The following is a 72,089-nucleotide window of genomic DNA, read 5'->3' on the forward strand; positions in this document are numbered from 1 at the left end:
CCTATAATATAAAAATGTATTATATAAATGGAGGATTGAAAATAACAAGGACGAAATAGACATTGTATAGGATAAAGGGGGGAGAATGACTATTGTTCAAAGTTGAGGGGAGAGTTTAATTTTTAAAGCAAAGTCGGGGGTGAAAATTTCTTATTTGAAGTTGTTCAATTAATTTAGAGGTAATAGTAAAAAAAACACTTCAAGTATCACTTTTTCGCGAGTTTCGCATTCCATCAACCAATCATTTCCTTTTTCTAAACAACTATCGTCATTTATGTATTAAAACATATCTAGTTGAGTAGATGATAACTAGTAGAAAAAGAAAACAACTGATTGTTGACCTAGTCAGCTTTGAGGTGTGTTTTAATACATATATGGTGATAATTGAGTTATAAAAAGGAAACAACTAATAGTTAAAATATGAAACTCGCGAAAAATGATAGTTTAGATGTGTTATTGATCGTAACTCGATATATTTATTTTATGCACATTGTTTCTTATTCCTCCCTTTTATCCAAAAGGAAAATAGCAATGTTTCAGATAATAAGATTGGTCGTGATCTCGTCAGATCGAGCTAACCTAGAGGCATTTTCAAAAATCACATCAAAACATACACAATCATAATTTGGTTCATTAATTCGGTTTTAATTTAAAATAGAGAATCTAAAGTGTTAAAAGCTTATTTGAGGAGTATTTCAAGGGAAATAATGGTTTTAACTCATAAAAAATCAACCTTTTTCTTAAAGTAAAATTTACGTTCAAATATAACTCTAGCTTTCAAATACCTTTTCTCAACTTTAATTATAAATACGCTATATCTTTTTTTCAACTTCAACTAAATATTGCCCAAAATCCTACCATCGCACTTTGGCGATGTTGTGATTTTGTAAGCTAATGAATTACTTTTTTTTTTTTATTATTCTTACTTGAAGTTTATTGATACAGTTAATTTGTATTTATATAAATTAAGCTTATTAACACTATTACACTAGTAAATCGTTATCTAATGAATAATGAAAACACATTCTCTTTTTCCTCTCTGTGTTCTAACAAAAATAACATGTTTAAAATAAAAGGATGCATTCATTTAACTTTTAGGGTGTGTTTGGTACGAAGGAGATTCAATTTTCTAATGTTTGTTTGGTCAAAAGTTTTGAAAAATATTTTCTTTAGGAAAAACAAGTTCCTTAAAAATGAAAAAAATGACTTTTTTAATCAAAGTAGAAAAAACAAGTTTACAATTGATATTTCATCAAAACAAGTCCATAATTGACATTTCATCAACTACCTTACTACCACCCAACCCACCCCCAACCACCAAACCCTATCAACTCCCACAAACCCAAGCACCTCCCGCATCCACCACCCTCACGGCCTCACCCCACCACAAGCCACCCCCCTCCCTCCCTCTCCAATTTTTTTTTTGGGTATTCTACAATACCCATCCTCCAGATCCCATGGGGACCTCCCCAACCCCCCTTCCATAATATTTTTTTTTCCTAAAAAAAATTTTAAATTTTTTTTATTATTTGATTTTTCACACCACCCACCCTCACGACCCCCCCCCCCCCCCCCAAAGAAAAACCCCACCACCCCATTAAAAAAAAAGTTTTGAAAAGTTTTTGGTTGTCTAAGACAATCCCCCCCCCCCCACTTTAAAAGAACAACCCCACCACCCCATTAAAAAAAATAAAGTTTTGAAAAGTTTTTGGCTTTCCAAGACAATCACTCTCTCTCTCTCTCACCCCCCAACACCCCCTCCACATATATTTATTTTTTTAAAAAATTTTCGGAAAAAAATTTCTTTTTTGATTTTCTGCACCTACACCCCACAACCTCTCCCCGCCAGCACCCCTTACCCCCTCCCGAATTTTCTACTTCATATTTAATTTTACCTTTATAAAAAATTTATAAAAACGAAAAGTTTGAGTGGTTATATTTGATGTGGGGTGGATAAGAAAATTTCCCATTTTTTATAAAAGTAAAATAAAATATATGAAATAGAAAATTTGGGAGAGGGTGGGGTGGGTGGGAAGGTTGGATAGAGCAGTGGTGTGGGAAGTAGGTTGGGGTGGGTGGCGGTGTAGGCTTGGGGTGGGTGAAGATGCAAATGCGAGGAGGGGGGGGTTGGGTGGGGGTGAGATTTGGTTGGGGGTGGGTGGTGCTTGGGGGCATGTGTAGGCTTGGGGTGGTGGATAAGAAAATTTCCCATTTTTTTATAAAGTAAAATAAAATATATGAAATAGAAAATTTGGGAGAGGGTGGGGTGGGTGGGAAGGTTGGATAGAGCGGTGGTGTGGGATGGGGTAGGGTTGGGGTAGGTGGCGGTGTAGGCTTGGGGTGGGTGAAGATGAAGTGTGTTGGAGGGTGGTGGTTGGGTGGTGGTTGGGTGGGGGTGGGTGGTGGAGGGTAGGTGCTTGGGGGTGGGGTAGGCGTGGGGGTTGGTGTGGTATGGGTGATACTTTTCGGTGATGAAAAACTTTCACTTATTTTTCAAAAATATGAGAAAATAAGTAGCATTTCCGTGAAAATCTTTTCCTTGAAAAATATTTTCCTCCTTACCGAACACACTCTTAGTGTTAATCAATTGTTAAATTTGTTTAAATAAAATTCAAATGTTCAAAAATCACATTAAAGTATTTTCACAATCTCAAGATATAAAAGCGAGATATTTTAACTAAAGAAATATAATTTGTGTTAGTACAAGTGTACAATAACAACAACCATATATACCCATTGTAGGTTATATAAAAGCAAAATTTTCATTCCACTTTAATATTTTAACTTCCATTTTGATGAAATTATTTAATTCAAATCAAAGACTTGACATTATAACTTATGTATCCTAAGAAGTTATTTAATTTAAATAAATAATCTATACATAGTTAATGAACTTTTAAGACAAATACATAATTTTCTTAATTGAAAAACATGGATATGGAAAAAAATCTTTGGAGGAAGCGCTCCCCGAATAGGTGCGATGCGAATTATCCGGATTTAATTGGGCTCGAACACCAATCGTAAAATCAAAGAACTTAGTGACTTTAAAAACAAAAAACAAAAAAATCAATAAATAAGATTAGGACCTAAAAGTAATTAATTAAAAAGTTTTAAAAAAATTTGAAAAATTAAATTACAAAAAATGTTAAAAACAAAAAACAAAAAAATTGACTTAAATAAATAAAATTAGGACATAAAAGTAATAATGAAAAAAGTTTTTAAAAATTTATTATGACTACAAAAGTCCTCACATTCCCTCTTATATATAAAGATATTTCCAACAAAACTGTCAAAAGATTTTCTAACTTCACAAATAACATGAATAGTGTCAAATTCAAAGAATAGAGTATTCGAATAAGAATTATCAGGAGTACAAATGCAACATCTTCAATGAACAATGTAAATCTGAACATCACACAAATAAAAATCCAGGCTAACAAAGTGAATGAAAATACAATTTTCTTACCCAAGTAATGACAAAACACTGCAATGTTCATTTCTCGAAGCAAAATATAATAATAGTTCCTATATACGAAATGAATATATATCAGGGTTATAGGTTTACAGTTCTTTTTTCGCGACGTCGAAAACAAATTATTTGATGATCAAAATCCCAAAACAAAACACACACACAAGACGTAGGACGGTAGGAGAATAGTGAGATTATATTGCACGTACGTATAGATAGACAAAAGGAATAATCAATAGTCTTTCTTTTACCTTTCTTTTTTTGGTGATTTCGCAAAAATAGAGTTAGGCCCGTTTGTCCATAGATACCAAAAAAAAATTCATTTTTTTTTTGAAATTTTGGAGTTGAAGTTGGAGTTGGAGTTGTGTTTAGCCATAGTTTTTAAAATTGTAGTTTTTGGTGAAATGTAGTTGTAAAAAAGTGAAAAAAGTGATTTTTTTTTTTAAAAACAAGTTTTTGAGTTTTTGGTATCAGGTGGGATCAGGACCATATTTCTGGACACTTGAGCAATCCTCGTTCCTTTGAACTAGTTTTTGTGGTTGAGTTAGGCTTAAGGTCCATTTAACATGGTATAAGAGCCCAATTCGGACACATATCCCACATTAGAGGTATCCTCCTCCCTTTGCTAGCTTAGCATGATAAGCTAGAAAGGAGGATGAGGGAAAAAAATAGAATTAGAAGGGGAAAAATAAATTGCAACTATGATCATGAGTAATGACAAACCCCAATTTTTTAACTATGTTGGACCATTCTATAGACTAGATGGTATGAAGAAAAGGAAAATAATAAATGTATTTTCTAATCGACTTTGAGTTCTATAAAATTTTTTTATAATATCGATCAGGTCACCTAAAGGATATTCATAGATAAATCTGCTTAACAGGTAAGATTTGTAATCCTGAAAATAAGATAGATTACCCGCTACAACAAATAAAATAACATAACGGTGTAAAAATTTCTGTATCTAAACTCTTTTTCTAGATGCCTTGTCCTTTTTAACCACCTCTCTAATAATCCTATATAAAATAGCAATGGGCAAAGACAAAAAACCATCACATGTCACCGAAAAAATTAGCCAACTCTTTCACTATATATGCCACTTGATAATACTGGCTATTACAGTTCTATAAGTACACTTTTAGGTTTTACATAGGCCGAGAAGTTTGTGTAGTTAAAAAAAGAGTGAAGGAAAAAAAATGGAGTTAAAGAAGTTAAGGGCTTTTGTTTTGGTGTTAATGGCCTTTGGGGTATTTATAGGACAGTCCAGAGCCTCTATTACCTCTTTTAGAGATTGTTATTCGAAATGCTTTGTGTTTTGCTTAATTGAACCTTCTCAGAATCTCTGCACTTGCACTTCTAGATGCTTAAAAGAATGCATCTTTAATACTGATCCAGGTAACAGTACTTCTATTGCCAGTTCAAAAAATGATATCAGCCGTCAACCAGACAGTAAGAACCTTAACTTCTGCAAGTTGGGTTGTGCTTTCTCTACATGTTCTGCTCTCAGCACAAAACATCAACCTAGTAAGTTTCCCTTGAGCCTTTTTATTCTGTTATTTACTTTGTTTTTCTCTTGGTGTATTTGTTCTTTAATTTAGTTTCTTTTGATTCTTTCTTCTTAGATGGTGGAAAAATGGATGACTGCGTTGGATCCTGCTCAAGAATGTGCACCAAGAACTACTCGTCACCATAGAAGTGGACTGCCACAGTCTCAAATATTTTATTGGACTTCATTCTCCTCTTCATTTTTTTTTTTTTTTCTGTGGCATTTCCCATTGCTTTTTCTTTTTCTTATACTGTTTTCCAGTTTAAAGATGGAGAAGTAATTCACGAGAATGTGTTTCTGAATTCTGGCCTCCTTCCCTAATCCTTTTGTAGACTTCAGAGGAAGCAAAATTCTGCAGTGTCACAAGGTCAATCCTGTAATGTCACAAAGTCTAATGTTGTTTTTAAAGAAAAGCTACCCGAAAAACAAATTAAAGGCAATATTCGTTTTGTCAATTACAAACTGTATATGATTACCAATCAGGATTGTGGTACGGTGGTGATAAGTACTCTTTTATCCTTAATCAGATGTCTCGGATTCGAGTAAGGTGTGGAGTCACTTTTGTTAGAGAACACTTAATCACCAATGTGGACTTTCCGAAGTGAATTCGAATTTAATCGGTGCCCAATGCAGGTATCGAATACCAGGTGGAAACTAAAAAAACCAGCATATGATTGATGGGAAAAAAGCATATGATTGTGTGCATTTAAGTGAATTCCGTGAACCTCAGTTTATAATTGGTTAAACGGCTGAAATGTGGCAGGAAAATCAATCTCGTGCACTCAATTTTAAGTATTTTTCATTGTCTTTGCATGACCCGTGACTCGTGAGGAAATGACATAGGGTAAAGAGCCAAATATAGCACGTGAAGAGAACCAAACTTTCTCTGAAGAACAGCATTAGGACTAGTGCTACTGCATCTTATTTATTAATGGTTTAAGGATATATCTATTGTTTCAAGGATTGTGTGGAAGACCTGTTTAGGTAGACCAAATTAAGCAAGTTTAGCACAATAAGAACAAGTCAAGAACATTTTATACTACAATAACCTCTTCAGAATATATTTCCCCCTTTTTTTATGGTAGTACTACTAGTTTGTAATCTAAACTCTCAAGTATGATTGAGATTAGAGTTCAAGAACTTGCACCTTCACGGAGCAAACCATAGGCAAATTTCTCTGAGGTTGGCAATTGAGTTACAGCTTTATCCAAAAATAGGAAAAATTGAATGCCTCAGAAATTAATAGTAGAATGAGATCGAAGGCTAGAGCTGTGTCTACGATTCATGCCAATAGAGCAAATACAAAAAGACAGCTAAACCGTAGGTTATATCCCAAAAAGGCCCAAAAGAGAAGAAATACAACAGATAAGCAACATCATGATGGAGAAAACAAGTTATCCATCTATGGACAAAATACGCTATACTTTTTTTTTACTCTGAAAAAGAGGGGGGTGCGTGGGGTTGGGGGGTGGGGGAGGGAACTGTAGAGCGGGTTCCGTGAGTAAAATAGAATCTCTATGCATCTTTATCATATTTATTAGTAATCCGAAGTTTAAGGAGAATTTTGTGGTGTCTTCAAAGAGCCTGCCACCTTATCTTTATGTTCCGTCACAGCAGCTCGAAACTCCTCAACATTAGAGGCATCCTTGAACTTCAAAGCAATTGTTGAAAGTCCCTCTTTCCCGTCACCAGCACTATTCACACAAGCAAAAGTGATGCCTTTTTTATCCATACTTGTGAGCTTCATTTCAGGATAAAGGTTAGCATTCAAAATCAACCTGTAATTCCCTCTGGTTCTCATAACAAGTCTAGCTTTACCAGTTCCAGTTGAAGAAACATTGAGCTTCAGCTCTCCCTTTCCACGCTCCTTCCACCCTCCATTAAAAAATTCAAAGAGCACAGAGTCGGCTGTAAAGATTGCCTTTTCATTCTCCTCCCCTGTTTCAACAGAAACCTCTTGCATGGAAGGAAATCCAGTTCCCTCACTCTTTTTAACACTAGATGACCCTGAAGCATTTTCATTAGTAGGAAGACTAAGACCAAAAAATGACTGGTCGCTTTTTACTCCAAAGAGAGAACCAGAACCAGCCCCTGATTCAGAACCAAATCCTAGTGGAGATCCCTCTTTTGAACTAGCTCCAAATGAGAATGTAGTATTGGAGAACCCAGTTCCTGCAAGTCCTGTGAAAGCGTTTTGGCTACTGCAGAGCTGTTGAAACGAGCTAAAAGATGCAGTTTTGGCACCCTTTTCATTTTTCCCATCGCCCACATGTTTTTCCTCTTCATTCTCAGACTTATTGCCTTCCATTTCTATGCCATTTGTACTCTTCTTCACTACTCTGCCCTCGGTATCATCTTTGATTTTCTCACTTTCCGCTGCCTTCTTTTCAGCAGATTCAGGTGCGTTAGGTCCATTAGGACTACCAACTTTCTCCTTGTCAACATTCACATCAGCTTTTGATTCATTGGTTTTGCTTTCTGGTAGCTTAGAGTTTTCATCAGTTTCCTTTTCATGATCAGCTTCCTTACTCAAATCTGTTTCTTCCTTTTTAATTGCCTCACTTTGATCATTTGAGTCTTCTGGTTTCTCGGAAGTTGTTGTCCCATTCCCTGCTTCAGTTGTGGTCACAGCAGGAGTTGTACTAGTATTAGCAGGTGGAACCAATTGGATCGCCGCTAAAGGGTTAGAAGAAGGAGTAGTTGTAGTCGATGCTGTTTTACGAACTTTGACAATTCTTCCACTTGCCATCACCTCATCACTTGCTTTCTTGAAAGTTCCACTCTCCTGCCCAGATGACTCATTATCATCATCAAGACCAGGATTATCTCGTGATAGTTCTTTTACAGCGGCCCTTTTCTTTGATGGTTGAAGAGATTCTGCATCCCCCATCCCAAAGTGACGAAAGACAATTCAAGAGTTCTGACAAAGTTGACTAAGATTCAAATTTCTGCAGGAAACACTAGGAAATCTCAGTAAACTGACAAACAAACAAGAAATAAATCTTCCCTGCTGCATAAAGTAATCTAGGCCGTTGAGGGAAGGTCAGAAGTCTAGATAAACGTGAAAAAATGCATAAGAAACAACAAAGTGCCAACGAAAACCTCATCAATCTTCAGGATGGTGGATATGATGACAGTTGTACTTACTACTAAGAAATAACGACAAGCTTGTATCATGGACACAGGCCATCCCAACAACTAACATACTCATCGAAGGAAACAACCAAACTTATAATTAGAAAGTCAAAAGCTCCTCAATGCCGTCAAAGGCACCAAGCCAGACAACAACAACAGAAAGGTGATTTAAGACCGATGAGTTAAGATATGTACAAAAACATATATGAGAGCATATACTCCTTGAATCCAATCGGTTTATGGATTCCAGTCCAAAAAATGAGAATGAATAGTTTTTTTATATGTAAAATGCGGATGAATAGTAGTAATTGCATAGCGCGTTCATCGTATTTCGAGCCTTTCAGCTTACATGCATGCATAAAACTTTAACATTATCGAACAGAAAGACGGAAAACTTAAGACATCACTGCAGAAGCGGATGCCAAAGAATTTCTTATAGAAAAGCAAGGAGCTCTGAGTTTTTCAATTCCAAGTCTCTTATTTCTCAAGTACTTTACAAGAATCAAGCTCTGCATAGAGAAATTTCAGCAATAAATTTACCGCAACCACAAGGCAAATAATAAGCTTTAAATTAACAAGTGCCTTGACATCTCATAGGACCTTAACGTACAGCCCATGAAAGGCCAAAGGTAGTGGGTGAAAGTACATTCTAAATCCCACTACAAGTGACAAGTCTATGCTCTTTCCATCTCTCCCTTTTGTCCACTGGTATTATGTTCCTCTTTACAAATATGTAAAGCTAACGACAGGATTGAGGGATTTCTTTTGTGCACTAGCTCGACAACATTTTTGGTGGAAAAATAGGAGGTTGACTATATAAATCTTTTCTATCCAAGTACGAAAGGTAGAGAGCCACTATTTTTATTTTTATTTTAAAACTGGTAACTGTAGAAAGCCACTATTTTTCTTTAAAAAGAAAGTATTTCAGTGGACTTAATCAGCTTATAGGGTGATAAAGAAAACAAAAGAAAATTTCAGAAGAAAATAGAAACGTTTAAATCATGGATGGCTCTGGTTGAGCTTTGCTCTCAGAAGTCACCAACAAGGAAATGAATGCAAAAAGGAGAAGGACATGTAACGGATTCTATAGGTTTGAGATACAGAGAAATTCAGTCTTAGTAGTTAGTACCACTGTCTCCTAATAACTTCAAAAGGCAAGAGGACTTTCTTTACCTATTTATTTTAAAGCAAAATTCAATCGAGATAGACAGACAGACGGTCAAGGAGAGCAAGTGGGGTGGGTGTGGGGGGGTGCGCGGAGAGTGGCACCGTCTACTTGCTCAAATGTGAAATGTTACAAAGAAAACCAAAAAAATGGAAGTCAAAGCAATATACTAGGGACTCGGAACGTTCAATCTGATTCAGTGAAAGTAGTTCTCATAAAGTAGCCATATATGGAAGCCTAATTCATTTGCATTATCTAATGTTTAATAAACCTTAATAAAGAATAAACAGAGAACTGGAACAAGAAAATAGATAAGGCAGTGGGAAATAGAGTAGGAGAGTGGAATTAATCAGAAACGACCACCTATTCAACAATAATGCTTTGACCTTCTTTCTGATTAAGTGATTAAAAGGGTATCCTCAGAGAAAATGTGACAAGCGCCTACCCTAAAGCCTAAACTACTTCCTTCTCCCTTATTTATAGTAAGTATACATCACACATGTTGCAGTTTTGAGGAATCAAGATCATAAAATTCCTCGAAGAAATCAATCTATTAGGAGGAAAAGAAAATTTTGAAGAGCTATCCAAAAACACTTAATGCTATGCACAGAAGCAATGCACCATTCATCATATTTATACAAAACACCCAACTCAAAATATTCAACAATACGACATTCAAAGAAATACGTGTCAAATACGCCTCTAGGTTACAAAAAGTAGCTGCATTGAACAAGGAAACAAAACGGGAACCAATCGCGTCAAATAAAATCTAAATTTATAATTCTCTACTATCATATTAAGCAAAAACCATATCTTGTCACTCATTAATTCTCTTCCTGAAAGGAAAACATAGAAACCAGAACAGATTCGTGTCTACTTTTATGTGTCAATTCCAGTTTCCTCTCAACCGATTGAACTAGTTACAAATATCATTTCAACGTACCTATAAAATAATTCATTCTCAGTTCTTTTCCTATATCATTTCATTCAACAATACGACATTCTAAGAAATACGTGTCGAATATGCCTCTTGGTTACAAAGATTAGCTGCATTGAACAAGGAAACAAAAAGGGAACAAATAGCGTCAAATATAATCCAAATTTTATAATTCTTTACTATCGTATTAAGCAAAAACCATACCTTGTCATGTCACTCATTAATTCTTTTCCTAAAAGGAAAACATAGAACCCATCAAATAAATTATCATTTCAACTTACTTATAAAATAATTCAACCTCAGTCTCATTCACCAAACAGTACCTTAACATCAAAAATTCTCTCACAAACAATATAGTAAGCAGCAACAAAACCATCATAACCATTTTTTAACAGTTTTTTTTTAGCAGGATCATACCCATTTTCAGACTCAGATTATATATATATATATATATATATATAAAAAATTAAAAAAACTTAGTTAACAAACTTTAACACACACACACACACAGAGGTGCACATATGCCCACTGCATTTAAATTTACTGATAGTTAGTCTAATAACTTTAATCAAAATATTAGCTAAAAATGGAGTTAATTGTAGAAAATCCATATATAAAAGCAGAAAAGAGATCAGTTTTACCTGGAAGCAATATGATTTCTAGAACTAGTTTTACAGAGACTCTCGCTATATTGAAAGTGGGACTGCAAATGTATAAAAACCCTAGATGGAACACTGTAAAGCTTTGTTATTCTCTTCTTTTTTCTCTGTTTCTTTGAGTAGTAACAACGCGTGGAACCTTAAACGGGGAAAGGAAACGACCACTTGGCTAAACACACCTGCTCTTTTTTATTCTCTCCGGAGCCTATATTTATTTGGATGGACTTATAACTTATGACTTACAAAAATAATCATAATTTATGACTTTTAATTTATTTTTATTATTTTGACTTAAAAATAAATGGATAAAAGCACTTTTTATTTACCTAAAACACTAAAAAAATGTTTAAAAGCTATTTTGACGTAAAAGCCAATCCAAACAGGCTCCTACATTTAGTTAATTAGTCAATACGCAAATTCCGGAAGGGAAAAAAAAAAAAAAACTAAGCTCAGTCAACACACAAATTGCTCTCTAGCTTATGCAGTGTTACAAAATCAGCCTCGATCAATATGTTTGCAATAAGATACTTGAAAATCCACGTAAACGTCACGTTTAAATCAGATGAGTTTTTCAAAAAGGATATTTTTCTTCATGTTTTAAACTTCATTATAAATATAAACTATGCGCTTCACAACTGCAAGAATGGAAATTGTGGCCATATATCTTCTGAGGATAGTTCAGTTTCTTCTCCAACTTCAGACCGTTGGTCTAAAGTCCTTAGTGAATTATTGGAATATTAGCTTTATCCGTAAGTTTCTAGCTATCACATGCAGTTTTTCTCTTGAAATCTTAATTGTAGCATTATGATAAGTTTAAACCATTGGAATCGTATAGTCTTAATATTTAGCTTATGTTTAACTGGAATTGCTGACTTATAAATCCCTAGTATATGAATGTGGTCAGTTGCGCCAATATAATGGGTAAAGAAAATATTAACATCTCAATTCTGTTACATAGACAATGTTGCTACCAATGACAGAATACAGTTGGCAGAAGTAAATGAAAAGGCAGCTCTTTGACGAAGGGAACAAAACAACTTGGACAATCATAGAGAAATATGATTCAAAATATGAACTCAAAAGCACTTCCGCAGCATCTCCGCTTCCAGATATCGTGCGTGTGTTTTCTACATTCCCAGTGGATTGAAAGATTTTTGACGGGTTAAAGACTTTATCCCTCACAAAGAATAATATAGGAGTATAAAACTAGGCGAGACTAATGCTAATAACCGAGCTGGCACAAATGTTTTCTACAGTATGCCACCATAACTCGTTCACCACTCAAAACAGACAACCAGTCCCTTCATCGTCGCATTCGCGCAACAACTTGAGAACCTGGAATGAAAAGTTAAAATTTCTGTCAAACAGTGCATGCTGTTTTCCCTGTGAAGGTAAACAAGGAATTCATACATTTGGCAGAACTTCTGCAAGTTAGCACTGAAAGTTGCCAACAAGGAAAATTAAGGTACTAAAACCAAAACTGAAAAGAATTCTATCTTAATCCGGCCAAAAAAATTGAAGATTTTTTGTTCTGTCTAAATGTTCTATAAAGACAAGGAACTCAAACACTCGTTACAAATTGTAAACAGAACTTTTCGGAGATCTGCTTTATTGAGTCTAAACCCAGGTGAATTATACAAGAAGTGTTGTCAAATTATTGACAAACATTATGCAAGTGAAGAACTGCAGAACACAATTATTCTATCTTTTTCTGGATGGCACACAGAGCGCTTTCAATAATACTTCTGCATCACAATTGGTTACACACACAACATGAATCACAACATTGACCAAATTCTAGGGAGAAAAAATGGGTTCTTCAGTTTTCTTGCATATGGCCCAAGGCAGAACAAGGAAATGCACAGGTTCAAATACTCGCAAATGAAATGATATGTGTGTAAGTGTATTTAACACACAAAAGAGTTGGAAAATAAGATGAGATTTGAAGCACCCCAATCAAGAGGACATACAGATAAGAAATGTTTATAAGACAATACTTGCATAAAATTACACTTGATAAAGAAAACTCAATTCTCACCATAACAACGGATTACATACAGCTGGAACCAACTGTCTTCACTGAACCTAGTGACGTGGTGTAAGTACTGCAAAAAGCATAAAAAGAATGAGAGGTAAGTGACAATAAATTGAACCAAAAAAAAGGGATCAGGGACGTCGAGAAGGAGAAGTGAAATGCCAAGAAACAAATGAATGTCAACGGTAGGCAACTACCTAACTTATGCCAAGAAACAAATGGATGCCAAATGCTAATCAGCTGTAAAATATTAGCCAGTGTTGGAATTTTTACTCATAGAAGCAACTCAAGCTAAATGACAGAAATGATCTATTGAGTTCAGCACTTTAAAAAGCTTGAAAAGTACATTAACTTCCCCACATGAAAGAAGAGAAAAGACTCCAAAATCCACATTTTAGTATTTCATACGAGAGGCAAGATGCTTTCTCAAGGTAGGGCTTGTGATAATTGAAGTTGCTCCAAGCAGTTAAGGTTAAAGAAAACAAGGAGGCATAAAAGAAAAAAGAGAAGGATTTGGAAGGTATAGGAGCCAAACACAGCAACTAAAAGAAATTCAATTAATCACCAGCTACAAAATTAGGATTTTCACACCGGCCCAACCAATTGCTTTTAGGCTGACGGTTTTCCTTCAGTATTCGTACCCCACTCTTCTTCAGCCTCGTTTCCATTGACGAGTACTGCACCATCATTAGAGTCAGCATCTACCACAACAGCCTCTTCTTGGCTCTCTTGTTGAGTGCCATCTTGTCCCTGTTCTTGCACCTCATCACCATTCTGTTCCACAACCTGGGCAGTTCAAAACAAGGGAAATAATCAGTTTTAAACTTAGCTTTTACCACATTGATTAGTCATAAGCTACTTGTTTGAACTATGAAGGCTATCAACTATCATCGAGCATAGGATTGTCGTTAGATGTTCGACTTACAAACTAGTATGTCATACCTAATCCCCAGCATTGTATAATCAAAATGCTGTAAAACGCAAACTAGGTTGTTTTACTTCTTTTTTTAATCAAAAAGAACACATAATGGAAAATGAATCCTCATATTAGACAAATAGAGACATGTCCATGTTATACCTCGTGGTCTAATTCTCCATTTTCAAGGGGTTCTTCTTCATCGACTCTCATGTTGCTGAAAGCTTCTACAAGGTTGGAAGTTGGTCTATCAGCATAATTTCCATAATCTGCTGCTGGTGGGTATACACCCCTGCATAAAAATTAGAAAAATAACCTTGTTGGTGCAAAATTTTCACAATGAAATTGTGCACAACAATTGGGCTCATAACTGGGAACCAGTCCACACTAGTGTCAAGTATGTCCGTTCATACTTCTAATTTACAACAAAGCTCTGTTGAACTCATACTCACTCCAGCAATAAGAGGAAAGGAGTACAAACAGAAAAGGAGATGTAAAATGTTCAAACAGAGGGGGAAGCACGCAAAAACATAAGCATATTTAACCAAAGCATTAACATTTTCAAAGAGCACCAGTGTGCAAGCTACAAAAGACCCACGCAAAGGGGAAAGATATGCACCTTTGCTCTGCGACTCTGGCTTCAACAGCATGTGCAATTTGCCAGTGCTCAAAAAGGTTAGGATATTCTTCAGGATCAGCCAAAGCTTCTGCTGCTTTCTGGTTAACCTACATGCCAATAACATGCAGAAAACTAGGTTAAAAGTATGACAAGGATTCTGAGCGATATGGTTGCAGATAATTCTGCAGACTGAAGGAAACCCAAATATGCTTATCACATAAATGACTAAAAGCCTCTTCCGCTGTTTTCTTACTTGCACTCAAAATCATATCATTTTTGCACAAAGACACTCAAATTCTAATCGTAAAGTTAAAAGGATGTTCGTATCTAATAAAGGGTGTTCTAACGCCACATTGGCCTCTCAGAGAAATCGTCAGAAATATTTCTTGTGGCTATTTTAAAGACATGTAAATCCAAGTAGAAAATGGAAAAGAAAACACACGTTATTATCCAACAATAGTAATCTGAATGTCTATCACAGGCATAACAGTACCATCAAAGATAAAAGAGCTCCTAAGTTCCTCTGCACTGTTATATTAATGGTCAAAAGCATGATCCCCGCAACACGACACTGAAGCAATGTAGTTTATTTGTTTTTTTTTTTTTTTTTTTGATGACATGGGAACCCGCAGCAGCTACCCTTCGGGTGCGCACAGGGTAAACCCAGCAATGTAGTTTATTTGTTTATATATTTACTTATTTTAAAAAAGAGATTAAACCTGAAGTAACATAATTTTCTTTTAAAAAAAAAAAAAGAACAACCAAGAGAAAAGGCAGCTCTGTGAATAGTACATCTGTACATGTAAATTGAATAGCAATCGCAAAAACGAATATCACTGACCTTATTGAGGTCCTTCCTCCAAATTGCAACTATTTCAGAAACCTTACTTGGAAGATAAGATCTTGCCATAAATGCAGCCTCAGGTATCCGATTGCTGCAAAGAAAGTGAATATCATTCCAGTGTTGACAACAAATTGACAAGTGGCTATTTCGTATACTTAACTACATCAACTTCCCGCTACTTATGCTTCTTCTTGAGTGATTCTTGGATCGAATTACATGCTAAAACCATAATTTTATGTCTTTGACGCATAGAAGCGGAAGTTGAAGGAAGATGGAGCGGAAAACTCAAAGAAGAAGCAGACGAGGAAGAGGAAGAAGAGAAAAGCAACTCAGAAGACCCACGACCGCTGGCAATATACATCGTGATTGTGGTCCAAGGAGATAAGGAGAGCAGGGAGGGGTCGACAAGACTTTAAGCAACCGCGCCGCAGTCCACGCAGTGCCTTAGATGAAATTCCGAAAACTTGATATTGTGACTGCAGTCATGACTCCGCGACTGCTGTCCTTTTGACATACTTGGTGAATCTCTTTGTCTTAAATTTATTACTGGCTGGACAATGCATCTTGGAGAGCTTTAACAGTACCAAGTTTTGTAAAAGCAACAGACTGAACCAACGAGTTCAAAAGTTTTTCTTAACTTATTCTTTTACATTGGTTCAATGAGTTTATCATAGCATTAACTTTGCCTTGATTCCTTTTCTTTATTTTGAATTTATTTTTACAACGATCGACGGGTATCTGCTGCCTCCCACCAGCACATGTACCGGGTAACTCTGCCCATCAACGCTTAGGTAGATGGGAAGAAATCACCTAATATTTATTTTCCTCCGTTGGGATTTGAACCCTCATCTCCAATGTTTTCACACACTTCATTGATCACCAGGCCGCAAACTTTTGAACCCTTATCCAAAAGTTAGTTCCAGTTGCACAATTGAATTATTTTAATTAGAAAATTTTAATCAATAACCACCTTAAGAGATTATTTGAATCAGCAAGTAATTATGATAAACCTAGTATCTTATTATAATTGATCTGGGACAATACTTCGACACTTTAACTTGGCAACAATGGTGTATCTTCAATAAGGTACCTCGGGTGTGATCACAAACCTATATAAGAGGATCTCAATGAAAATAAATACCTGTCAACCAACAGCTGAACACACTCCTCCACTTTACCCAAGAGGAACAGGCAAAGGAATGCAACATTGTTTCTTCCCTGCTCTTTGGCAAATGATGCTAGTTCAGCAATTCCTTCAGCATCTCCTAATGAAGAATAAAGCAGCAGTAAACCACTCAAGTCATTAGCATGCTTCAAACAATCCTCTGCCATCTCCAGCTGCAAAATATAAGAACAGCAATATTGGTGAAGAATCCAAGTAAAGAGACCACATGCAATTCACAGAAGAAGCATGACTAGGAGGCTGCAGAAATCAAACTACAGATACCCTTTACCACTGAACTACAGACAGAAACGTTTAGACAAAAGGACAACCAACAGAGTTCAGACTCTTAACCATAGATTCTTCCAGCAGCAAAAAAGGTATGGCTCAGGAGTAAATGCAAAAAAAACTTTTGGAGAACTGACTTGGAAGTTCTGATATAAATTAAGGAGCTTAAAAAGGGGTCATTTGTAAAACTCATCGATTTACTTGTTCTGGAAATACTAGTTGTTTCTGCTCCACCTTGTCAAAATTTGTTCTCCAAAAAAAAAGGGCTCAAGCGGCGGTAAGCATCAATTACCATTCCAGCAGACATTGCTAGTTCACCCAACTGCTTCCATTTGGATTCATTCTGTGCTACTACAGCAATTTCCTGCAAATAAGAAGGGGCACAAGCCCATATTTGAACAACATATGGTTCTTCTGACAGAAACAAATATAAAGGACGAGAGGCTGAGGACAAACCACATGCTTCACGAATTAGCAGCCCTTACCTTTGCAATCTCTAATTTACCCAACTGTATGGCAAGTTCAAATCTGTAGTCAGCGTCAGTAGCAACTTCCAATGCTTCCTCAATCATTCCTCGTGATTCCAAGAAACGAGCAACACTGCAGGGAATCATTTTATCACAACTTAGAAAAAATGATGAATCCCATCATATAAGACAGAGAAATAAATTCTCCCACCGCCCAAGGCTTGACTACTACATACACCTTATTAATGCAGACGTTGGTCTCAGATCATAGGAGTAATAACTAATAAGAACTATGAACGACTACATTCAATCATAGAGCATAGCTGCAAGAATATCCTTTTATTTAATAAATGCATACCTTCCAGAAGTCGGGGTTTGTTGAACGTATTAGCTCTAGAATTACTACGGTTATCTGAGTAACCCTAGTAATGTGCCACACCCCCAGGATGGTAAATAAATTTACATCAATACAACAAGTGCGCCTCAATGACAAACTAGATGGGATAGGCTACATGAAACCTCAATACCCATTTCATACCATTTGGACCCATTTCATTCAATACTAAATAATCTGTCTTTTAAGAAAACAATTTACATCATAAACTACACCAAAATGATGTTTGTATTTTTTAATTCCCAGTTTGTCACATTTTGCAACTATGTTCAAAGATGAAAGGAAAAATTGCAATCCAGCACACTTCATTTGTCACATTCCCAGAAAAAAGCATATTTCAAGAAGAGTAGAGATCTACCTGTTATGGTGATCCTTAGGAATTGATGGCAAGACCTCATTAGCTCTGTCCCAGTCACCACGCATCACAAGTGTCTTGTACTCAATCAAGCCAAGGAGTAGAGTATATCCCACGACACTGTAATGGAAAGAAAATGGGGTAATCATCGAAGAGTCATACTTGTCATAATTTCTAGTTGCTGTAAAAGCTGCCACAAGCCTACTCACTTGAACTCTTTGTCAATCAGGAAAACCCTACTTTGATTAGCGAGATATCCCAGCAGGTACATGGGTCGGTCTAAGTGAAACATCGTGGTCACCTAAAGATTATAGAAAAGACTGTTACTCACCTGATATTCTGCAAACAAAAGAGGTCAGTAAAACTGCATGAATGACCTTTCATACCTCGCCGCCTACACAGTAGTTCAGTCTCGAAGAAGAATTATTGTAAATGAAACAATCTCCAACCCAAATTCCAGTTCTGACCCGTTCATTTATCTCATAAAGAAGTTCAAAGGCATCTTCAACACCTTGGTCATCTACAGATCTTCCACTATCTAAATGTGCAGAAACAACATCACGCTGCAGGTTTAACAAAAGGACGATCATAACACAATAGCTTGCAGAGAAAAGAAGATTTATTATTAATTTAAAAATCTGAGAAAGAGCTCTCACATTATACTTAAGTATGTAGAATGAAAAATCACTAGCAACAGCCACCAGATCACCACTGTCAGCCCAGTAGAGGTTCTGAAGTAGTTGAAGCAAAAAATGCAAATGATATTGTAACAACCGTTAAAAAGAGGAAAGGACCACCATATCACATATAGAAGTCAAGCTTATATATCTTACTTTGACATTAACATCAATTCGTCGTATCAACCTGCATTCAATCCAATCGTAGAAGCAAATGAAATCATTTGAGCACATTGCCAATAAGGTACCCCCATAGATGTGCTCAGCAGAGAAAGTAGGCCGGATGCTCTTCTTCTCCTGGAGATATCAGCATAATCACTTTTACGCCAGCTGAACAAAAGAAACTATGACCCAATGCACCCTTCAGCTTTAAGACGAAGAGAAGCTAAATGCATTGAAAAACTACAACTTACTTCATGCATATGGACCCAAATTTACTTGTCAGGCCTCTAAGAAGTAACATATTAAGGGTACAAAATAAGAGAGAGAGGAAGAGGGGATACCATCTAATCGGGGTCCATTATTTAAAGTAATGTATCATTAGAATCAATAACACACAATTTGAAGCATAAAACAAAAGCAATCTAATTTGGGAGGGAGGCAGTTGGGAGGACATTCACAAAACCTGGAAATTTTTGCTGAAAATCTTAATCCTTGAAGTACTTTCTCTCACAGCGTATTCTCCATCAGACGACCAAACAACTTCCAGAGCTGAGCCAAATGACCTATTTCTCCACGCCAGAGCAGTATATATGATATACTCTCCATCTCCACAAACAACGACAAACCTTCCATTTGGATTATGCTTTAAGCTCTGTGAATGAGGAGAAAAAGAATGAGATCAACAGTAAGTGATCTCTAGTAATTACATCCTTTAAACCTAAGAGGGCAGCCAAAAATTGCAACTAGTATATTCAATGTATACCCTTTAACTATGAGAAGATGACTACAAAAAAAATAAAATGATACATCTTTAAGGACATAAGGAAAGCAAAGGACCAGGTACAGAAACCATATCTTTTTGGATATGCATCATTACTACAAAATGGCATTCCATAATGGAAGTCCGAAGAGAGACACTGAACAAGAAAAAAAAAGAAATCAGATTGAGGATTGCTTTTTTAATGAAAATAGTAAGTCTTTTTCTAAGAATACCATAGAGTATGTGAAACCCAAACAGGATGACCCTACATGAATAACAATTGAACTATGGAACCAGATCCAAACCGCAGAAGCAAAACAGGTTATACAAGATAAATCATAATGCTCAGTTTTAGCAGTGAATCTGACTCACTTGTGGGTATAGGTCACAAGTTCCCAATTCCTTGACCGCCAAAGGCAATCTTTCTCCATCAGTAATCTGAAGTAAAGCAAACAATCCATAAAATAACTGAACAGGTAACCGTAAAACAATATTCAGCAGTAACTTGAGCAGGCAAGCAGACTTGAAAGCAATTTATGTCATACCTCGTAATCCGTCCCCACACTCTTGATGTTAATAGTTTGAATCTCATTGTGCTTGGCCCATATGACTTTTCCACTATTATCCATGCTAGCAACAGGTACCTCTCGACCAAGTTTTACCATAATGGTTCCCTCATCATAACCAATTACAACCCTATACATTTAGCACATTAGTTATAACTGCAGCTAGTTGAACAAATGCAAATAGAAAGAAAAAGATGGAAATCATGATCTACTCCTTAGCCCTTCAATATTTCCTAGTTTTAAGATATTTTATTTTTGTTAAGCTCATTAGTCAACTAACATTGACTTTTCCCTCTTTCCTCGTTCAAATTTTTTTACCTTATCTAAAAAGAATAAAAATAATAGAAAAGCAACGTAAATGTGGAAATCATTAGACTTCCACGCAGAACAAAAGTACAGCTATAGATCAATTATAGAAACTCACCTTCTTGAACCTTTCATGTAACCAATAGCCCAAACTCTTTCAAGACCATAATTCAACGTGTTCTCGAGTCTGCATGAAATACAAAAAAAAAAAAAAAAAAAAAAAGATTTAAGTACTAGAACAAGATTTACAAGAGGATACAATCACTCAGAACGATAGGAGGGCTTGCAAAAGTGAAGGAAAGGTCCATCATGTTTATCTTAGGTAAAATTATAGAAATGCATCAGTATTCAAGAGAGATAATTCAAAACTTAGTCAAGTCAGCAAGAATATGCAAATCAACAAAAAGATTAAGAACTAAAACCCTAGGATCTAGAAAAGAATACAAGAAATCAGAACCAGAAGGGTATAAAAAAGTGAGTGATAATCATTTTTGAGAAGGGAAAGTCACCAAAAGATGATATGCACTGCTTTCAAGTAGCAAAAGGCCAATAGAGAATTTCAGCTTCTTGTTAAGTAAAATTCTAGAAACACGTCAATTTTCAAGGGTCAATTGATTAGTTTGATCTCACAGTGAAAAATGAAACAGAAGGTTGGCATTAGAGTGCTTTAACTATGTTAAGATGCTTAGCCCATTGATATAGAGAGACAGGAAACATACTTCATCTTTAGTAAACAGCAAAGACATGGACATCAAAAACTTTGTATCAATTTATTCAAATTTGTAAAACAATGTTCCACATTGGGAACACAATGCCTGCAGAATGTATATATGATATTCATGTAACCTCATGCAAAAAGTTCAATAAGGATACATTCTTATTTCGGAATTAAAAAGAGAAAGTGGACATAATTATGTAACTCGTATTGCGTAACTTGTAGCAAAGCATTTCTTTGGGAAAAACAGACAAAATTCCATAACAAATTAGAAAGGAAAGATGGACATACAATTTGGACTAAGGTACTAGTGCATATCTTCCCTTTTTCTTTTGATTGGTTATCTTTTCCTTTTTTTCGGTAGAGGGAGCATATGTTTCAACAGTAATAACACATTCGTGCCACTATTAAAAATTGTATCTCTCCAAAGGTGATAGCACAGCTTGAAAGACAAAAAATAAAGTATGTGCTGATTTACCCACCAATAACAGTACATAGGTCATCACTGTAATTCAATCAAAGAATTCACATAGGTCATTATTGTAATTCAGTCAAAGAATTCATGTAGCTTTCTACATAGTCGGTTGCATTGATTCATGCAACTCCAAACAATAGAAAGAAGTGGTTCCGCTTACAGATTACGACTAAATATGTTCATATTCATCCACATGATCGATATCTTTAAAGTTATAGAAACCAAATATCAGACAATGTATTGGAACATAAGAAGTCGTATCAAAAAATGAACGTCTTATGTAATAGTAATAGAACTTTAAGATAAGCTGAAATAATTAAATGATTGTGACTATTACCTGTAAGTAGTCGAATGCCAAATACGAACAGTACCATCTTCAGACCCCGTCATTATAATAGGAAGATCTGGATGAAAACATACAGCAGATACATTGTGCGTGTGACCTTCAAGAGTTTGGACACAACTTTTTGTCTGATAGTCCCAGACCTGTTTCAAGATTCCAGCGCATATAATTCAGCTTCTATATCAGTGCAATCAACAACAGAACATCGAAATAGGTTATTAGTAGCAAACCTTAGCAGTGTGATCATCAGAACCAGTAATGAGATAAGGTTTATCACCACCAGTGAAATAGTCAACACAATTAACCCCTTTCAGATGGGCATCCAGCGTAAAGTTAGGGTCAGGAGAGCCAAGGTTCCAAATCTACAAGCCAACCATTAACAGCCCCAATGTTACATAGGTGAATGACATATATAATGTTATTTAGAAATTTATCCTAGGAGGGAGAGGATGCGAGGAAAGATAAAATATTACCTTTATAGTCCGATCAAGAGATGCACTAGCAAAAGTATTGGTGTCTTTTGGATTAAATGTGACTTGCATCACATAATGGGAATGACCCTCAAAAATTTGAGTGCATACCCATCCCTTCTCCCAGTCCCAGAGCTTTATAAGCATGTCATCAGATGATGACAGCACATATGGTAAAGTAGGATGAACAGCCACACACCTAATATAATCTGTGTGTGCCTCAAATACTTTGACCTTATCCATGGTATTATAATTCAATACACGAATAAACATGTCATCGGCACCAGCAACAATCCACTGCTTGCGTGCTATAAATTTCGCTGATCTTACTGCAAAGAATAGTTCAGGTGTTAAAAGGAACTGCAAACCTTTGTTAAAGCAGAAGGTGCTAATGCGCACCCTGACCAACCAAAACTACCACTTTCATTCTATTAACGGACCTGGTAATTCAGTAACTTCAAAAGATTGTGCCATTGTCTGCAGTAAAATAAATCACACATCAGAATTCTATAAATAATCCCATTACAATGTAACTTCTATTAGGGGAATGCTGAATGCTGATACAATTGCTTTTCCATACTAAGCTAAGAAGTATATTTGCACACAAGTGAAGAAGAGTTGCGTCTCATATGTATCAATGGTGGCTAATAGTTAAAGATACTATAAATACTGAACACGTGGAACTACAGTAATCAGAGTATATCAGTGGTGGAAAACTAATTTTAGGGGCAGTTCAGGATACCAATTTTACTGATCTAACTTGCAGCTCCTAATATGTGACTACAAGTGATGTTATCCTGAAGGACCAAAGGGCAGGTAAGAGGAAAAGGTAAGCCATACGAAAATGGAAGACATACCTACATACAGGGCAAATCAAATGATGATCTCAATAGTAATATCAGCTTTCTAAATAACCATAAACCAACAAATGTGGGAGCTACAACTACTACCTTGTCATTAAGTACAAATTGTTGGAAGTTCACATAGTGTCATCTTCGCATGGTCAGAACCTAAAGCTACCAGCAAACATTGAAGTCTGCTTTGTTAGCATTATCAAGAACTCATTGAAAAATCAATACCAATTCATCTTTGCATGGACAGAATTGCAACTACCATGCAAGTGTTTCTAGTTGCCCGTCCACCCCCTACACCCTTTTTCTAAAATGTTAGGAAGATTTTTAGAAGGATTTTTTAAATGTTAATATTGAGTCTATTGACATATGACAATTTGCCCAAGACCATAAAAACTACTCCCTCTTATACTTTTTCGTGTAATGCACTTTCTTAGTTAGGGATTAAGCTTACTTTTACAGGTAACTAAAACATGCACAAGATTCAAGAATTCAAATTTAATAGAAAGCAGCTTCAGTTTGGATGTAATTTCCTATACCTGGGTCTGGTAGTTCCAGATGCAAATGGTCCCTGAGTATAAACTTGCCAATATCCTGTGCAGGAATAGATGAATTAGCCACACGAACTAGATTTAAAGTGAAAAATAAACAAAATGTGGCATCTCTAATACAAAGTAAGCAAATTGCTGTAAGTAAATGACATCATTGTTTCTACTAAGCCCAACCCCAATCCCAACCCCTCCCCAGAGAAACATAAACTTTCACTCCAACACTTCATCAAATAAAAAAAAAAAGGGAAATTTTCAAAAATCTACAGCCCAACATAAAATATTACGCCACGTAGCCACATTTTTAGTTTATACAATATTATACAACATTATATCTGAGGGAAAGCATTATACATAATGTATCAAACTTGTATAAAAGTGTATAAAAGGTGCTAAAGCGTGTAAATATTTTCTCCCAGTAGACATAGAGCGTAATTTACCCATAAAAAGATGTCACTCCAACATAAAATATTAGAATCTACACAGCAAGCATGAGCATTGAAACTGGAAAATAAAAAAGGAAGAAATTATTTGTTGGGAAAATTGCAGCCCAATGCCTTTGGGGTGATCTAGTTTACAAAGTATGATCAAATGTATAGATTCTGTATATTTATACGTATAATATACATAATCAGTGTACAGGTTTTATATATTTCGGCCATATAGGTAAATAAGTTTGGCCGAAGTGTACATATTGGTAAGTTCTTCTTATTTGTTTAGTAAAGAATATATGAGTTCAATTACCATGGCTCTGTAGGATGTAGATCCACAGCCTTTACCCTTTCTGATCTTTGAGCTAGTTTCCTCTGATCAAAATACCATAGTTATACATTGTCAATACAAAAACATAAAAATATACAAAAAGCCAATAACTTTCAAATTCAAAAAAAGAAAAAAAACATTTAGTACCTTAATCTCCAATCTTAGAGGCTGTGCCATTGCAAATTTGAGAAGATAACACAAAAAGGAAGTGTAAATTAAGTTAGTAAACAACAAAGTAACAGATCTCAAACAATTAGCAGAACCGACACGTGGCAATGAGACACAATTGTTAATCCTCGATAGAGTGATCCGTTTATCGCCATTAAATCGAATCAGATCTAAGTTGTAACGTAATGTGAATAAATCAGAGATTATAAACACACTGAAATTACGGTACTTACCATTTTCGCTGACTAATGTGAATAAATCAGAGATTTGAGTATTACAATTCGAATTGCCTACTAAGTGGCAAGTGAGATCGGAAGAGAGTAGAGGTTTTGCTAATGTCACTCACAGCGCAACCTCTGTAATAACAACAACAAGAAAGAAAATGGGAGATCATATGAACATGATGCTTTCAACTGAAGTTTACAATAGATTTTCACCATTTTATTTTAAAATCTATTTTTATTTTACATTTTTTATCACTAATCATAGTTTATTACTTTCTCTGTCTCTATTTACTTGGCACCGTTCAAATTTCGAGAGTCGGTTAATTTTGATTGTGAATTTAGGCATGAAATTTTTAAGCTTTTTTAAATAAAAATTAAATATTTGAAAATTAACTACAAAGTACTACTAGTCACAATAATTGATAATTTAAAAATATATATGAAAAAATTATGGTAAAAAAAAAAAAAAAGACTTGTTTGAATTTCGAAAGAAAGTGCCACATAAATTGAAACATATGAAGTTTTACTTTATGTGACACACTTTTCTTTTTAGTCTGTCTCAAAAAGGTCAGCTTTCTATTTTTATATTTAGAAATAATTTAACTTTATGAAATAATTTGCAACTATACAAATATCTAACGCTCATTTTGAATCACAAATTTTAAAAGTTTTCCTTTCTTTCTTAAATTTTGTGTAATGTCAAATGGTGTCACGTAAAGTGGGACGTGGGGAGTATAACATTCATCTTCTTCTAAAACAATAATTCATTACAATGGTCAAGTTTTCTTTAAAACTCATATTTCATGTTATGTTATGTTATATTATATATTTGTTATAATAGCATTTTGTTATAGCAGTTAAAAAATATCCAAACAAACAACGTCATTATAGAAATATTTTATTCTATAACGTTAAAGGTCAACATGTTCAATGAATTGTTCTTATTTCTTTTTCTTTGTAGGAAAGATACATTAATATTTTTGCTAGATAAATTTAGTACATAATTTGATTTGTTTAGAATACATACCACCTAGACAACTATATATAATTAATATAAAAGAGGAGATTACAGAACATGAAAGTAAATCATGAGTCAATAAACTCTCAAAAACTTGTAAATTATTTCCATCGGCCACTTCCATCTTTTGGCTATAGTCATCGACTACTCTATTTCTTTGCCTGTAAATATATATCAACTACATATAATCATCTTTATTTCCTTGTTATATATGTCATCTATGTATAGTTGTTAGCAAATGTGATAATGATTTGATGTGATATTAATATAAATTTAGTGTTTACATAGCTTTTTCACTTTAATGATAAATTATTAGCTATGACCTTTATATTCAAGCTAATAGCTCATATGAAAAAGAGAAAAAAATCATTTGTTTGGCTTTGTAATGTTTCTAACTTGGTACTAGATAATTTATTTGTTACGAAATAATTGATGAAACACGCCGAATTGTAAAAATATATATTACAATGACTTTTTTTAACCATATAGAAAAAAATTGTTATAAAAGCTCCTTAATTGAAGTAATATTATAATATGTGAGGATTAGTATAATCGACCTCAAATCTCAATTTGATTGGCATGCATCAAGGCATAGATGTTGTTGTATCCTAAAAGTATTCTTTTTTTTACTTCTCATCCTGTGTTTGTCCCGCTTTGAGTCCCGGCTTATCATATTTGCACCGGAAAGTCCCATTAATAGAGGATAAATCACTTCCTACCAAAGACAATTTAATCCTAAATCTCAAACTTGAGACTTCTAATTAAGAATAAAAAAGCACTTATCACTCTACCACAATCATTTTGTTATTGGTTATAAAAGCTTTCCTATAAGCATATATTATGATCGATCACATAGAAAAAAAAATCAGTGGATGCAACATGTAATTGAGGTTATATGATTTATAAAACATAGAGAGAATTCATGACTATGGGCTATCACTAATTTATGTATCATCTTTAGTTACATCTACAACCACTTTTTCACTAGTAATGTTCTTACCCAAATTGGAGAGAACATCAATAATTTGTGAAAAAAATGTTAAAAGTTTTTATTTGCACATCACTAGTTTTCTTTTTCCATACAACAATAATAATATACTCAGTATGTCCCATAAATGGGATCTTTATCCGTGTCACAGCTAAAACAACATAACTAACTAGTACTTGATTATGCCAAATCCAATTGACAAGTTTTGAAGTTCAACTACATAATTACACACACATACTTTATATAACTACTCAAACTATATACACATAAAATGAAACGACGGAAGTATGTATGCGTATATATCTCAAGTTTTGAAGTTCAACTCCATAATTACACACACATACTTTATATCACTACTCAAACTACACACACATAAAATGAAACGATAGAAATATGTATGTGTATATATCTCAAAGTTCTAACTTATTTTTATAATTTTAGGTTGAATAAGAGATGTATGTTGAAGTTTGAAACTAGAATCACCGGCTATCAAATTGTTGAACGTGTTCATCTAAAACTGTACCACACCAGAGACTTGAATATAGTAAAAATAATACAAATGTTTCAATCTGTGGATGTTTCGCTAATATGGGAATCGAGAGAAATGAGGTGATCGAGGCAAAAAGTGCAGCCAATGGCATTTCTTATACACAGCGATCCTATTGAAAGAGAAGCATTATGGTTGCAACAGGACCGCATAGCGCAGTGGATTAGCGCGTTTGACTTCGGATCAAAAGGTCGTGGGTTCGACTCCCACTGTGGTCAGTACTTTTTCTATGTCATTTTAGTTATTTATTTATTTACTCGCAAGGCAATAACTATTGATGTAGAGGGTGTTTGGAACATTACACCTCCTCATTCATCTCCCTTTATACTTCCCCACCTTCTCAAGAGTAAATGCCATGTTTATGACATCTTTTTATGTTACTCAATATAACCCTATAAATCGATGTGTACATCATGTCATTTTAGAATGATGTTTGGAACATTACACCTCCTCATTAATACTTCCCCACCTTTCATGAGTAAAAACATATCTTTTTATGAATATAAAACATAAGCTCTCATATTTTGTCTCTCTTTATTGTTCTTGCTTCATCTTTTGATATATTGTACTAACTCTTATAGAATGATTTTACTACACGTTATCAGCACGAGTTTCTAACCAACTAAGTTTGTATATATTTTTATCACTGTTCAAGTTTGGTTTTTATTCTCCCATTGTCCGGAAATCACAGTGTGATTTGACTAAGATCAAGTTCATGAAAAAGGACTTGGATGCCAATGAGCAGATACGTTTTTATCGTTTATTATTATTATTACTACTAGATGGCGTATGCCCGTGCGCCCAACACTTTGGATTATAGTGTATTTATGTGTATATAGTTGTGTTTGGGTAGTGATAATATATATATTTTATATTGCTAATAAACATACATAAGTTTGCACTGTTTTTATGTATGCATATATATATATATATATATATATGCTATGTTCAAAACACGATTAATATAACATTGTAGTTTGTGCTCCATATCCAAAACTTTATTATATTAGTGTTTGCCACGAATACAAAGTTTGCAAAAATTTATTAATACGTTTTAAAAGAGAAGACTTGTTTAAAAGGAAACTATTTTCCTCTCTTTCGAGACAAAACAATAGCAATATTTAAGATCGGGCCGATACTTTGAATTTTAATTCGATTAATTTAAAGGTGTAAAATATTCTTATGTAGATTGGACCTAAACAATACTTATTATTTTTTATCAAATTTTGATTTGGGTAATTTTAATTCAAATTATTAAATTAATTTTACATGTTTAAAACGAAATAAAGTAGAAATTTGATTTTCTATTTAAACAAAAAACTACTATCTTTTAATTTTTGGTGAATATTCTTGGTTTAGCTAATTTTACTTGTCATGTTGTCTTTTGCACGTTTTTTTAAGGAAACGTCAATTAGAATTATAATTTGACTAATTTACCTTATTTATTATTTGATCTCCATTTAGTATTTTATTTTTTTACGACATTAATCTCTTTTCACATTTATTAGAGTAAGAATAAAAATGAAAAAGTAATTAAATTCTATCTTATTTTAAAATATAAATATTTTAAGTATATTTAATTTAGTAAACATAACAAATAAATGACACGGCGGAATAGCAAATACAACAGTTAAATATCTAGATTAGATCTCATGCTAATATAAGAAAAGAAAAGAAATTGTATGGTTTGGCTACTTAACCTTTTGAAGAAAAGCAATAATATGGGGTCCACATTTTTTACTGTACAATAATTTCATTTGCTCTCACTAATGGGATATGCATGTGGCAATGAATCCACCATTATTGACTTAATGGGAATGCTTTCAGAATTACATGAATATTGTTTGATTTTTTAATATGGGGTGCACATTTTATTTTATTTTTGATATTGCTTTATTTTTCTAATATGGGGTCCACTTTTTTTTTTTTAATTTATATGAGTTTGGAGGTGGTGGGGTTCACTTTTTTATTTTATTTATTTTTTATTTAATTTTTTAGTATGGGATCCACTTTTTTTTTTTTTTTTAAATGAGTTGGAGGTGGACGATGAAACCACCCCCAACTCATGCTTCTATATAGTAGAAATTTATTTCACTATCTTTTGTTCTGTGAAGACTTACTCATATTTTGTGGAAGGCTCGACCAGTTTGCATAACGTTTGGATTTTACTAATTTCGTTTGAAGTTGACGGTGGTGTTGAGAAATTGGTTTTATCTTGCAAAGAAACTAAAAGGTTAGATATGGCTATTTGGTTAATCATGTCTACCCAAAATTAAATTCCTTTTGAGGAGAAGGTATGAATTTATAACTTTATTGTAGCCAGCCATTTTCTTTAGATTGAAAGATTATTTTTCACCGTAATAATTTATCTTGATCTTCCATCTTAAAAAGATGGCAACTTTTATATGACTTATTTGCCAACTGTATGCACTTCATAGTTTGAAATATATATATTATTTACAATGGTATAGTTTGGTGTCTCTGAAATCTTTAGCCAATGTAATACTCAATATTACTTAATATTGGACAATATCTTCGTGAGATTGCAGTTGGAAAATCAAAAGATGTCGCAAATTTTATACCTTGTAGTGATTCTAGATGTTTGTTATTTGAGGATAATACGTATCAAGTGTTAGTAACCAGTACATGCTTATTTTTCTCATATTTCTAACCTCACAAAAAACTACGACATACACGGTATAGCAGTCAAATGATATTTGAACAAAATCCACCAAGACTCCAAGGTCTTTTTCTATTTTGGCTTTCGTTTATACTTCTTTGTTACTAACGTGTTTGTACAGATTTGCTGGATTTCTAGTGGTAGAGATATTTCTACTTTTACAATTTATTTTATCACCACAACTAAAATGAAGGAATATTATAGCTGGAAAGTAAAAGTTGATATATTTATTTAAACTTTAGAAGTTACAATTTATATGTGGTGATTAAAGTGATATTGTGACTAAATTTATTTGTGCCTATAATTACGGAATTGTAAGTTTTTAAAGGCTCGAAATTGATCCAATTGTACTTTGGCCTATTATGCCATTATTAGTTGAGGGTAAGACAGTAGATTCAAGTCTCATCGCACCAAGAAGGTAAGACATCGGGTTATAGTCCTGGTGCACCATGATGATAATATAAGATATTGAGTTCAAGTCTCATCGATTTATGGCCTAACACGCCTTTGTATGGATAAGACGTTGGTTTTGAGTCCCGATGCACTATATTGATGATGTAATGATGACTAAGGCAAAATAATTTGCATTTGATGAAAAATCGTGAAGCCCGTCATATGCTCCATTCCATGAGGGGAATGTGGTAGCAGTTCATAATAATTCTAAATGAAAATAAGTGGTTAAATGAATGAACGTGGACGTGGCAAAGGACAAAATAATGTTAATCATCATTGTGGTAATATAAGTGGAAGAACATTATGAGTTCTCTAAATGGTTCATCTAAAGGTGAAGGTAATTTTTGTCATCAATATGTTATGAAAAGTTATTAGGCAGGCGGTTGCCGTTCGACCTAAAATAAAATTTTATAAATCCTCCATCAAAAGAAAGGAATACAATTTCATGGTGATAGATGTTGAGATGGATCTATGGATATGATAAAGACAATGGGCTTATGATTAAAATTTATGAAGCACGTATATAAGATTATATTATAGTCTATTTCTTGAAGAGAATGTGACTTGTGATAAGCATCGTGAATGCCCGCCCATTTTGAAAATGAAATGTTAATACATTATGGATAAGGCCGTTTTCATATATGGTTGAATAAATACCACACAACTCACCTCTAAGGAAGGTTTGAAAGAAAAGAAAATTGTTTTGACATAAATGGTCAATGGTCAGGCCACGTACTTTTAGTACTTCATAAATATTGTGATATGTCTTATCATGAATTACCAAAGGGTAAAAGTAAGAAATAAGTATTGCTTATAAGGTTTTGGCAATGACCATAACGACAATGACTCCCTAATAGGAGATGTTCACCATACGGATGGTGTTATGAAAAATGTGGTAGTACATAATTAATTGGAAGCTCTGAAAATCTAATTTGTTACTAATTGGAGGAATGAATTGTTCATAATATTGGTGTTGTAGTAAGTCTCAAAAGAAACTTTTTGAGTTTCAAAGGCATTGGTCAAATATGAATTACATTGAGACTATAAATTATGGGAAGATCTAATATCTTCATATTACTACAATCGAAGCGGGTTATAAATATTTATGTGAAAGATTACCCGTCTTTTCCTCCTGTTTGAACTACAAAAATATAAGCATGATGATGAAATCACATGCGATAGTAAACTAGAAGTTTACTGAAAGAAATATGTGTTGGCATGACCGGTTGACCATCCCGGGTTCAAATGTGATACGAGAATAATTGAGAATTCATGTGGTTATAAATTGAAGAAATAAAATAGTCTTCAAGAATTCTCTTATCTTTGCTTGTTCTCATGATGACAGATTGATTAATTTATCAGCTAAGGTTGGATTGTATATATATATATATGCGCCCAGTCACCTACTATGTGGACCGGTTTACTATTATATGATTTTAATAGATGCATTTATGTTATGGTCACATGTGCATTTGGTATCAACTTACAATTTGGTTTTGCAAGGTTGTTTGCTCAAATTTTAAATTAAGAGCATGATTCCAAATTATGAAATGATGCGATAATCTTTGGTTTATATCAAGTTGGTTTAGCGAAATTGTATGCCTCCAATTATAGCTAAACAATTGGTTATGAGAACAAACTCCCAAAACGGATTGGGATGAGATATGTTATTTAATATGTAGCAGCACTTGTACGCATCAAGCCAACAAGTTATAATAAGTTCCTCTATCATAATTGGTTCAGGGTCAGGAACCAAATAATTCTCATCTAATTATTTGAATGTGCGGTATATGATTTATTTGCTCCACCACAATGCATAAATATGGTTCCCCACATAATGTTGGGAGGTAAATGTTAGATTTCCTAACATTAGGGGGAGGGATGATATGCGGCTGGAAAATAAGGTATATGTAATGAATTATCACTGATATGGTTCTCATTGAAAGGGTGAGTCAAGTTAACTGCCAGACACATTTGCTGACCCAAAAGTGAATATTATATTCTAGCCACAAATGCTCCCATTAGAACTAAAGTCCTTGCGGACAGAGTCTATGGAGATAGACTGATCGGTTCCAAAGATAAAACTCCTTGAAGAAGGAGAGGAGCAAATGATCAAGATGGTCATAATAATGAGGCAAGTGCTTTAAAAGAGCACCACGACATAATACTTCATAAAACCTTGGAAAAGGTTCAAGTACCTGAAATTGATGAAAAATGAAGAGATCTCGATAAATTATGTCTCATTGGAACCAATATCAAATGATCGTCGACGATATCTTTGACATAATGCAGCGCTCAACATTATAATGGTGACGAGGATTTTGAATTCAAATCTATCAAGGAATGTGGACAGATATAATGATTGGCTAGATAAAATACGCAGTTCAAGTATATTTTGTTTCACTTGAAAAAGTGATGTTTTGGACCTATAGTCCAAGGACCTCAAGATACAATGTCAGTGGGGGTACAAATGGGTTCTTGTGCGAAAAGTGAAATGAGAAATAAAAACCGTAAATATAAAGTACGGCTTGTGTCTTGTGGCATAAAGGTTTTTCGCAAGAGTCCTGACATTATTGTATGGAGATGTACGTATTCTCCTGTGGTGGATGCAATGTGGTTTCTTATCAGTCTGACAATATATGAAAATTTTGAATGCGTATAATTAATTGTTGTCAATATGACTATATAGATAGCGAAAGAAAATCCATAGGGATTAAAATTGGTTTGAAGCATTTAAGGTTCACAAAAATAAAGCTTTAACAAATCTTTATATGGGTGCAATTCCATTGATTACCCTGATGGTTATAATGTCGCTAGATATAATAAATATAATTTACACCTCATGAAAACGATGGGTATATTGAATCAGGATTGATTATATTCTACAAAAAGAAATTATTGATATAGATTTGTTTATCCTAACAAATATTATCAAGGTTTTGTTGATTATGTAAAATGCAGGACATTATTTTTATTATTACATGAAGTTTGTTCTTCAAGCAAGTTACCGATTTGCATGTAAGGATACTGCCACATTATGACGTTGTATATGGAAGTCAATTATTGATACTTATTCAAGTCTTGCCAAGGTGATAGCTCTTAAAAAGCAAGTCAGGAATGTGTTTGGCTGAGTCAATAATTCAGCACATTTTGCAATAGTATGATGTTTATTTGGAAATGAAGATTTTAACAATATTGTACGAAACTTGCATAGCTCAATTGAAAGAAGGATATATCAAAGGAGACAGAATACAACACGTTTCGTCAAAGTTCTATTCCAGACATGATCTTCAACAGAAAAGTCAAGTAGCTATTCAACAAATACGTTCGATTGATAATTTACGGATGTGTGCACTAAAGCATTACCAACCTTGACATTTGAGAAGTTGGTATACAAGATTGAGATGCGTCGTCTTCGAGAATTAAGTGATATTTTAATCAGGAGGAGTATAATACATGTTGTACTCTTTTTTCCTTAGCCGAGTTTTGTCCCACTGGGTTTTCCTGGCAAGGTTTTTAAGGAGGCAGCTTGCAATGTGTATTACTAGATATGTGTACTTTTTTTCCTTCACTAGAATTTTTTCCTACGTGGATTTTTTCTTATTAAGGTTTTAAAGAGACATACTATCTATCAATGGACATCTAAGGGGGAATGTTGTAAATATTACTATTTGTTAATTGTGGATGTCCATAACTCCTAGGTGTAATTCCACCATTAAGTGTAGTAACACCACACATCCACTACCTCTTCATTCATCTCCCCTACCCCATTGACTTCCCCACCTTTTCAAGAGTAAATGCCATGTTTATGACACCTTTTCATATTACTCAATAGAGCCCTATAAATAGAGGCATTGAGAATGATGTTGTACATACTTGAACATACTTGGATGAATAAGAAAGCTCTCATCTCTTGTCTCTCTTTATCTCTTTATTGTTCTTGCTTCATCTTTTGATATATTGTACTAACTCTTTTAGAATGATTTTACAACAAAAGCCATAAGTTGGGTGTTTTGGCTTATTTTTGTATTTTTTTGACCTAAAAGTAAGTGCTTAAAAACACTTTTTATCTTTTCCAAATATCACAAAAGTAGAAAAGAACTTAAAAAGCAATAAGCGCTTAAAATAAGCCAAGTTAAACACCCTTGTAGCTTAAGATGCAATTTCTGTAGCACCAGTGGTACAGTACAAAGATGAGTAGATGTTGGACTTGATGGATATTTGGCCTCAGGTCCTCGGCAGAAATAGTCCCAACTTTGTATAAGTTAATTTCCCTTTTTTTTTTTGTGCGGATTGCCCTTCATTTGGGGTGGTCTTTAAGTTTTGCCTTTCAAATTGGTGGTTTTTAAGGTTTGCCCTTCGTTAGGGACCCCTTGGTCAGGGGTTCAAACCCCCGCTCAATGATTTTTTTTTTTTTCTCAAGGCAGAAGTTGTAAAAAAAGGCAGAATTTCTGCCTTAAGGCAGAACTTCCATGAGGCAGAATTACCATTGCAGAAATTCTGCCCTTTTTGTCAACTCTGCTTTTTTTTTTGAACTTATGCCTTGCGATTTTTTTTTAAAATTTTTGTCTGAGTGGGGGTTTGAACCCATGACCAAGCGGTCCCTAGCGAAAGGCAAACTTTAAAGACTACCATTTTAAAGGGCAAAACTTAAAGATCACTCCGTAATAAGGGCATTCCTGCTAATTGCCCAATAGTTTTCAGCTTTGCTTAGTTAGTTTATGGGCTTATTTTCTATATTGGCCCAATGTATATGTAGGAGATTATGGACAGACTTTATATGGTTTTTGGCTATTCTGATATGGAAAATCCATATTCTTTCTCCATCTTTCCCTTGTATCTTTTGTAAAACATTGTTAGATTTCCATGGTGATTTCACATCTCTCCAAGGGTATCAGTAGATGACTACTTTCATATTTATGCATATAGGCTTTAATCATAAAGTTTTTCTACTGTAATTAATTTTCTTTTCCTTTCCCTACTTTCGACAAAGCATAAGAGTAAGATGCATTTATGCTGAGCGATAAAAGTTAGGGAAAAAAACATTATTAGCCAGCCCAATGATACGATATGCTTTTTATAACCCTAAACTACATATAGCCATAAACTTTGTTTGCAAGGACAACATTCAAACTAGAATAGAAAGAAATTACCATGCCTACCGTTTGCTTAGATCATGGAAATGTGATTTTGTTGAACAATTTCCCAACAAAAGATCCCACGAGGTTCTCTAACAAATGAATTGTATCATTATTCTAGATCCATTCAGGTGTACAATTTTAAAAAAAAGTTATCATATAATTTTTGTGAAAAATATCACAACACCAGATTTGTTATTCTCATAAAAAAATATCTTTTGAGTATCAAGCACTCCATTGAAGGGTATCTGAACATACAAAATGTATATACATGATATGCATTTAATTTATACTCACTATGTATGCATGATACATGAAAGATGGGCAATGTATAAACTGGGTATACACTATTTATGCACATTATACATTGAGCCTACAGTGTGTAATTCATGTATCTTGGGTATGTACTTATGATTTATGCATGTTATTCATTGAGCCTACAATGTATAATTCATCTATCTTGGGTATGTACTTACCATTTATGCACATTTTACATTGAGCCTACAGTGTATAATTCATGTATCTTGGGTATGTACTTACGATTTATGCGTATTATACATTGAGCCTACAATGTATAATTCATGTTTCTTGGGTATGTACGTACTATTTATGCACATTATACGTTGAGCCTACAGTGTATAATTCATGTTTCTTGGGTATGTACTTACTATTTATGCTCAATATACATTGACCCTACAGTGTATAATTCATATATGGGTATGTACTTACTATTTATGCATATTATATATTGAGCCTACAATGCACAATTCATGTATCATAGGTATGTACTTACTATTTATCTATGAAAACTAATTGATTTTGTTGTAAAAATCAGAAAGTACTCACCCAAAATTTTTGATAAGAATGGGGGGAATGTGGGTTTATGAATCCCCTATGAATATTGGAGGAGAAGAAGTTGTGTGTGTGGGGCGGGGGGGGGGGGAGGGGGGAGTAAGGGTTATGTAACGGGGAAGTTGTATGAGGATAAAATTTTTAACTTAAATAAAGCCTAGAAAGAAGGAAAATAATGGCTTAAAGTTATTAATACAATTTCCTAAATTGTAGGCTTAGATATTCATGGTCCCCTAAGTACTCTATTATTCGGCCAAAAAAAGAAAAGAACTATCCCCAAATGTCTAAAGCGGATAAAGAAAATTAAATAGGTTTATTTTAAGTTTACGTTAGTTATGGGCTTAATTTTTCTAACAGTTACGGGTATCCAAAGTAACCGGTCGAGGGAATAGGAATTGGGATTCATGGAGTTATAAAAATTTGTATTAAATGCCACCAGCTGACAGTAAGTTGGTCCTGTAGCTCATTTGGTTAAAGCGCTGGTCTTTACGCTGGAGGTCGCGAGTTCGTGGTAAGCCACGACCAAAATTCAATTGCAGTCAACCTTTGTCTGTTTTCTTTTTTCCTATGTGAAGCAAGTTGAGATTACAATTCTATATCCAAATAAACCAAATGGAATATTGACATTATTCCCCAAAACTTCAATCTAATTATACCAAGGCTACAATGACCATTTGGTTGTGTAGCGCCCAATTCTCACCCCTCTGTCTATGTCTCCATTGGCTCCGAAGCAGTTGGTGGTATTTCAGCACATCACCCTCAATCTTTTAGGAGGTATAGAGTCAACTTTTTCATAATTCCCAAATCTTTGGAAGATTTAATTATTAATTTGCGTTATTTGATAAAACTTTGAAGCTTGTGATAATAGTAATTTTCTGTTTTGCTTTCAGCATCAAGTCACGTAAAACCACAATAATTTTTCTAAGATATTTCAACTTAAGTCCAAATTAATCACAGCTAGACATCGGAAAGGTTATGTAGAAAATGATTTCTTCATTTATTGGGCTAGCTAAATGGGAACATTATTCATTGGTTTTGAAGAAATTTTAAAAAAAGATTATTTTAAGACTTTATATGATTCGAACACATTGTCTAATAATATCACGTAATTTTGAAATTATGTACTCATTAATATGGGTTTTGGGCATACCCTAACAATATATTGCAATTATGCGATGTTACAAACTCGGGCATATAGTGCTTGTGCATGTAGCAATATGAATTTAGCACTTGATATTATTCAACCCTTCTGCAATACCAAGGGTACAATTCATTGGCTCATAAACGGCCTTTCCGGTTCAGCAAAGTTTGGGGTTCTTTAAATTCTAAGTGCCATTTCTGAAATGCACATTCATCTAAATTCTTCTCTTACGTCAATTTTTGTCCTTGTTAACATGATACCTTGTATATTGATAAAAGATTAAAACAAAAGTCTTCCACATCAAACAACAATAATCATGCCCAAATAGTAAAATACCCCATGAATCATGTCTTAGCCCTTCATGAATTGCTATGGCTATTTTTCCTTCGACAATTGTGCTATTTGGAAGATTTTCTTAATATTGGATAATTGATATTAAAGGCACTCATTAGTCAGCTCGATCCCTTTCTCTATTTTGCTTTCTTTGCCTATTAAGAGAATAGGTATCGAAAAAAGCGGCTCACCTTTCATCATATATTCCAGATATCACGCAAGAACCAGCAGAGAGGATTTTGACGTCCCTCTCTAGATAAGAAGCAGAGTGCGCCATCACCTACAACCCATACTCTCAGCGGAGGACTTTCACAAGGCATCATAGTATGCTCCACTTTTGTTGTGCAAGTTTATATCCTGTAATATTCCTATGTCCGATCAGTCACCCACCTAATTAATTGGATTATTTTGACATCTCAAATTAAGCTACGAACTGCAGGAGGCAAGAGCACGCCACACCATGAGTCTATATTCGTAAATTGGTGTTTCTAATAAATAACAATACCACGTAAAACTTCATTGACGTTCATACATATTCGTATCTTTTTGGTGAATGTCAATGAAATTCTTATTAGAAAAAACCGTTAACGAACTCTTATGTTAGTTATGTAACTAAAAGAGAGAGCAACGACCACTAGCTAGACGTGATCGTCACGTTTTCGAACATGGCTTGACATTGGATCTGATTATCAATAACGGGTTTGATTATATTCACAGTTTTTGGTTTGAATCATATACTTCCTCCATCCCGAACTAGTTGCCATGTTTTGCTTTTCGTGAGTCTATGTGAACTTTGATCAACACTTTAATATGTATTTTTCATTCAAATGAGAAAAGTTGTAAATTGTAGTATTTTTTGTATAGTTTTTAATATCTAACTTGTAACTGTAAAATTTTGAGTTGATCTAATTTAATTTAGATTCAGAGATTAGTCAAATTGACTTTCGAGAAGTGAAACATGATAACTAATTTGGGATCAGGGGAGTATAGTAGATAATTTTACTCTAATACTATTTTTGTGGTACAAAAATATTAATATAACTACACATACATTTTAAAACACATTTTAAGTTTATTGATTCTAATTCCAGATTCGCTTTCACTCATTTTCTTATAGTTACTTCGTTGGGACAAATCGTTATAGGTAGAAAGCAAGTAGTATTAAATAGTACCAATTGCTCTTGTACTAGAAGCTCATTTGTCAACGATGACAGCAAGATTCATTCTGCCTCACAGGTTCACATAACGCCTCTTTAATTTATTAATTTGGGCTCTACCTTCTGAAATAGTACCCATCCCCTTGAATTTAAAGAAAACAGATTAATAATTCACTCCTGAATTCAATATGAATTCATCGCATTGACTCGTGAAGGAATGATTGAATTAGCTAATCTCGTTCGACGTTACTTAATTTAGGCAAGAATTCATCGTTTATTTGAAATGGGTTGCTAATAATTTGTTGCAATAAGAGATATCTAGATCAATATCATAGCATAATTCCACATATTCTCCGGAGGAAGGTCTTTTCTTAATAAATGACCTTCGAAATAATTCTTGATAGGCGGCGTAGATTAGAATGGTTGGTGGAAGAAATATCAAACATATCCCATACTTCTCGCACTCATCGGCCGGTTGATAGAAATAGATTGACTATCTAAGATATTCGTGTTACTTTGTTTGCAATCACTTCAAATCTTTGTGCTCGAGAGTGATAATCAACACCATAAATATTCATCGAAACTTGAATCTTTGTATGCAATTTCATAAAGCAAAATAATTGGAACATGCAGTACATGTAAAATAAATAGAAAAGAAAAAGAAAGCTCATCAAGATTCTCATTACCGTTGATGGTTAGTACCTTCAACGTCAATTGAGAAAAGTCAAGATAATGTAAAGCAATCGTAGCTAATTCAGAGAAAAATATGAAACTTTAAAAAGAATTCATCTGTAAAAAAGCATCTACCTTGCTTGTGAAAGAAAAAGTTCACTCAAGATAAACAAGAAAAAAAAGCATCAAACAGTCGACACATATCTGAATTTTATCATTAACTCCAGATAACAGAAGCATTACAGTTTAATAAAACTTTAAAATTGTATGATAACGTGACATCAAGTACAGGCACACACTTCTTGTATCATGATCAGTCTAGCAACGGTTACATCAGTTTCAATCATCACCACATTTGTGAAGCCTTTATTTGCACAGATTTCAACAGCTAACTGAATAACCATTATCTCTGAATACATATTAGTTTGAACAGCCAAAAACTGCGTGTTTGCTGTATTCTTTGTTTCCCTCCATTAGACCATCAATTCATTCTGTGTAAAAATCCTGGATGGAACAGCAAATCGAGCTGAGAAGGAACGAGACAGGTCATCAGCATCGGTCAAAAATGAGCCTTGATCGAAATTCTGGGAATAAGAATGAGGATCATATGAAAACCGCATTGCGGTTGAACAATCAAAAATCCGTTTTTTCTCTTTCTTTATCTTCCTCCATATAAGTCTCCATATGGGTGCTCTGCTTGATCTGTTCGCCGGCAACTTATTGGATACGAAACGGTCGTAGTCTCTACCGGAGTAACACCGCCGCCAGCTGACGTTTCGGTCTCCTGCATCACACCATGCTCCGGCATCCATGAGAGTAGACAGCAGAACAGTGTGTGTGCTTAGTTCTGATATGAAAGTTTTTCACTTTTGGGACTCAGTTTTGGAGGCTAGACTCTAGAGCGTAAATGCACGAGGGAAACAAAGTAGACTACATATATAAACGGCATCATGTGTACATATCATCACTCAGTAACTTTTGATTGTGCATAAAGTTTTATGATTTTAAATTAAAAATGTGTATATATATTAAAATATTTTTTAAATTTTGTGATCTTAAATTTTATATTACTCGTTTAAGATTTTGTAATTATTGAGTTACTACTAACCCTAAAAAGAGATATTCTTTTTTAAACAGACTAAAAAGAAAAGTATAACCTAGCATAGATTGCATGCATAATTTTCTTATTAGAATAGTATGTTTAATTGATATATGTATCTTTAATGTAATCTATAGTTCTTGAAATTAAATTATTTGTTTGATATAAATAATAGATGCGAATAAATATTCTTTCGATCAAACTGTGGTGTTTGGTGTAAAATGGTTCGGGAAGTGGCAAGAGATGTGCTCAAGGATACACTAGTCGCATACTGTCCTTTTCCTATTTTTTAGATTAATAATTGAATTATTGAGAATACTTCAGTTGTCAGTTGTGAATCTAAGAATCATATTGCATTGAAATTGCAAAGTTATAATTATTAAGCTTAAAGTTTCTGAAATTACGATTGAAACCGTGGAACTTTAATTATTGTGATGTCCCGAAAACCTTCTTTGTCAATTACTCCCTCCGTTCAGTTTTACTTATCACATATTGACTTGACACGCATATTAAAGAGCCAAAAATGAAATGAAAAGTTTACCATATTACCCCTAATCATTGCTAATTACCTAATGATTGAAATCAATTAAAGCTTACAAAAAAATGTGCAGACAACTAATTAAGTAATGGGTTCCAACAATACACATATTCCCCCTAAAAAGTTAGTTTTGGAGCTAAAATTTTCATATTAAGCCAAGTTTGACTAGTGTAATTCCAAAGTGTTGGAAAAAGGAATTGAAAATCTTGACTTATTAATACTAAGAGTAAAATAGGAAAAAAGTGATAAATTATCTCTTGGTTTTTAAAAAGTGGACAAGTAAAATTGGACAACTATTTTTAAAATAGTGGAAAAGTAAAACCGGACGGGGAAATATTGTGGAGGAAAAAATGAAAATACTAAATTTAATCAGGAGAAACTTTATTTTGTGCCTCAGACAAGACAACTGATACAAGTTGGGTGAAGGTTGTTCTTATTTGACAATGGAGTTTGCGGCAAAATTCAAGTTCTTGGGTCCATAAAATAGCATGTAGTGGGGGAAAGCTAGAAAGGCCTTTAATTAGACTTTGACGGATGGAGAATGGGAATTTGATTTATGAATTGGGCCTTCTTATACCTTGGAATAATATGGCATTAAAGCATGGAGCTCTTATTAACCCTGAAGAGAATTAAAATAATAAAATAGCCAACCATGAAAAATCTTTTATGACTCGGTACAATTCAAATATTCTCTCTCTACGTAACATGAGCATTGAGAACTCCATTTCGCCTCTCCAATGTAAAATTAAGGATTTTTACTTTTATATCAAGCTTGGATTGTTGGACTTGGACATATTCTTTTAAGACATGGGCCTTAAAAATAAGTAGACCAAAATTAAATTAATAATTAAAAGGTATAAAATATCTTTAATTATTTATGAAAAGTTAATATTATACATATAAATAATTATAAATTTTATGTATATAATTATCGGTGGATCGGTTATTTATTCGGTTATTTTTTTTTAACCAAACCAAATATTATCGGTTTTTCAAATTTAAAAACAACAAACCAAAACCAAACCAAATGTCGGTTTTTTTATTCGGTTTGGTTAAATTTTCGGTTTGGTTTTGGTTTTAACCAAAACTGTGAACAGCCCTACTTGGAATAAGATGGCAGTAAAGCATGGAGCTCTTATTAACCCTGAAGAGAATTAAAATAGAAAAATAGCCAACCATGAAAATCTTTACCTCGCTAACTATCAGTAACATGAGCATTGAGACCTCCATTTCGCCTCTCCTTAAATTTATATCAAGTAGTTTGCTTGAAGGCAATACTCCTGAAGGTACAATTGAAGTGGATCGCTGAATTTTTTTTAACCTCGATACAACTAACATTAGTTGTGTGAGACTCTTTTTTTGTGAAATGAAAAAGTAGACCTAGAATTTGTAGACTCAAAAGTGTAAGATGTGGCTTCATTATATTGTCTCATAAAAAAATTTTCAAATCGCATATAGTAAAATTTTCAAATCGCTGCCTTTTGATATACCCCTAGAATCTAGATTGTTTGTACCTTTTTACTTTTATTTTTAAATGAAATAATTTAAGTAAATATGGAAGATAATATAGCAATTCCAACTAATTTGATATTGATAATGATAAAATTGGAAGAAAAATAATAAATTTCTCTTGATTTGTTAAAATGAACAAGTAAAAAGAAAAAAAAGTTATTTTTAGTACAAGGGTCCAACGAAAAAAAGGGAAGGAGTATTTCCACTAAAGATTTTGGAGATCCCAAGCAGGCAAGCAGTACTCCACCATATTAGGAACTGTCTGACTTAAAAGTTGTTCATGTGTTTCTTTACACAACTCTGGCAGTATTTTCAGCAAGTACAATCCACATAAACTTGGGCTTGGCCAACGAAAGTGAAAGGCAAAAAACAAGTTATCTTGCACTTCTCCATCAAAACTTTCGTCTCTATTTCACCTTGCTGAACACAGCCAAACGAATATTGAACAAGTGGTTGGAATCTTAAGACTTTTAAGAGGTCCAAAATTAGCAGATAAGTCTTCTTACCAAAAAAAACCACTGATTCCACAGCCTTGCCTATCTTCACTCATTCTTCTCCCAGCGCCTAATATGCACAAAAATCAAGACCCCCTTTAAGGCGTACAACATCTATATAAAAAATACTTTTGACCTTATATATATATAGATATTCTGAGGAAGGGGGTTCATATGAATTAACGTATGTGAGCCCTTAGCTCTGCTCCTGACCACTACCCAGTGGAAAAGCTAAAGATAAAAGGCAATCCCAGTCACATTCCCAATCCGTGGTAACTGTGAATCAATCCAACGTTTTTCTTTTAATATATATACATTTCCTCTTTTCTTCTCCACCTTACCTTCTATTCAATTAATACTCTCAAATCCTTATATATATATTTGTATAATATGGTTCTGGTGGATACAATATTGTCCAGTACCAATGTGTTACCCAAGCGGTGACTATTGGGTTGGTACTACTCATGACAAGAGAGAACGTGGTGGACGGTTTGTTCCTCCTGATGAGGGACGGAGAGGAGTTGCAAGGGAACAAGTAAGCAGAGTGTCAAATGGAAATGGAATGATGAAGCAGTGTGTTTGTTCTCCTACAAACCATCCGGGCTCGTTCAGGTGTAGGCACCATCATGCTGATTACAAATGGGCTGCTCAACTGGGTACCAAGACCACTCACTAGGCCCTATGAGAACTCAGCTGTAAAATTCATGACATCTATCCTGTATTTACTTTATTTTGTGCTCTTCTTCAATTAGATGTGCATAATCTTGTTGAAATCATCTGAAGATGAATTTTTCTTACCCTGATTATATATATTTGGAATTTCATCCTGAACTGAGTCAATTCCAAGAAATAGTCTGCAGCGTTTTAGAGAAGTCCATGTGTGTAGGCAGCAAGTTCTTGTTTCACTAAAGGGTCTTTCACATTTGATTCCCAGGCCACCCGTTTTGTAAGCATTATTATGATTATGGAAGTTGATACTAAATTATTGGGACAAATTGGAATTGAGAAACTTCATAAGAGTTGACGAATTATAGTAATAGATTCCCTATTTCCGCAGGAACTCCAACAAAATAACTAGTAAGAAAAAAACAATCAGCCATACAACAGTGCTTTAACTCAGGGTTAAAGGTTCTGATGGGAAATTGTTTCACTAAGAATGTGGACAAAAACATCACTGGAGGCTTTTCACCTCGAAAGATGAGAATAATCATGTGTTAACAAATGTTCTTTTGATTTGCAGACCACTAAAGCCCAAAGAACGGAATCATCACATTCAGCTGCCTAGTTACACCACAAACTCCGTGAGTTGAAGATGAAGGACTATATTATGAAAACTTCTCTTCCAGCACATTGCTTTTGTTTTTCCAACCGTAGGCATTTTATGAGTTCAAAGTAGAATTTCATCACTGCTCGAAACTAGTGATGGACTAAGATTAGGACTCATTGAATAAGTGTCAACTACTCTGTCACCATTGAGACTTTATCTAATGAGCCTATTTCCAATGAAATGATTTAATAACTGTTTGCAAGTAATATATACTGTATCAACTATTAACATGTAAGATACAAAGCAAAAGACTAAAAGCCAAAATTTAACATGATTGGCTAAGGAACAGAACGGTCATCCAACTTGTCCTATCTACAAAATCATTCTTTTGATTTCCCGCTGAGATCTGCCAGGCGAGCGACAACATCCTCATAGTTTGGTATCCTTGGATGGACATGCCCATTTGGACCAAACATATCAGGCGAACAAGAATTTGCTCGAGTGTGCCCTTTCATTAGTTCTTCTGGACTTATTTCTTCCAATTCAACTGGAAGGGATGTTGCTCTGCCTGAAGGACCATCTCGGTTTCTCTGCCTTGAGACTTCACCATTTGGAATTTTTATGCCATGGTTTTCATGTCCTGAATCTTTATCACCAGAATGTGGATCCATATGTTTCCTCCTAACTGATTTTGGCATAGCATTTTCAACTGCATCATTGTCGCCATTATGTGCTACTTTGGCCACTTGAGCCCTCATCTCTGTATGCTGATGCCTCACGTTTTCATGATTGGATAGAGCATCTTCAGATTCTTTAGTATTACCTGATACATCCATCTGCTTTTGTTCGTATAGCCTCTGTTGCAAAGCTTCTGATGAATTCCATTCTACACCAGATTCTGTTGCTATATCTTGCATCAACTGTAGTTTCACATCCTTTTTATGTTGTACTGGCTTTAGTTTCTCAGCGAACTGTCAAGAAAGAATGATTTTTATGACAAGAGCAGGAAATAGGAGATATATGAGAGAGTTTATGCATGAGTATTACTTATCCATTATCCATCTAGAAGAATTAGCCTAAATAGCCGGTGGAATATATAATATACTCTATGTATAATTCTTGAATAACATGTGTATAATCGTGTATAATTTAAGTATATCGGTTGAAAAAAGCAACCAATAAATCCGGCAGGCTATTCGTGCAGAGATGAGAATGGGCAAATACCTGTTTATTGACATAACATTCAAGAGAATTTCCATATCTTTCATTAAACATCGTTCTCAGTTGACGTAATTCAGGCAGGTCTGCTAGTCTTGCTGCTGCAAACATCAAAGATCCCACAGGTTCCTTGCAATTCTCAGGGCATTCCCTTCAAAGCCAAGGTATGCAGAAATAAGGAAATAGTTTTACTCACAGGAAAACAATTATTAAAAGTTGACAGATTGAACTAATCATCTGAGAACTGAGATGTTTATAATGCTACAGATTCACTAAATTCTATAGTCAGAAAATAGACATCAAAGTAAGTAATGTTAACAATTTATGTATACTTTTCGTCTGAGACAAAATAGAAAAATGTCAAAAAGTACCTCTGTCTACTGATGGTTTCAAGGTGACTAAGGATCTGCTCACAATACAGGTCCAAGAAATCATAACAGCTCAAGAAATTCAGCTCAACTAGAAGGCCTTCAGTCTGTTGCACTAAAACAAACTCAGTAAGAGCTTAATTTCCACAATTTTGGGGAAAAGACAGATAGTACGGATTTACTTTATAGCATACTAAGTGCCAGTAGCCGAAATAGTATGAAACAAATGAAAATACTCAGATCTACACTATCATCCAACACAGACTATTATAGACAAGCTTTATTGTTCCATAAGTAATCAGAAAATATTTTCAAGCTAATATGCTAATCCTCACCTGTAGAATGTTTTATGCAAAGTGGATGGATCCTCATCTCACTTAACGGCATTATTATGCAGAATTAGTGGCGGAGCAAACTAGACACCCCTTCACTGAAAAATTATATTATTTAGATAGGAATTTTTGTAATGTGTATATGCTATATGTTGCGATCCCATGAATTCTTGGTGTGGTTACTTTTTTATATTTTGACTCCCCTATTGAAGTTCTGACTCGGCCACCATGCAGAGTAAATTGCATCATCAAAGACTAAACCTATAGTTGATGGAGCGACTCATACAATTCCATAAAAGATCTTTGCAATCTAACGGTTTTAACATTTTCAAGATTCATGCAGGAGTATACATGATACTCTCTCTATTTCGCGAAATTTAAGAAAGAAAGGAAAACTTTCCTCACAACTAAAGGTATCCTTGGAGTGTGTGGAACATGCCATAACATTTCTATTTTTACAAGAACATGTCATTATTAAAGGTAAAATGTGAAATTTAAACTTAAAGAATTTTCAAATATAAAAATGTGTCTCTCTTTAGAACGGTACTAAAAAGAAAGAAAGTCATATAAAATAGAGCGAAGTGGTAAAATAACAGGGTATATTTCAAATCCAGCAATAGGAAATTACCCTGTCATAGGCGTTGACATCCAATCCAGATTTAATAAGGTCAGTTATATCATTCTTCAAGTATTTTTGCATTGCGTTTCTCTTCTTCCTGATCATTTCAATTCGAGTCTTCGTCTGCCTGGTTAAAGACTTGCTGTATCAGAAAATTCCCAGAAGAACATTAGCAGAATTAATAGGAACCCCCACCCCAAATACGGAAAAATATATCTATATTTAATAAGTACAATATTAAAGAAAAGAAAGGAAAAAAAAAAAAAACAGAGAACCCCTGAAGAATTGTCACTCTTACCATTTGGAGTAGAACTTGTTTTTCTTCCATGCGTCCAACATTTTTGATTTTCTAGAAGCACCTAGAAGGTTACAATATGAAAATTAAAATGATACAATTTTTAGAAGCTAGGTTGTGATAAAAAATGCAATTCAATTGGCACAAGAACCAACATGGAAAAAAAAGAATGATAAAAAGCTGATTTGCTTGGACCCAAATAAAAAAAGAAAACTTTATGATGGCGAAAAGAACAGAGGAAGCTCATAGACTATCAATTGTTAATCAAGAATCTAAATCGTTATGAAAGAAGTTGAAGAAATAAAATCAGTCCAGCTATATTCCATGGGGTCTGTCTGATAACGGTAATGCAGTGAATTTACCGTGATGTCCTTGTTATAAGGCATATGTGTTTATGGTTGTGGGCAAAAGAGAAAGGCATTATGGTAAATCAATACAGGTTAAATGGAATACGAAGTTGGCGGGTTTACATTGGATTAATGGACTTAGAGTGGAAACCGCGGGAGAGTAACCGTTGAGGATTAGCTCCTCTTTCACCTTCCATCCTTAAATGTTTTTTTTTTTCTATCTAATTTTTTTTTTTAGAATAATAAAAGCGAAATTTAAAGGAAAATGTACAAAAAAGGGGAGCTAGACCTTACTTAAGTGTTTTTATTTTTAAATGTTTTTTTCTTCTATATTTCAATCTTTAAATGTCTTCTTGTATCTTTTTTCTTTGGAGGTGAGTAGTCTGTGGATAGTCCGGAATGGGAATATAAACGACAAAAAGTTTTTGGCGATATTGGAAGTTTGGAAGAGGGGTGTCAAGACGAGATGGATGAGATCTTTTATCTTTAATTAAACGGTTTGAATCCTTAGATTAAGAAAGTTTTAACTTTTTTTTTTTTCTTTTTAATGAGCTTTATGCGACACAAATCCAACTTAGTTGAATCAATGATTACCCGCAATATAATGGCTGTACTGAAAAATTTAAAAACCTACACTTAAATAATGCAAGGTAGAATTAACCTCCAATCCGATCCCATCTTTATATTACGTATACTATGTGGGGCTATTACTATTTTGAGAGTTAAAAGATTTTTGTGTGCTTATTTGATATATTTTGAATTATTACCTAGTGTGACTTTTAATACTATTTTATTGCATCTAAGTATATAAATTTTATTTCGAAATATTTGGGCTTCATCCAATGTTCATATTTTTTGGCTTACCTATTTTTGCAGAAGGAGAGTTTCGTATTCAATAAATTAGTAGAAAGTTTAACTGCCTCGTTCAAATATTGGTTTTAATTTTTTTTTTTTTTTAAATCTAATGTTTTTAGCTACCACTTAGTAAATAGAGGTGAAGGCTTCTAACTCATTGGACTACTTAGTTATTTAATTGTTGATCTTCCAATTATGGCTGAGAAAAAAAAGGTGCGGAAAGAAGAAATACAGCTATTGCTGGAAGAGATTTTAACTCTTTCAACTTACTTCTCCTATTTAAATGACATGGTATATCATGATGGATACATCTGTGTATCTGATTATATGTCCTTCAACTCGGTTCTGGGATAATGTAGTTCTTTATTGTCGGTTGAAGCCAGATTAATATACATTGACATGCTAAATTTTTTGTCCTGATTTTCTTATCATATGTGGATTTTACTTTTCTGTAAAGTCATAGAATTACCACAATTGTTTTTACTTTTTCTGAAAGAAAAATATAATTCTCTTCCATAGTTGGCTATTTCTTGTCTTGGAGGAAAAATTTTGAACATCTATAAATTGGAGATATCCTTCGAACAACTAGAATACATAGAAAAGTATCCACAATGTAGTCATTTAAAGAATTTTGTTTAACGGAAGACTTTATTCTCCCAATAGCTTTAGAATAGTTTTGTATTAATTTTATATATGTGGTCAATTGGCCAAACCCATATCATATTATCAAAGGCCTTTTTATAGTTTTTCTTATTGTTGTTTGATTCATTGTCATTGATGCTCTAATTATTTCGATCCCAACAAAATTAGGACTTTCAGTTATGTTCTATCAGTGATGGAAGTTCTAGCTGCCTTGATGTGTGACGATGTATACACTCTCTCTTCACTTTATGTAAAAATGAAGACTTCATCTGAAAAAGGAGGTGCGACTAAAGTGCTTCATTATTCTCCCTATTTTAATAGTCAAAATAGTTTTATAACATAGGGGTAATTTTATTTAAAGTTAAGGAGTCTTTAATTATTTGTGAATTTAAGGTTGTTTATATTAATCTAAAGTTGATTTTAAAAGCATAAACCAAACGATTCTATGTAGCGGTTCAAACTTAAAGGGAAGGTATTAGGCATCCTCTAAGTTCCATAAAAATGGTTAATCCGACCGAACTTAAATTTAATTAGGCTAATAGTGTAAATATGACATTTTAAATGTTTTGGAAAATAACTTATAAATATATTGCTAAAATTTTAAAGTAAGATGTAATGATGTAATAATGTTATTTAAAATAAGGCTTGTAGGAAATATGATAATTTGCATATAAGTAATAGTTTTTTGAGGTGAGATTTTAGTAGTTTTGAACTATATCATATGAATATAACATGTAGAAAAATTTAGGTGTATAAATAGGATTAAAAAAAAGAAGTGAGTTTTCTTTCCCCCTTTTATTATTACTCTTTTATTAATTATGTTTAGCTAAAAGTCTACGTAATTGATTCAAAACTTGAAGAGTTATTTATAAAGTATACTTGAGTTTGTTCGTATGATAGTGATGTTTCGAAATCAGTGTAATAAATAGGATATAACTCCTTTAATTCAAAATACGCTATTTAAAGATCAATTATTTTGAAAATAAATATTAAGATGTAAAAGGAAGAAAATGAAACTTATGGAATTAATTGTTAGTTCTTCCTACCCATTTGCTAAATTAAAATTACTAATTCATTTCAGGTTCATCTAAGTTAAAAAATGAAGTCATGCAATACAAATTAAATGCACAAAAATAAAAGAAAAGAAGCAATAAGCTAAATGGGCTCAGCCCCATTTTAAGAGTGCTGCTGCCGCCACTGTTGGGCTTCGGCCCAAATTTATTTCCCTGTTCGGTTGCGGATTGGCTGCCACTATATGGGATGACTCGAGAGGAGTTGTGTCGGGCTTTTGGCCCAACGCCAAAATGCGGGAGAAGATGACGAGTCACTCGGACTCGTATGCGATGGTCATGCACAAAAAAAAATGAAAAGAAAAGGATTAGTAAGGTGAGGATTTATAATAACTATACTTCAGACACAAAAACAAAGAAAAGGCAGCAGCCGAACGAGAATGAACAAGGAAAATGGGCAGTAAGGCCCAACATCAACAAAACAATTAGAGGAAAATAAGTCCAGGCCTTTAATCACGTTCCAACAACTAAAGACACAAATAGAGCAAGGGGCAAATTCAATTTCCAATATAAATGACTCTGTAATGTCCAACAAGCGCATAAACAGGTTCAAGTCTGCCCAGGAAACAGTCATGTGGAGCACAGTTAGTATGTTTGCTATCCTGGCAACATCCCATGGTTTTATTAAATTTAACATGATGTGGACGAACATTTCCAGATATTAAAACGGATTTAAGACCCTTTTAAGACGAACATGAAAGAGCAGACTACGAACTCAACTTCATACAACTTCCCAAGTTCAGACAGCACTATAAACTAGTTAAATATAGGCAGAGATCAAGATGGAAAGGGTAGGCAGATGGCTCCCATTTTTACATAGTGAACAATTCATGGCTCGAAATTCCTCTGTTGTATACTCACATTCAATCTACTAGTTAAAGTCTCTATAATATGTAATCTCAAAAAGCTTGTGCATTGCAATGCATCATAATGTCCAAAGCCATGAAACAGGAAACAGAACCCCAGTAGCTAGACATCAACATAGGATTCTTAGTTATAATATTTAGACGACAAAAGACCATAAGCCTACTGATTTATGACCAGAACTGGGCATACGGTATAACTATATATATTTAGATCCTGAATTTTACCACATATGATTGACTCTAGTTTTAACAGATACAGCCGAATTAGAGTTTTCAGACTTAACAGACACATGGTTAATTAGTTTAAATCGCATAGATTACATTTCAAACCAACGAAGATCACAACTCAACAAGATGACTCGAGACACTGATTAGGATACGAAACACAGATCCCATAACTAACAGGTTGTTTATCTAAGCTAATTTATAACTTAATCAAAGATATACAAGTGATTTTTTAGAATCTACATGGCTAGTCTTTCAAGTGCACGTAGAGACGATTACATTGTGACAAAGTTAAAACAAACTAGTATTATAACGTTAAGAGCATCACAGATAACCACAAACATCAAACATCAAACCATACCAGCAATCAGAAGGTAAACGAGTGAAATGATGAGGCAATAACTAAGGAAAGAAAATCACCTTTGTCAGGTGCAGTGAACGGGGTGCGGGAGTCTCGAATCTAATGCTCGAACCCGACGAACTCGAACTCGAAAAAAAGTCTTTCGAATCGAAAATTTTGATATCAGCCGAAACAGTATATCCTTTTTAAAGGGAAGTTTGGTTTGATTTTTTCGAATGATCTCAAAAACGCAAGTAATGACTAAGCCCAAAACAGAACCGAATTAGGATAAACCCAAGATTAGAGTGGTAGTCGAAAATATCGAAAGGTTGAATCTGGTAAAGTTCGTTCTCAAAATCCTTTTGTAAGGGGTGTATTTATATCCAATGTATACTAGGGTTTCGGACATTCAAGATTCAAATTCAAAAAGAAGAAATGCCAAAAGATGTCACGGGTTGAGATTTTGACTGAAATTTGAAATCAAGTCAGCGCTCTGCTAACCTGAACGTTGGAGTTCATTTCTTTCACGTGATTCAGGTTCAGATTTTACTCCAAAAGGACCGATTTCCTCTGGTCTTTGAGGATTTGGCTGTGTTTGAAACGAAAAATGGAAGATCCTTTCTCTGTCAACGACAGAGCAAAGCAGATTTGGGGACGTTTTTTGTATGGAAATGGAGAGGCAAAGCTGCCATGGTTGAAAGAAGTTTTGTATCTTAGCCGAAAATGGAGGAGAGAGAGAGGTGAGAAAGACGAAGGAGAGAGAGGGAGGAGAAAGAAAAGAGAGAAGAGGGCGGCTGCGTTTGGTTTTGATTCGTTAGGTTTAGGGATGAAAAAAAAGAGAGTTGGGCCGGGTGTGGGCTGGTGACGGGTCGGGTATTGGGATTGGGCTGGCTAGTTTTGAAAATATTTGTGGGCTGATCTGTTTGGTCCGAAAAATGTGGCCTTTTTCTCCTTTATTCTTAATTCTTTCTTAGGCTTCTAATTTAGTAACTGGTATAATATATATACTATGATAAGTTATGATTAATAATGATATTAATAGTAGTAGAAATAGTAGTGAAAATAAAATATTTAACTCGTCAATAAATTTAGAAACCCGAAGAAATAAAATTCGAATAAAGGAGGGACAAAATTGGGTGTCAACATATGTTTGATGCCAAAATAGTGGTTACCATACCCAAAAAGAGGCAGCAATGAAAAGTAATATAATGACGCTAAGAAGAGAAACATATGAGGCCTAATTGAAAGGTGTAATTAAGAGGATTAACAATGAAGTGGTTTTTGAGATTTTTAACAAAACACAAAGTAATTTTAAAATATAGAGAAAGGCCTAAAATATCAAGAAAAAGATAAATGTAAACGAAGACTAAAGAGAGATGCCATATCTTTTTGTTTCGCGGATTGCTCTTCATATGGAATGGTCTTTAATTTTAGCCCCTCAAATTCGTTGGTCTTTAATTTTGCCCTACTTCTCATTTAATGAAAATTTGTGGAAAAAGTACCCTTGCCGGTCTGCGAAACCAGAGATTCAGGGTTCGAACCCCCGCATAGTATAAAAAAAATAAAATTGGCAAAGCAATGTTTCATATAAATTATGCCTATTCGGGTAAAGTTATATAGAAATTATATCTTGTCCGGCATAGTTCTGGAAGTACTTTGCAATTAATAATGATCTATGGATCTGTGGCTATATATAGTCACCTAATTTAAGTAGTTTCAGCTGCCATTAATGAATTTTGGCGAAAAGAGCAAAGTTGATCATGCTGGGAACCTGTTTGCAACAATGAACTAATGAAATCTGTTCACTCCAACTCGACGAAAAAATGAGACAAATGTGATAAAAATAAGAGTGAACAAAAATAGCATCCAATTTTCAGTTTAATCTCTTCTCTTATCTAATTACTAATGGGGTAGTCATAAAAGGTACTGCGAGCAGGGCAGAGCTACATTATTAGGTATGGATCCCTACAAACTCAATAACTTCAGTATTAGGTACGCGTATACAGACACATGCACTAACTTTTGTTTACATCAATGTATTTGTCTTAGACAATTTAATTAAATATGTATAAATATTTAAATGTGAATTCAATAACTAACACGGACTATAAATTCGATAGGTGTCAAGTTTAGTATCTATAAACTTCAAATCCTAGTTTATCTCTGACTGCGACAAAGTTTGCGGTATGGCTTCGCACTAGAGAAAGAGTCACACAAAAATCACATCGATTTCGCTCTATTCTTATTTCCCTAATGTTAATTAATGATCGTATATAATTTTTCATAAAGGACTCTACTCAATATGTTGATAAGGACCTTAAAAGCTCGTCTCATAAATATTAATACGTTCGTAGAATTGTCTAATAATTCCTGTGGGCTTTGCTTGTCGATTGAGGTTATTGGTTTTCTAAAAATTGGGTAAATATATAATTTAGGGCCTATAAAAGTACATTTTATTAATTTAATTACTCATGATATATACATTATGGTGCGAACATCTATGACATGGATTACTTAGTTGGTAACTATGTACGTAACTCTCTGAACCCATAGGTCCACGATGTGAAAATACTACATTCATCCAAATATATGTGTAACCAATTTTAAATTGTCTTTTTTATACAGTGGTGTGTGGGTTAGCTTGTGTCAGACTAATGTCACGGCCTCACGGGATATCTGCTAGAAAAAATTATATAATAATGTTTTTGTCTCAGTTAAATTTGAAAATGAGAAGGACCTTGTGATTCTCAACTCACTTCATTAACCACTAAATTACATTGTTGAGTGCTTATTTTATTTTCTACATTACCAACTTAAACTAATTATTTATTATATATAAAATTACTTGTTGTAGGTCATCTTAATCTAATGGTGAAACTAATTGTATGTGCCTAATCAAGGAGTATTCATATACTGCAATTACTTATTGTTACTTCACAATTATTTAATTGTAAAATGAACCGTACAGCTCTAGACTCTAGTCTTTTCAGACGAATCTCGCTTGTTGTCTGTTGAACAAGTAAAGTAAATTTTATTTTGGTCTAATTATTTCATGTAATCAGTATATGCTCACGATATATATGCTTGAGCAGCAAGCCAAAGGCAAGAATTAGGTAGGTCGCTTTCTTGTGAAATATTCTTGCCAAATAAGAATAGCCCGATTGACATAAATATAATTTGTACATATTAATTAGGCTCTAATTAAGTGGAGATCGAGGATCTAAAGTCGATATCTCCAAAGTGAACGCCCTATGTTTTTCACCATAGACTAGAAAACCGCTCTGCTACAGCTCTTTGTTTCTCTTGTTTTTCTCGATATCAGTTGAATCACTTTTGGCAGATATATAAGTTTAATTACACTTGTACCAAGAGTGGCTGCATGTGTATTTGTATAAACCCAATCAAAACCACTGCTCCAACGTGTCATTTACCTTCGATCACCTTCATAACAACTCCTTTCTTTCTCTGAGCTTCAATTTCTGCTCTTCCAAAAACCAGAAAGAAGTTGCATGACCTTTAATTATTGAGAACAATGGTATGTCATTCTTCTTCTCCTTATTCTTCTTCTTGAAGATTAGCCTTATGTGCGAGGGTTTTCCATTTTCTGAATTGTTTTTGGTTTTAGTTTTGAGTTAACTTTTATAAACCGAAAGTCCGAAAGTACAAGAAAATTTGTATACTCCACCAATTCTAGGGAACCATGATTTTCATTAAGAAAATTCAAAATATTAAGAAATAAACATACGAAAAAACTTAGGGGATTCAACATTTAGTATATATACATGCATAAAAAAAATTGATCTTATATATAGTGTAAATTTCTAACGAACTGGATTTTGATGAACCCCTAGCGTGCTCCTAATTCAGCTCTTACCTTCAGTTTTAAATTATATGACATAAATTGAATTAACATAGAGTTTAAGAAAAAAAAAATGAAGATTTTGAAATTTATGTTTTATAATATGTCATATGTACGACTATAAATTGAAACTTGTGTTCTTGATTGTGTAGCTTTGAAAATCTGTCATTAAGAGTAAAACGAAAGTTCAAGTTAAATTGTTTTGAAATTTTAAAATGTGACATTTTCTTTAGAACAGACTAATATGGAAATAATGACTTCCTTTTCGAAACATGGAAATACTACTAGTAATTGATAATTATAGATAAACGTCCATAAGAAGCACGGTATTAACCCCTGCAATAAGTTACTATACCCTGATATTGTGAAAATTCTTTATGTAGAAGTGTATATAAATTAAGTTCTTTAGTTTTTCATCTCTTTTTGAAGCTCTAAATTTTACTACTCCATATGTTTTTTATTTTTTACTAGAAAAATGGTGTTAATTGCAGCGTGTCGCAACGATGATGTTTGGGTCAGTAGCAAGAACGACAAGCGCATTGATGGTCCATCCTGTTTCAACCTTGACAACATTGTTGTACTACAGTGATCGCCTCCCTCGTAACCTCAATTTGGATCGGTTGGTTCGTAGTGACTTGGCTGATAGTGGAAACTACTTGTTTCGTTTTCTCATCAAGTTTTTGAGATGTTTTTGGTAGTACTCATTTTAATTTTATTTTTTCGGTCTATCTTTCTCTTTTTTGAGATATTCAGTTCTGGTGTAGAATGTGTGAATCTAAAAACCTATCATCTCTCGGAACTCGGCATATTCTCTTCGAATGGAAATTCTCCACATTGGACTCGTCTTTAAGATTTTTTTGTGCATAGTTAATAAGAAAGAAATTGGTAAATCTTTCGAGAAATTCAAAGTCGTAACATTTGGTCAATGAATTAACTGTCCCTCAAAAGCAGAGGCGAAGCCTGAATTTAGAGTTTATGGGTTGGGATTCTAGTTGTTTGAAGTTAGTGGGTTCTAAATTAATAATTTATATATATTCAATAAAAATTTAATAAGAATATAAAGTTTGGACCAAAGCTATTGAGTTCGCCCGAACTCGCGATTAATGAGCTAGCTCCGCCCCTAGTTAAAAGAGTTTTTTCTTTTTTTTGTTTTTTGTTTTATATTTTTTACGTACGTGACATTGCATTTTGTTGGAGTATGAACAAATCATATAAAATATAAGCTATTAGAAAGAACACAAATTTCGATCTATTTTTTTCATAAGTCAAAACTAAGAGAGACATCCAGAAGGATTTGTTGAGAAACAAAGAATCTAGCGGAGAATCCTAAATGTTTGGTCTACCTTGTCATACCCTATTTTAACCGGGGTCAAAATAGTTTACAACATCCCGATAATTCCGGGGTTATTTAAAGTTAAGAGTCGCCACCTAATTATTTTAAGGTGAATTAGGGCACCTAAAGTTAATTAAAGTAATTATCTAAAGTTGATTTTAAAAGTCTGCGAAACTTGAGATTCTAGATACGGGTTCAACTAACCTAGAGGGAAGGTGTTAAGCATCCTCTAAATTCCATTAATAATGGTTAACCGACCGGGCTTAAGTGAATTAATTAGGCTAAGACTGCATATGTAATATTTTATAATATTTGAAAAATAATTTGAGAATGTTACTAAAGTTATAAATAGAAATATAATAATGTTATTTAAAGTAAGATTTTTGAAAAAGGTAATAATTTCCCTAAAGACTTTAGCTGTAAATAGAATAACGAAAGCGTGAGATTGTGTAACGTTTTATAAATATTTGGAGAAAAGGAGTTACGTTGACTAATAAATGAAAACAGTTGTTTGTGAGATCAATTTTAATAAATGTTTAAAAGTTTTATAGAAAGAATATTAGTTCAATACAAATTGTGCAAAGGTTGTTAACAAATATGTGTTTCAAACGTTAGGAGGAAAACTAAAGGGGACGGTTGTTTATGGAAAAACTGGTTCGTTTTTTTTTATTTCTCAAAATAAGCTAACATTAGTGTAGAATTTGTAACGTTTAAATTTCTACGATAATAAGAGTGAATTTTGATTCTTTTAGCTCAAAATATGTAGTCATGCTATTTTGGAAATTAATTTTTCTAATGAAAATACATATTGTAAATACTATAAATAGTTTAAACATAAATAGAAGAGAATGAAACTTGTAGCATTAATTATTAGTTTCCTCTTAAATTAACTATCTGTTATTTCTAACACTATCTATGCTAATTCTTCTATAATTCGTCTAAGCTAAGTAGAAACTAGAGTAAGATGAAATGTTAGTCAAAAGCAATACAAGTTAAATGCAATAAAGTAAAAATAGAGGTGTCAAAATGTAATGAGATGGACTCAGCCCATTTTGGGCTGCTTTGTTTGTTGGGCTTCGGCCCAGCGATCCCCCTTTTTTAGGTACTGCTTCGGATAGACTGGACTCGAGAAGAATATCTTGTTGGGCTTTTAGCCCAACGCCGAATGCGGAGAAGGACGAGTCCCTCGGACTCGTACACGGAGGTCATGCATAAAACGAAAGTAAAGGATTAGTACATGATCGCCGAATAAGACTAAACATACCTAATGTAAACTCAAAGAAGGACAGATCAATAACTCACGTTAACTCATGTACATACTGTATATATCTAGTATATTAAATACATACATATTCGTAGGGAACATAGAAGCGATCTATCAACTACTCAATAACCTTTAATTAATCAGTGAGCTGCTTATAGTTAAATATATTAACGTTTTCCAAGCTAACAGCAAGAGAAGAGATTGAACATATGCAGCAGCCCGATAACATATCCAAGTGACAAAAGAAATGAATAAAGTAGGCCCAAGGACGTGTCCTAACAGCGAAAGAAACGAACAAAGCTGGCTCAAAATAAATGGGGGAGCAGTTTCAGTTTGGTCACGGGCAGAACAGAATGCACAGTATATTTCTTCGTGTAATGAGGAATGAAACAACATTCACCAGACCTCTTCAGATAAGCTACTTATCTAGAGAAAAATATCTAACCAACATCTAGCCATTCGATATGTTTAAGCTAATATAGAACAGCAGCTTAACTAACAGCCCCTACATACATTCCTAAAGCAACGATCGACTCATTATCCTTCTTAAACTAGTCAAAAGATCTATCGAATACTCAAAGTTATATCAAGATGTGCCCAATATAGATCAGATGTAGGAGAACTAATAACATGCATTCGGTCCTACAAATTTTAGTTAAAACAAGCCAATTCAGATCCTGAATTTATACATTAACACAACCTTATTCATGATTCTTTAGGTGAACGAAACAAAGTGTGAAAAATGCCTTATTTTCATGAACCAAGCAGAAAATTAAATGTCTCCACCCCAACTCTAATATATGAAATTGCAACTAAACCAAACTAACCTGATTACTACCTTTCTCATACAACAGAACTGAAACGAAAGATGAAAAGGGAAGGAAATCTAAAGTGGACATTTGAGAACAGAAATGAAATACATTCATATAAACATCGCTTCTTCCCTATACAACTAAATCAGGCCACTAACCACACCCCCAAACTATAGACCAAGTCTTATTGATTCAAATTAAGCGAATGACCATTACAAATTAAACTAGTAGCAAATACATCATATGAGAGACACTTAGACTTGAAACAATGGGTTCATAACTGATTTGTATCATCTAAACTAGCAAAAGGGAAATTATGCTAAATTAGACCAACAACTATGCCAAACAATGCACAACCTTAAACAAAACCAACACCGCATGCTTTCGACTGACCTATAAGTTATGACATGCTAACCAATTACCAACAAACACTAACGGCTCAATAAATACAACAATTACATGAAGACTAAAGGCCCGAACTAGAAGAAGAGGTATCGGAGATCACAAGGAAGGTTATAACTTTCATCTTCCAACAATTTAGATGTAGTTATTATTTATCATAACTCAACAGGTTAAATCATCTCTAGTAATAGGAATATTATATAGTAAGCCCACTAGACCTGTTTCTGGTAAGACACAACACTAACAAGGCAGTTCATTAAGCAGTCCTAGCATATGATTGTATCCAAGTTCACAACAAAATCAGTTAGCATATCAAATTTCACTTCCGAAACTGATCACCATGGCAGAAATTAGGAACTAAACTATGTCTAGCACTAAACGAGTTGACTCAGGAATCAGCCAAGGTATTGTTAATTTTTTGAGTTTAAATTAAACAACATCAGGTTTTGAAACTTTTACATGTAACTAATCTAGATAGGTCAACATACTACACAGAGCACACATGGTATTATCCTGTCATAGAATCGAAAGAGACAAAAACAAATGAGGGATTTCGAAAATCATTATCTCAATTAACAAAGATTAAAACAAACCAAATCTACCCAGATTCTCAAACAAACCGAACTAAAAATAAACTCGGACAAGGAAGAAATTCACCTTTTTCGTGTGCAGTGAACGGGGTCGTCGGCGTCGAATCTACTCTCTCATTATGAATATATTTAAATTTCGAATCAGATAAGTTCTAAATCTCGGTAACGAACCAAAATACCAACCGAGATTAAAGAGTGATTTTAGAAAAATAAAGGGTATTAGAGTTAAAATGTGCAGGATGTGATGGTGTTCCCTGGTGTTAACGAAAAAAACCCCCCCTTGGCTTAGGGTTTAGAGATGTATTTATAGGCGATGTGGAGCTAGGTTTTCAGATTTATGAGCGGGATTTCGAATCAAGGATTCAAATCTTGAATTAAAAATGCCTGTTGGCAGGTTTTTGGACAGACTTGTAGACCTTCACGTGATTTGGTCAGATGTTTCTCAAAATGGTGAGATTTGATTCAAATTCGGGTCTGTTCTGTTTGGCTCCATCTGGTTTTGATACGCATGGACAGGTGTGGGAAGACTTGCACGAAAGTAGGTCTGTTAGGTTCTGCCATGGGTAAAGGGAGATTAAGCTTGCTAAAAATGGAGGAAGAAGAGAGTGCACTGTGTAGACAAAGTTTTGCACGAAAATGGGATAGCCCAGTCTGTAATGGCGAAAGAGTATTTGTGTTGTAGCCAAAAATGGTGGAGAGAGGGAGGAGGGACGAGAGAGATGAGAAGAGGAAGAGGGAGGCGGCTGAAGAGGGAGAGGAGAGAGATGAGAGAAGGGCTGCGTTTTTTTTCCTTTGTTCATTAGGTTTAGGGATGAAGAGGAAAGGCTGGGCCGGATCGGGCGGGTAGGCTTAGTGCTAGTGGGCTGGTCGGTGTTGTTGTGCTGGTCTGTTGGTCCGAAAATGTGGGCTGGTGATGAAAGGTCTCATTTGGTCCATGATTTGGGCTCAATTTGACGAATTGGGTTGCAAATTATGGATCTTTTCCTCCTTCAATTTAATTATTCTTTGAGCTTCTAATTTAATAACTAGTACAATATATACTATGGGAAGACGATTAATAATTAGTATGTAGAAAATAAAGAATTTAATAAAGTAAAATTAATTTAACGAGTACAAATCTTAAAAAAATGGAGCGATGACGAACCATTTAAAATTTGTGATAAAGTAACAAAAGTAATGTTGATAGTAGAATAGTGAAAATGAAAGTAATGATATTAAAAGCAGTAAAAATAAAAAATAGTAGCGAAAATAAAATAATTAGATTTAATTAATTTAAAAGCCCAAGGAAATAAATTGGAATAAAGGAGGGACAAAATTGGATGTCAACATACCTTAAATCGGACAGTACTTACCGGGTAAAAATGAATTGTGGTTTCTAGCCCAGCATAGAAAGACAGCTTGCTAACCTTAGTCTCATCATTCGAGCATTGTGGACCTGGTTATCGGAAATCACATCCCAAGTCCCAACAGTATGGTTTTGAACAAATAATAATTTCCGTAATTAATTTTCAATCTTCAGCTGTAAAAGGTGGCCTATATTCTATATTACAGCCAAGTAACCAATTTTGAGTTGAAATTGAAGGGACAGTGTTGTGCCACTCGCTCCTTTAGTGATTTAGTCTTCTTTGTTTGTTTTCCTCCCCATTAATTATTGCTTCTTGCCTGAGCCGTGAGCAATGTCAAAGAAAAAGGAAATTAATGAGACATCAGCCATTATCAACTAGATGAATGCGCGCAAAGAGTAGTGGGAATCGCGAGGATGTGGTCGTTTGGTCCTTAGTGAGGCAAATGTACAATGAAAGAGTCCCTCATTGATCACAAATCAGAGAAGGCTAAGAAAGATAAAAGATAGGGTTCTAATTAGGGCTGGAAAAAAAAAATCAAAACATATACAAGTTGGCTTAAAACTGTTTAAAATAAGTCAGTTAGGCCAATTTTTCTAAACTAAAATCCTCGAATGATTCTGTCATAGTCCGCAACCCGTTTAAGGTTTGTCCGTCTTAGCTAGTTAAATTCTGCTACCCGCTAGGAATGGGTTAGGTTGGCCGCTTTGACAACTTTAAGTATCACTCACTTCAAGCCCTTTTGTAAGGACTAATGAATTATAACATGATTTATTTATTTGACACTTATAATGGTTGAGCAAATTGTAAGGCACTAACACTAATATTTATAACGACGACGATATTTAACAATTCGTGTGATTTTGCGTCATGATTCAATTGACATTTAAATTTAGAGAATTCAGTTATATAAGTGGGGTTTGTTATAGGAGTTCTCACCTAATTTCTTTCCATGAATCTATTCCATTTAAGGATTGAATAAACCGTAACAATAACAAAAATCACATTATTATTAGAAATTTAAAGATTTAGACTATATGTTGTCGGAATCATTGGCTAATTAACAAAAGGTACTACATCTTAGTCACCTAAAATGAAGAGAAAATTATGTAACCCTCTTAAGTTAAACAGTTATTCATTATTATCTCACTTAAAAATGATTAAGCCTACACATCCGCACAAAAAGATAAGAGCAGGACAAGAAAGATAAAAGTTTGCCTTATTGGGGCTGAAACATCATATGCAAACTAATGAAGAAATTTCAAGAAAAATTTACTTAGATCTAGTTTATGCATCAACGAATACTAATTAATTATAGTAAAACAATAAATTATACAATAACATTACGTATTAATTAATGATGATGAATATTATGTAATAACTATACCACATACGTGTTATATACTTAAATATGTGAACGAGTATTGTCTTTTTTCAAGAGTATACTCACATCCATTCATAAGAAGCAGAATATCATAAATTATTGTAAATTAAATAGTGAACTCATTTTGACCATAGAACATCAATCGTATAGTTCGATCAAGCAAATGATAAGTCTGACATTTTGATGAAATTCAATGAGAGAATTTAGCGGTACTCCTTCAGGAAAAACCTTTAACAATTGTACTTACAAATACAAACAGTACCATTCTGCATACAAATCATAGTAATTAATTTATCTTGATATTTGTCCCTGCAGATAGATATACAATCTTGGTTGTCCTTGCATTTTATGTCAAAAATTGGAGCAGTGCATTCATCATTGAGTTGGTGATCTTGAGCAATGGCCAGGTTGAGGACTACAAAAAATATTTATATATTATTAGAATCAATCAAAGATACCAATTCAAAAATATAACAACCGTACAATTGTTAATTGATTATCATGTTTATTTATCAATCTATACAAGATATTAAATTGTGATTAGGAACTACATATGTTGTATTATGAAAAATACTTATCAAAATTCTTCATATATTAAACTGCTTATTTGAAGCATTAGTTATCTTAACGTTCTAAAATCACACTAATAATAAAATATATAAAATGTAAACAAAAAATGATTTAAAACTTGAAATAGAGTGTTTTAATGCACAAACCCGACAAATACATGATGATAAGGACACAGTAGCAAACTAAAACTTTTGCCATGTTCTTGATTGATGTGTTTGTTGTTTTAAGAGAATGTTGTGAATTGTCTAGCCATGGTTGCAATATATATACACACACAGAGGAGCCAAAGATTATTATAATCTAATGAAATTAAATGGAAGATTGTGATAATTACTTAATTATATATATATTTTTTGAGATAAGGGCCTCCAACAAACTTGTATTACACCAGAAAGTATTTAGGTAAGTTTCTAACTAATTGGATATTAAGTAGAGTTGTTACATTTAATCCATTTTACTAAGCATATTAAATGATTACGAATATTATATTAAATTTTTGTCAAAATATGTATTTTCTGGCAAGGGCGGAGCCAGCCCTTCTGGTGTGGGTTCGGCCGAACCCAGTAGCTTTTGTCCGAATCATATATTTGTATTAAATTTTTTGTCAAATATGTACGAATTATTAATTAAGAACCAAGTAACTTTAAAGAATTATAACCCCGAACCCACAAGTTTCGAATCCTGGCTCCGCCTCTGTAATTTCTGGTCCAATTTATATTTTATCTATTGTCACAATCTAAAACCTACTAAGTTGTGATGACACCAAACTCAACAATCAGACGTATCAATCTCAACAACCAGGATATCAATGATTTAATTTAAAACACAATAAAGTATAAGGAAATAATATAAGTGAAAATGACATTAAATTGAATACGAAATCATGAGCTATTAAAAATAGGAAGTACAGCTAGGATACTAAAGATACGACGTCTATTTGATATATACAAGTAGAAACTAAAGACTAGGCGGCAACCCAACACTGGAACGCTGGTCATACAAGGGTCTCTCACGAACTACGCAACCGACCAAACTCATACATGCCACAGGGATACAACAAGTCTAGCATGAGTACAAAATAGCATGTATAATGATATGCAAATGACATGAGTCAAGGAATTGAATGCTCATGATACTGCCTCCGCAACCTGCCTCAAGATCATTGTGCTCCCAACACTACCACACGTACCTTGCCTGGTGTTTTCAAAAGAACTGACCCTAGGGGCCTGAAGGTTCCATATCCACACGCATAACCAAATGATACCCAAGTCCTTAAAATCATAAGCAAAAAAACTCAAACTAACTGACACCCAAATCCTTAAATTCGGCAACAAAAGCTCAGCACATGTGGGGGGACATAACCCCTGACACCCAAGTCACGGACCTCGCAGACTCATTAGTTATACCATTAAAACTCAAATCACGAGTCACATGTACTCACTCAGCTCAAATCATGATAATAACATGAATCACATATGCAATCATTTAGGCATATAAGCAGTGCATGTTTAAAACATTTTAAATCATGTAATTGTTGAAAAGAATTTCTTATCTCCAAAGAATAATAATATTTTCATTAACCTCCTTAAAGCCTTTCATTCAATTTGGTCAAATGTATTTGTTGCCCAACGTCTGGCCAACGTATTTGATAATTCAATTTATTGTCTTTATGGCTAATTACTTTTTTGGTTTTAACTCCTATTAAATAGTTGGGACGTTTGCAGATAACAAAACCATTGGAAATCATCTCTTTCTTTGGACTATAAAAATATAATCTTGTGTGGTCATATTGAATATAGAAAAACCAAGGATCAAATTCCTTCTTCTCATTTTCTTTTGCTGGGTTTTATAATATGAATTAAATCTTTGTTAGATTTCGCCTCATAGTTTTGTAATAGAAGAGCTTGTTGAATCCTGGGGTATATACCGGGTGAAATATCCTAAGGACAGTGTCTTAATTGACATGCCTCAAGATTTCAAGAAATTCTACAGTGTTCGTGATCAAGTATTTCTATAAGATTTTCAACAATCTTAAGGATATTTTCTTACTACGTTCTTATGGAAAATACTGAAAGTTTTATTTGAAGGAAAGGAAAATAAAAAAAAGCTTAGCCACTAGAAAGTGAGGCCGTGTTTAGTAACTCTGTAGATCAAGACCAAGACGGGTTACAACATGTTGTTGTTGATATTGGCTGCTCTTGGTTTGCCTACCCAAGCTCTATGTAGACACAAGCGATGGATATAACAGGAAGATGGAGATAATTCAAACGACCATGGAGGATAATGAATTGGTAAACTCGAACCAACACTTGGCATCAAAGGTTAGCTATTTATAGTGAGATTTTCCGGACGTTCAATAAAATAGGTATGCAACTAAATATGGTTATATGTTCAAAATAATAACCAAACCCTCAATGAGAATAATTATTATTTTGTGTGTGAAAAGTTATGTCATTATACGTCACGACCCAACCAGAGGGCCATGACGGACACTCGGAGCTAACCTACCGAGCACCATAAAACATACATACATCTCATATCCATACCTGAGTGGGCCATTGTGCTAGCTAATATATCTCATAATCTGCAGGGAACACAAGTCCGAAAGAGCTATACATATATATATACGTCATCAAACTGGGCCCATGTATACAAGCCGACAAGGCTGTCAAAATGATATAACAAAATATGGACCGGGAAATTCATAGAATATCTAACTATGTATATCTGTCTACGAGCCTCTACTGGAGTACATAACATAATAAGAACAGGACAGGACCCCGCCATACTCATCTGTACACAAGGAACCATACCAACTGGACTGCAACTCCGGAACAAGTGGAGTGCCCCTGTACAACCCCTGAGAAGGCAGCCTAAGAGTCTGAACCGTCTCCCCGTCTACCTGCAGGCATGAACACAGCGTCCACAAACAAAAGGACTTCAGTACGAATAATGTACTGAGTATGTAAGGCATGAATAGCAACATAATATAAAGATATCGAAAGTAACATGGGATAATAGAGATAACCTGTACATCTGAATGCCTCTTAAGGCGGATATCATGCATGCTTAGCTTTTCAAAAAAACATTTTTCATACATATATAATATAACTGTTAGTGTTGTGGAACGTACAGCCCGATCCATAAATGTTAGTGCTGCGGAACGCGCAGCCCGATCCATAAATGTTAGTGCTGCGGAACGTGCAGCCCGATCCATATATCATATCATCCCGCGTCCGAGGTATCATCATAACCTGCCCAATGCAGTAGTGTGCACATCTACGTGCCTGCCCGTGGACTATAGCGCGACGCGGTGTGAGAAAATACATACATATATATAAAGCATGCATGAGAGCCCAAATGAAACGTTACTACTCTATCGGAGTGACGTAAGGTCGGTAAACCTCCGATTTCTATTATGGAATCATCATCATCGCTATATCTCACCTTGAAAGAATAATTATTATAAGATGAGATCAACACCAATGAATAAAATCAATAATTATGGAACAAGCTCAATAATATCACGAGAACATCAAGAACTATAAGCTTTGGTATCTTTAGAAATGGAATCATCATCATCATCACTATTATCATCATCATCATCATAGGAAACTTTTATCAACAATACCATAGGAACCTTGAGAATTATGCCTTTCTAGCAATTTTAGGATATAAGACATTATGGATATCATGTATGGGTTCACAATAAGGGAATCATGCCTTAAGGAAGAAAGATTAGCCTTAACATACCTTGTCGTCCAAGCAATCTAACAATCGAGCTATTTGCAACTAGCATGCCAATCCTATAACAAGGAATACATATGCAAGCTTAGATGGTGCTAGTATATCACGTATATCAACGATAGGCTGATTCTAAAGTAAATCGGGTAGCATTTCCCCTTACTCTCCAATCACTCCAACATATACAACAATCCCACAATAACAACAACAAGTTTACGAAAGTCCTTAAATACTTCTTTCACTGTCCATATGAAGAATATACACCAAATAGCCCAAAGTATACCAATATACAATAACAATATACACTTTCTTTCTTCCCAATCAAGGAGTATAATCTCATCAACAACATTAGATACTACTCATTTTCATGGAAACTAACTTAACAATACAGCCACAAGATGCTCAAAATAGTTCTTGAACTCAACATAGTTCCTAACTCATGTTTGAGCTTTTCTTCACCTTTTCTTTCTTCAATCAAGTTGCATAATTATAAAAAATAAAAATAAAAACATCAATAATATCATACCCAAGAAATTACATTCAAACTAGACTCAAATCCATCCAAAACTTCTTTTCAAATTCAATTCATAGCCAATAACTACAACATAACACTTTGTGACTTTTCCCCATAACTCTTTCCACTTTTAAGACTTGCTAAACCTTCAAATCGACTTAACATAAGAGATAAGATGAAGAACATACCTTATACTTGAAGAACTATAACTCATACAACTTGTTCCAAGACCAAGTTCACCACTACTCCATATAGAAGCAAGAACAAACACTTTTTATGAACTAGTTGAGGGTTTTGGAGTTTGATCTTCTCTTGAAATGATTTGGGGTGTTCATGGATGTTGGAGGAAACTTAAAGAGACATTAGCGATTTATTTTGGTAAAAATGAGGCCCAAGTCGTGGGAAAATCAATATATAGGCCAAGTCCACCGACTTAAATTTTCTGGAAGGCAAAGTACGGGTTACTGTTCATCCCATACTTTCAAAGTACGGGTTACTGTTCATCCCATACTTTCAAGTACGTGCTACTGTTCATCCCGTACTTGGAGGTAAAAAAATTTAACTTTCTGAAAATTTCGGGTAAGGTATGTCCAAAATGTACGGGATGTACATTTTTGTACGGGCCGTACTTTATCCCGTACTTCTCAGAATTGCGATTTGTTAGTTGCGTTGGAAAGAAGACTCGCCGAACTTCAATTTACATAGGTTATGGATTCCATAATTTCTCATATTCTAAAAGATATACCCCTCTCAAGTTGGACCTAAATTTCCTGTTAAAATTCTTCTAAGTTTTGACAAACTTAATTCCTTCGATTTGCTTGATCCCGGAACCTTTAAACACTCGCTTAACACTTGTTAGAGGTCCTCCTTAACCTTATAAGGGTTTCATGACCTCGACAGCTTAAGTTAGTTTACTTACGATGCAAAAATTTTCGAGGTGTAACATTATACCCTTCAATGTAGTAGAAGATTCAGAGAAATGATAATTACGTTAAGAAAAAGATATATTTGATTGAGAAGATTATACCATTATTGTTGTTATATCCCGTATTTTTTATACGACGGATTATTCGTAAGTTAATTGACATAAATCCAAGGACAAGATTATTTTTGGATATGAGACAAGGACTTTTAATCCCCGATTTTTTTTATTAATGCACGAATTGCTTATTAATTATAATTAGTGGAAATATTAGTGGAGATTTGGGATTAATTTACCATGATTGGATTATTAAGTGGGGATTAGGGACTAATTATCATTAATCAAGTCATTAGTGGGATTAAGTGGACCCCACTATAGCATGGCCAAATACGATTGGCCCGTCTATGAGTGGGACACATGTCAACCAAATGGACACATGTCAACCTTAGGAGCAGCATATATAAGGTTATTTGATGACTAACCTTGGTTCATTTATTCATCTTCAACATTGTTGAATTAAAGAGTGGAGAGAGGAGCTTACGGCCAGCCATGGCAGCTCTACCAAGTCACGGCCAGCCATGGCAGCTCCACCAACTCACAACCAGCCCTTTATTCATTGCATCATCTTCACACTTGGTGAATTATAAGAGTTAGAGAGAGAGAGTCCGGCCATGGCACTCATTACCATGGGCGTGCACGACTTGAGCTCATTAATTCTTGATGCCAAAATTATTTTCCATGGTGTTCTAACCAATTGGAGGTCATAGCAATGTGAATTAACCATTGAAGAGGCAGCAAGAACGTTGGTGATTAAATTCACCAATTTCAGCAAATTAAGGAGCCAAGTTATTAAGGTAAGATTTAATCTTCTTCTATGTGATTTAGAGGTGGTTTAGATTTGTATAATGTTGGTGGATGTGAATTGGATATATGAAATTAGGTATGTTGATGTTGAAGTGTTGTTGAAGCCGTGAAAGGGGCTGTCTTAGTTAAAATTGGTGAATTAATTTTAAGTAGCATTTTGGTTGTTGTTGTTGTTATGGATTAAATGATGAGAGTGAAGGAATTAGATGATTAAAGTTGAAGTTGAATTTGTTTTGTGGGCTGTTGTAAGGATTATGGTGATAATAATGTAGTTTTCTTGCATATAAATAAGTGATGTAGTTGTCGTGTGGCTGCTGGTATATTTCACTAAATTAGATGAAAAGTTTGTATCAAATAACGTATAAAAAGGTGTATGTGGTTTGCTTGGTGTATTCGCTGGTGTTCGTAAGATTTTTCGGGCATCTTTTTATGTTGTTAGTTAGGGGTTGTTTTGGATATGTTGTTGTTATTCTTGTTGAGATGGAAGACTAAGTATGATTAAGATTATACATTATGTTGTTGTATTGGTTGGACTGTTATAAGGCCGTTTCGATGAAAATGTTACGACTATGGACCATTAAGAATAACTTGAATATGTCGTAGTCGTATGTAGATTATTATCGAATGTTGTAAATGTGGGCTGTTTGGAACGTCGTATGGGTTGTTCGGAGTGTTCTCGAATCGTGTCTTGATTGGTCTCGATCTAGTACTTGAACGTGTGATTATTGATGTTGGCTTAGTTGTTATGTAGTTGGTTTGAATATGAGGGAAACGTCGTCTAATTTTCTAGAAAGGAGTTACTAACGTTGGAATACGTTTTTAATCTCCTCGTAGCTTAACCATAGTTCTTGACATTTTAATATAGGTTGAGACACTTTGGGCAGCATAAACGTATTGTGTCACGGATAAGTGTTAAAGGTATGTAAAGCTATCCCTTCTTTCTTTTGGCATGTCTTAGATGTAAGTGAAGTACGATATGAGCTTTGGGGTAATTCTATTCATAAGTTCCGAGTGTGATTCATGATTCTTATTCACTTCTTGATGTTAGAACTCATAAGGTAATTGAGCTATTGCCCCTCGAGTCTCCTATACGTTGGATAATAGTTGGTGTGTAAAAGTTCCTATTCTTAAAGGCTCTACAATGATTAATGTCCTTGACTTCCATAAGCTGTTTCGCATTATTTTGATACATGTCTATGATTCCTGAGGCTCTATTTGATATAGTTCATAATGACATTCAAAGAGTACTTAACATGACTATCGCCTTTGATACTCGAGTGTCAGCTTATTCTACTTATTCTGTTGAGTCTCAGATGATAGTTGCATATGGTTGCTCATGATATTCTACTCGTGCATACTGTTATTGCATCATTCACCGAGTCCCGGGCCGGGTATGTTATCATGCGCAGTTTCATTACATTATTCACCGAGTCCCTCACTAGAGGGCCGGGTACGTTATATGATGATATGATGATACGATGACATGATTATGGCACCGAGTCCCATGATGGGTCGGGTACGGTATACGTGTACACGACTTTATTCATCGAGTCCCATAATGGGCCGGGTACGGTATATGATAATGATATGCATGACTTGTTTTATAAGGCACAAGTACAGTGATTTCTTGATTATCATACTTGTCTCCTGGAATCTTTACTTCAGTTATGATCTTCCATATTGTATTTCATGCTTTATATACTCAGTACATATCTCGTACTCCTTTCTTCGGGGTGCGTTTCATGCCCGCGGTACGGATGCTCGCTTTGGTGATCCTTGACTTAGGACTTCTACTCGAGGACATCTTGGAGTGCTCCATTGTTCCGGAGCCTAGACTTTCGATACAGATCTTTGATATATATGTATATGTTATCCAGGGGTACGGCGGGGCCCTGTCCCATCATATATTACTATTGATACTCTTAGAGGTCTGTAGACATATGTGTGGGTTGTATATAGATGTTGTTCAGTTGTATCTATATGACTTATACTTTGGAGCGTTCCTATTCGTAGTGGCAGCCTTGTCGGCCTGCGGATATATATCTTGGGATGTTGTATGTAGTGGCAGCCTTGTCGGCTTGCGTATATATAGTTGGGACGTTCCCACACGTTATGACAGCCTTGTCGGCTTGTGTACGGTGTTATCTTTGATTTGTTGTAACTCCTCAGGAGACAGGTTGCCTTGTTATATATGTGACAGTTCTGAGACGACGTTTTGTTTTTATAAGTTTCCATATTATGTTCAGTTTCGGATCGATTATAGTTAACAGGTGTGTATACGAGTGTCCAACTCGGGCATTAGTCACGGCCTACGGGGTTGGGTCGTGACAATTGTAGTCATTTCTCAAGCGAATCTTGTGACTAATGAGAGAGATTGGGTGTTAGACTTCGGTGCTACGTACCA

The 72,089-nt window shown here is 34.3% G+C and overlaps 4 protein-coding genes and 1 non-coding gene across 6 annotated transcripts; 2 read left to right on the forward strand and 3 right to left on the reverse strand.

Moving 5' to 3' along the window:
- Positions 1-4,566: 4,566 nt before the first annotated feature.
- Positions 4,567-5,477, forward strand: LOC132044328 (thionin-like protein 2). The gene is made up of 2 exons (XM_059434819.1): positions 4,567-4,993; positions 5,092-5,477. Exons 1-2 carry the CDS (start codon positions 4,666-4,668, stop codon positions 5,160-5,162), a joined length of 399 nt encoding a protein of 132 aa, XP_059290802.1. The 5' UTR covers positions 4,567-4,665; the 3' UTR covers positions 5,163-5,477.
- Positions 5,478-6,242: 765 nt separating this feature from the next.
- LOC132044327 (nuclear pore complex protein NUP50A-like) lies at positions 6,243-11,023 on the reverse strand. The gene is made up of 2 exons (XM_059434818.1): positions 10,894-11,023; positions 6,243-7,963 (listed from the first exon to the last, which is right to left on the reverse strand). Exon 2 carries the CDS (start codon positions 7,903-7,905, stop codon positions 6,568-6,570), a length of 1,338 nt encoding a protein of 445 aa, XP_059290801.1. The 5' UTR covers positions 7,906-7,963; positions 10,894-11,023; the 3' UTR covers positions 6,243-6,567.
- Positions 11,024-11,826: 803 nt separating this feature from the next.
- On the reverse strand, positions 11,827-25,227 carry LOC132044323 (coatomer subunit beta'-1). 2 transcript variants are annotated; one of them, XR_009412104.1, is made up of 26 exons: positions 25,028-25,226; positions 24,774-24,794; positions 24,609-24,670; positions 23,856-23,910; positions 22,906-22,942; positions 22,469-22,794; positions 22,226-22,357; positions 21,990-22,138; positions 20,581-20,649; positions 20,136-20,286; positions 19,963-20,028; positions 19,294-19,482; positions 18,825-18,965; positions 18,648-18,722; positions 18,378-18,554; positions 18,201-18,292; positions 17,995-18,111; positions 17,261-17,375; positions 17,068-17,139; positions 16,467-16,663; positions 15,323-15,416; positions 14,482-14,588; positions 14,025-14,154; positions 13,512-13,732; positions 12,950-13,016; positions 11,827-12,246 (listed from the first exon to the last, which is right to left on the reverse strand). XR_009412104.1 is itself a non-coding variant. In XM_059434812.1 (26 exons), the coding sequence occupies exons 1-25, from the start codon at positions 25,028-25,030 to the stop codon at positions 12,997-12,999; spliced, it is 2,742 nt and encodes a 913-aa protein (XP_059290795.1). In that variant the 5' UTR covers positions 25,031-25,227; the 3' UTR covers positions 11,827-12,246; positions 12,950-12,996. The 2 variants fall into 2 exon arrangements, 1 of the variants encoding a protein (XP_059290795.1); XM_059434812.1 differs by having other exon boundaries at positions 13,588-13,732; positions 25,028-25,227.
- Positions 25,228-27,715: 2,488 nt separating this feature from the next.
- On the forward strand, positions 27,716-27,789 carry TRNAR-UCG (transfer RNA arginine (anticodon UCG)). The gene has a single exon. It is a non-coding gene; the product is annotated as a tRNA-Arg (tRNA).
- A 17,180-nt stretch (positions 27,790-44,969) lies between these two features.
- Positions 44,970-48,785, reverse strand: LOC132044322 (uncharacterized). Its single transcript, XM_059434811.1, has 5 exons — positions 47,743-48,785; positions 47,454-47,586; positions 46,497-46,600; positions 46,132-46,276; positions 44,970-45,878 (listed from the first exon to the last, which is right to left on the reverse strand). The coding sequence occupies exons 1-5, from the start codon at positions 47,781-47,783 to the stop codon at positions 45,288-45,290; spliced, it is 1,014 nt and encodes a 337-aa protein (XP_059290794.1). The 5' UTR covers positions 47,784-48,785; the 3' UTR covers positions 44,970-45,287.
- Positions 48,786-72,089: the final 23,304 nt, after the last annotated feature.

Source organism: Lycium ferocissimum, unplaced genomic scaffold, assembly GCF_029784015.1.
Source record: "Lycium ferocissimum isolate CSIRO_LF1 unplaced genomic scaffold, AGI_CSIRO_Lferr_CH_V1 ctg416, whole genome shotgun sequence".
In the NCBI taxonomy this organism is placed as follows: Eukaryota; Viridiplantae; Streptophyta; class Magnoliopsida; order Solanales; family Solanaceae; genus Lycium; species Lycium ferocissimum.

Coding starts and splice junctions, on each gene's coding strand:
- LOC132044322 (XM_059434811.1), bottom strand. CDS start 47,783: ATGTTGGACGCATGGAAGAAAAACAAGTTCTACTCCAAATG. Junction 47,587..47,742: donor AACAAGTTCTACTCCAAATG/GTAAGAGTGACA, acceptor TTTCTGATACAG/CAAGTCTTTAACCAGGCAGA. Junction 46,601..47,453: donor ATGTCAACGCCTATGACAGG/GTAATTTCCTAT, acceptor TTAGTGCAACAG/ACTGAAGGCCTTCTAGTTGA.
- LOC132044328 (XM_059434819.1), top strand. CDS start 4,666: ATGGAGTTAAAGAAGTTAAGGGCTTTTGTTTTGGTGTTAATGGCCTTT. Junction 4,994..5,091: donor CAGCACAAAACATCAACCTA/GTAAGTTTCCCT, acceptor CTTTCTTCTTAG/ATGGTGGAAAAATGGATGAC.
- LOC132044327 (XM_059434818.1), bottom strand. CDS start 7,905: ATGGGGGATGCAGAATCTCTTCAACCATCAAAGAAAAGGGCCGCTGTA.
- LOC132044323 (XM_059434812.1), bottom strand. Junction 20,287..20,580: donor TACATGAAAGGTTCAAGAAG/GTGAGTTTCTAT, acceptor CTAAATGTATAG/GGTTGTAATTGGTTATGATG. Junction 14,155..14,481: donor GCCAGAGTCGCAGAGCAAAG/GTGCATATCTTT, acceptor ATTTTTATGCAG/GGGTGTATACCCACCAGCAG.